The 72,089-nt window shown below is 33.7% G+C and overlaps 3 protein-coding genes and 1 long non-coding RNA gene across 4 annotated transcripts; 1 reads left to right on the forward strand and 3 right to left on the reverse strand.

Annotated features, from left to right (window-relative positions):
* Positions 1 to 23,221: 23,221 nt before the first annotated feature.
* On the reverse strand, positions 23,222 to 24,883 carry LOC104241954 (probable LRR receptor-like serine/threonine-protein kinase At5g65240). The gene is made up of 6 exons (XM_070152637.1): positions 24,529 to 24,883; positions 24,376 to 24,432; positions 24,168 to 24,278; positions 23,971 to 24,084; positions 23,779 to 23,861; positions 23,222 to 23,431 (listed from the first exon to the last, which is right to left on the reverse strand). Exons 1-6 carry the CDS (start codon positions 24,881 to 24,883, stop codon positions 23,222 to 23,224), a joined length of 930 nt encoding a protein of 309 aa, XP_070008738.1.
* Positions 24,884 to 34,120: 9,237 nt separating this feature from the next.
* LOC104241951 (uncharacterized) lies at positions 34,121 to 37,110 on the forward strand. The gene is made up of 4 exons (XM_009796925.2): positions 34,121 to 34,501; positions 35,395 to 35,505; positions 36,575 to 36,655; positions 36,780 to 37,110. The coding sequence occupies exons 1-4, from the start codon at positions 34,265 to 34,267 to the stop codon at positions 36,852 to 36,854; spliced, it is 504 nt and encodes a 167-aa protein (XP_009795227.1). The 5' UTR covers positions 34,121 to 34,264; the 3' UTR covers positions 36,855 to 37,110.
* Positions 37,111 to 44,367: 7,257 nt separating this feature from the next.
* LOC104241953 (uncharacterized) lies at positions 44,368 to 46,689 on the reverse strand. The gene is made up of 3 exons (XR_011401151.1): positions 45,711 to 46,689; positions 45,513 to 45,599; positions 44,368 to 44,906 (listed from the first exon to the last, which is right to left on the reverse strand). It is a non-coding gene; the product is annotated as an uncharacterized lncRNA (long non-coding RNA).
* A 3,323-nt stretch (positions 46,690 to 50,012) lies between these two features.
* LOC104241955 (uncharacterized) lies at positions 50,013 to 50,446 on the reverse strand. Its single transcript, XM_009796929.1, has 2 exons — positions 50,316 to 50,446; positions 50,013 to 50,262 (listed from the first exon to the last, which is right to left on the reverse strand). The coding sequence occupies exons 1-2, from the start codon at positions 50,444 to 50,446 to the stop codon at positions 50,013 to 50,015; spliced, it is 381 nt and encodes a 126-aa protein (XP_009795231.1).
* Between the last annotated feature and the right edge of the window lie 21,643 nt (positions 50,447 to 72,089).

Here is a 72,089-nt window from a genome sequence, read left to right on the forward strand (position 1 = left end):
CATTTAGAAATCATAACAATCTAAATTTTAAGCTAAGAAAAATAGAAGGAGAAGATAAAATATAAGAGTTGTCAATGTTAGCTCAAAAAAATTATTCTATGCATGGGAAGTTAAAGAGCTTAACTTTGAAAAGTGAAGAATTTAGATATATGTACTTTAATAAATTCTTTGATAATCCCAAGTCAAATTTAATGTTGAAAAACTAACTTTTGTTATTGATATTGAAGGTATTAATATAACTTTTAAGGGTATATATTATACTGGAACTTTTCGCGTGTTGGAGTTCCTGCATAATATGCTGGAAGTTCATACACATGTGCATCGATCTCCAGTAAGTTATGCTGGAACTTTTCGTGTTGCAACAAAATATTGACTATTTTTCAATGACTTTACAAACGCTAGCTATTTTTAAATGACCCATCCGAATACTGGCTAGCCCGTACTATTTTAACTCAGTTTTATTATCATTATTACTATCCTTCAACTAATTAATTATAAGTTTTATCATTTTATTTATTTATGCAATGAAGATTTTAAACTGCCAAGAGAAAAAGAATGATAGAGAGAGAGAAATGTAAGAATAAGATAGTCAATTACCTTTTAATGGGCATTTTGGTAATTCAATTTTTTTTATAGTGGACGTCATTAAACTCTCATCGGCACAAACGCCTCCTCTAACTTGTTGCAACACCAATGATTGTCCAAAGGCACCACTATATCCAAGAACTTATTAGATATGTCATCCATATCAGCAAGTGATTTGTTAGGCTCATAAGGTAATTCAAAATTGTAAAGTTAGTTTGCTATCAGACAATAGTTTCCATTGCATAGGTTCTGCATCTTCGGCATTTCTAGTTAATATATATAACTAGCATGAACCACCATCATCAATCAAAACTACCATCAACCACCGCCTCTAGTCGGTATTTACCCGTTAGCCATCACCACCAACAACTAACATATTTTAAAAAACTATATATTTTATTGATGAAATATAAGATTAGTTAGTATTTCATTTGAATTTTATGATTATTAATTTTTAAATAAAGATAAATTTTATATATTCAGATATTAAAAATCAAACAATCTTAATTATTTAGTATTCAGATCTTAATATATTCATATGTATATTCAGATTTATATATCTTAATCTTAATACACATCTTAATATTCAGATGTGAATCTGAAAAGAAAAAAAAAACAAATGAGACCTAAAACAACGAATGAATCCAACTTTCAAGCATCACTAAACTAAAAAAACCTCTACCTAAGCATCTACAAAACAAGAAACAAAACAACCATAATTAACCCAGGTCAATTGATATAATTATATAAGTGTAAAATTTAATTAGCTTTTAGAGCGTGATACATGCATAAAAATCTGATGAGGTTAGCTTTGCAAAACGTAAAGCCTTCAATTAAATGCATGTACGTACATAGTAAATTAATTGAAATTCTTACATATTATACATACTTTAAATCTCAAGACAAACTATGTAGTTTATTTGCACACATTAACGTTGAAGCAGTAATTTGATTATTAAAGGGTATAATAGTCTTTCAGTTTTTAGTGAGTATTTTCGTAATTCATTCTTGACTTAGAAGTTTCACGATTATAATATTAACTGTTGACACTCATACTCCATGAAGATTGAATATGCACTTGGTTGAATGTTGAGTTAATTGTGAAGAGGAATAGAGGGATCAATTCCCACTTAATACATTTTTTCTTACTCTTTTTAGTAGTGTACCCATGCACTACAAATACTAGATCTGCCTCTGATTTCTTCAAGATTAATAAAATGTACGTAAATGACAATTATTTTAAGTTTTTCTTAAATTTGACATGACAATGTAAAAGAAACTAAGACTACCTATATATGTAGATTGACATTCACTTTTCAAATAAAATTACCATACCAGCATCAAAGTTCCAAGTCATATGATATTTTTAGTAATATTGAACTTTGTTCCTACAATCAATCTGTGTACTTGTCCCACAAAAATAATACTATTTTGCATGTACAATGCTACTCTCATAAACACTTGCAACGAATTTTAATGCCTACTAATACATTTGGTTAAAAATTATTAAAATCTGAAATTCTGAATTATATACCACTTCCATTGGTAAGAAATAAATTAAAAGATAAATATTATGAACACACAAATTTCTCGATAGAGAACTCTTTAGATATCAAGCAGAGAGACACAATAATGCTCATAAACAGGGAGCTTACTGGCTATTCAGCATATCGGCACACTCCTATGAATCCATGTGATGGAAGAGGAGGGGGAGAATAGAGGCGGAGCCAGGATTTAAAGTTTATGAGTTCTGAATTTATCTCGGAACCGATAGATCGTCTTAGTTACTGGGTTCACAATTAAATATTTGTACATATTTAATGAATTTCTTAGTATAAATATAATGTTTAAGCGAAAGTGACTGGGTTCGGCCGAACCCGCACGTATAAAGCTAGCTCCGCCTCTGGGGGAGAAGGGTTGCGGTGAAGGATAAGATACTGAAATAGGGTAGTAAACAAGGTTTCTGGTGACGATTAATATTATTTTACTTACTAGTCTTACTCGCGTGTACACTATTTCTATGGATAAAAAAATATTAAATATTATATTAAAATATTCTGTTTGATTTCTAAAATAAAAGTATATTTTCGTGAAAATAATAAATATTGATCCTGTGTACCTAACTCAATAAACCAAAAAACTACCCCATAAAATTTTTCAATCATCCATTAATATATTCAATTATAAATTTGCTCTAGTTTTATAATTTCATCACTCCAAATTTAAAAATTATTATTCTACCTTCCAGTTTCAATATTCACACATAAGATTTAAGAGATTTATGATTTTAGTTTTAAAATTCTACTCCCTCCGGTTCATAATAAGTGATCAATTTTTATTCCGGTCCAAAATAAGTGTTCATTTATATAACCAAGAAACGATTCAATTTGTTGTTCCAAAATTACTCTCATGTACGTATCCCTAAAAATTTTTTTACTCTTCACATTAACTATACTGCAATATTTAATTAAGGGTAGTTAAGTCATACTAACTATTTTTGTGTAGAATTTAGTTTTTCCTTAACGGGTATGTCCAAAGCAAATTGGTCACTTATATTGGACCGGAGAGAGTACTATAATTATGGTGCAATATTTAATGAAGGGTAGTTTAGTCACACTAATTATATTCGTCTAGAATTTAGTATTTCCTTAATGGGTGTGCCCAAAACAAATTGGTCACTTATTGTGGACCGGAAGGAGTAATTTAAGAACACCAAAAAAAGAATTAAGTTGATGAATGATATTAAATTATAGTTTCCTCTTATTATCTCTTCTTCTTTTTCTTTTGTACCTACGGTAATACTAAATATTAAATTTTCTATTCTTTTTTCTTTTTTAAACCAACGACAATCGTGTTTGTTAGAGATATATTAATTGAAAAGGGAGTTTCCCTCTTGTTCTCTTTTTCTTTTTCTCTTTTTTTTTTGCCATACTTTAGGTTTTGTAAAAATAAATTTTATTTGCATTTACAATTTTGTCCTAACTTAAAATGTTACGAAGAATAAAAAAGATAAAGGACATTTCGATAAGAGGTTTGTGGCATTGTTCTTCAAGATAACTTTTCTTGCTTCTTTTAGTCTATTACTCTTCTGCCTGTATTAGTGGAATGAAGTATTAACCTAATTAGGCTTGAAAAGGCGCCATTTGGTCTAGATTCATAATACAGGCAATGAAATTAATAATTAAGACTCTGATCTAAAGAATGCAGTTCTTGTGAAAACTTCCTTTATAATCCATGAAAATCTCCGTCAGAACAAGCACTCAACACAAATAAGAGAAAAAAAATGCAGCTGGTTGTAGAGATTATGATAGGGACAATCTTTCACGTCCAAGTACGCGACAGTGCAACAATGATAGATTTGTGTATTGAATAAAATTTAGAGTTCACATGTGCAAACCTCACGAGCAGACACGTGGCAGTGGTGACGGGATGGAGGTGTGTCACCAGCCAAATAATACCGGATAAAGTCATGTGACCAGTATTTTATAAAATAGATTTCGGGGAAGCAAGGCCTAGACACTACTAGAAATTCGGTAAAAAGCGACCACAAAAAGCGATCAAAGTTGGTCGTTTATAAGCCTAAAAGCGACCAAAAAACGACTAAACATGTCTGGTCGCTAATTAGCGACCAACTTTGGTCTCTAAGGTAAAAGGACCAAATATTCTGATTTTGACTTTAGTGACCAACTTTGGTCGCTATATTAATTTAATAATATAAATTTGGCGACCAAAGTTGGTCTCTACATATGAAATACGTTGTTTTTAATTTATCATTAATCATTAGAAAGCGACCAACTTTGGTCTCTAATCCAAATATTATATTTTAAAATCTGGACAATAGAGACCAAAGTTGGTCGCTAAATTCAAGAATTTAATTTTTTTTAAAGATAAGCGACCAACATTGGTCGCTATATTTCCAGAAATTGTATTTTTTTAATAGAAATCTGGGCAGGTAGCGACCAAGGTTGGTCGCTATTGCCCAGAAAATTATTTTTTTTATAGTGAAATGCGACCAAATAGAGACCAAAGTTGGTCGCTTTTCTTGGTATATTTTTGGCAGAAACTGCCTGTTTTGGCAGCTACACCACCTGCCAGCTTACCAAACATCCTAAACAGGCATTTTATGCCAGCAACAACAACAACAACAATTAAAAGCAACAATCAATAGAACTAACACATTAAGCTAACAAAACTAAGTTAACGCTTATTACAAGCCCATTCGAACTAAAAAGAACTAACACAATAGAACTAAATTTTTTTGTCTAGTTCAAAGTATATAAAGTACTCAAGGAGTGTTCTTTCAGCATCCTCGTCCGAAAGTTGGATTGCCTCGCCCGATTCATTAGGTGGTTGACTGCGTATGAATTCCCCCACGTCAGCTGCATGTGAAGCGAACCTATATGAAAAATTATATATATTGAATTAGTATTTCAAAATTTATATAAAAGTAAATCAAAATACTTAATGAAAAGTAAAAAACTTACATGTATATAGTCGAGGCTCGACCCTCCTTTCTGAATCAGTCTCTTTCTTCTTCTTTACAATACGAGTTTCATTGAATAGCTCATCTTGCTTCATTGGCATCATAAAGCTGTCTGGTGGCTTTGGTGATTATCCTCGTGGTACTATTACTCTGGATGAACTTGGATACAGAGAATAACTTGGATACAGTACCTGACAGGGTGTGTCTTTGATCAATTGTTGATCTCTATAGCTACAATGATAATGAGAAGGCAACGACATGTGTTTCAAAATAGTGATGGTATAGGTAGGATTTAACATTTCCTAAGTAGATAAAAGAGGTTATAGAGGAATTCTCTACTTCACTTTCCAAGAGGAAAAGAAGTTTGATTGATAGTGACAACGTTGATGAAGACGGAATGTTTTCCGTTGGTCATTGCAGTTCCCATAAAGCGGGGATCATAAGACTCTATGATGACAAAGATTATAGGAAGTTTTGTTCTAAACTTTCTTCCAAGTCTGATCCGTACAAGCTTAATATGATATTGGTGATATTTCTTCGGATTCAGACAATGATTTGACCGACAAAAGTATGGAAATGCTCTTAAAAAGAATTAAAGGTAAAATGTTTTTCTTGGTAGAGAAGGATGCTGAAAAGATTTTACCTTTAATTCTTTTTAAGAGCATTTCCATACTTTTGTCGGTCAAATCATTGTCTGAATCCGAAGAAATATCACCAATATCACATTAAGCTTGTACGGATCAGACTTGAAAGAAAATTTAGAACAAAACTTCCTATAATCTCTGTCATCATAGAGTCTTATGATCCTCATTCTATGGGAACTGCCATGACCAACAGAACACATTCCGTCTTCATCAACCTTGTCACTCTCAATTAAACTTCTTTTCCTCATGGAAAATGAAGTACATAATTACTCTATAAGCTCTTCTTTTATCTACTTAGAAAATACTAAATTCCTACCTACACCATCACTATTTGAAACACATGCCATTGCCTTCTCATCATCATTATCGCTAATGAGAAGAACAATTAAAGGCACACTTTGCCAGGTACTGTGTCTTAGTTATTCTTGGTGAAAGTTCTATTGCATGTCTAATAACGTCATCAACCTCTTCTAATAATCCTCCGGCAATCTAAAATTCCAAAACATAAACTAAAAGTTCAATTCATATCCTAAACCTTCAATTCATATCCACAAAAGTTCAAGTCATATCCTAAAGGTTCAACTCATATCGTAAAAAGTTCAAGTCATATCGTAAAATTTCAATTTATATCGTACAAGTTCAATTCACAAGAACAAAACCTAAAAACTAAAAGTTCATCAATTCTTATCCTACGAGTTTAAACATAAACTAAAAGTTCAATTTATATCCTAAAGGTTCAATTCATATCCACAAAAGTTCAAGTCATATCCTAAAATTTCTATTTATATCCTAAAAATTCAACTCATATCCTAAAAGTTTCAATTCATATCCTAAAAATTTCAAGTCATACATAAAAGCTTCAATTTATATCCTACAAGTTCAATTCACAAGAACAAAACCTAAAAACTAAAAGTTATATTCATATCTTACGAGTTTAAACATAAACTAAAACTTCAAGTCATATCCTAAAGGTTCAATACATATCCTAAAGGTTCAATTTATTTCCTAAAAGTTCAACTCATATCCTAAAAGTTTCAACTCATATCGTAAAAAGTTCAAGTCATACATAAAAGCTTCAATTTATATCGTACAAGTTCAATTCACAAGAACAAAACCTAAAAACTAAAAGTTCATCAATTCTTATCCTACGAGTTTAAACATAAACTAAAAGTTCAATTTATATCCTAAAGGTTCAATTCATATCCACAAAAGTTCAAGTCATATCCTAAAATTTCTATTTATATCCTAAAAATTCAACTCATATCCTAAAAGTTTCAATTCATATCCTAAAAATTCAATTCACAAGAACAAAACCTAAAAACTAAAAGTTATATTCATATCCTACGAGTTTAAACATAAACTAAAAGTTCAAGTCATATCCTAAAGGTTCAATACATATGCTAAAGGTTCAATTTATTTCCTAAAAGTTCAACTCATATCCTAAAAGTTTCAACTCATATCGTAAAAAGTTCAAGTCATACATAAAAGCTTCAATTTATATCGTACAAGTTCAATTCACAAGAACAAAACCTAAAAACTAAAAGTTCATCAATTCTTATCCTACGAGTTTAAACATAAACTAAAAGTTCAATTTATATCCTAAAGGTTCAATTCATATCCACAAAAGTTCAAGTCATATCCTAAAATTTCTATTTATATCCTAAAAATTCAACTCATATCCTAAAAGTTTCAATTCATATCCTAAAAATTCAATTCACAAGAACAAAACCTAAAAACTAAAAGTTATATTCATATCCTACGAGTTTAAACATAAACTAAAAGTTCAAGTCATATCCTAAAGGTTCAATACATATGCTAAAGGTTCAATTTATTTCCTAAAAGTTCAACTCATATCCTAAAAGTTTCAATTCATATCCTAAAAAGTTCAAGTCATACATAAAAGCTTCAATTTATATCCTACAAGTTCAATTCACAAGAACAAAACCTAAAAACTAAAAGTTATATTCATATCTTACGAGTTTAAACATAAACTAAAACTTCAAGTCATATCCTAAAGGTTCAATATATATCCTAAAGGTTCAATTTATTTCCCAAAAGTTCAACTCATATCCTAAAAGTTTCAATTCATATCCTAAAAAGTTCAAGTCATACATAAAAGCTTCAATTTATATCGTACAAGTTCAATTCACAAGAACAAAACCTAAAAACTAAAAGTTCATCAATTCTTATCCTACGAGTTTAAACATAAACTAAAAGTTCAATTTATATCCTAAAGGTTCAATTCATATCCACAAAAGTTCAAGTCATATCCTAAAATTTCTATTTATATCCTAAAAAATTCAACTCATATCCTAAAAGTTTCAATTCATATCCTAAAAATTCAACTCATATCCTAAAAGTTTCAATTTATATCCTAGATTTCTATAAACCCTAGATTTTTATAAAATGTTAAATAATGATAAATACAACCTAAACCCTAGGTTTCTATAAAATACAATGTTAAATAATCAATTGAAACACTAGTCATTTGAAACTAATTCATAGCTAATAAACAAAACATTATAAGCTTACACAAAAGATATAAATTGTAATTATAACCTAGAATTTTTAGGAGGTGGAGAAGGAGAGAGACACAGCAGCGGCAGAGGCGACGGTGACGGGGCGGTGGCAGCTGGGCGGTGGTCGTTGGTGGCGTGGGTGGGGCCTCTAGTGCTGGGAGTTGGAAGGGGAGGTTTGAGTGTGAGAGAGAAAAAAAAGAGAGATTTTGGGAAATTTTTAGAAAGAATGGGAGAGGATCCCGATTTTGACACTCTGGAATTAAAAATAGCAACCACAGTTGGTCGCTATTTTGGTAGGTAAATCAGTTTTGAATTTTTAGAAATAGCGACCAAAGTTGGTCGCTATTTCTAAAAAAATTATATTACTCTTAATTCAATTTAAAATTATATATATATGTAGTATAAATTTAGGATTTCCAGAGACCTTTTTAGCAGCTCTTAGAGATGCTAGAAATCTGAATTTTAGACAGTCTCTAATGGGTTCGATAGAATCTACAGTGGCCTATGGTCCAGTATATTTTAATACTCAACCCAATCTGCAACTATCTCTTTCTGATATTAATATTCTTGATGCCTTGACTTTAAATATGAAAACACATGGTTATAATTATGCGCATGGTTCTGAACTAATATGTCTGTCTTATAGGATTTATTTCAAAATGGTATCAGAGCCTAGGAATTTTCATGGTAAATGTGTATTAGATATGAAAGATTCAACATAGATATGAAGCTTTTGGAATGGATCTGGGAGAAACAAGTACGAAAAGTACTAGACTTGAAGAGGTAGATATACCTCAAAACCTTGATTTATTAAATAAATGGACAATTCCTAAAGTTTCTATAAAAACCATCTATGATTATGGTTGGTTTGATAAACTTTCTTCTAAACAATTGATAAAAACGACTGAGCAGTCATTAGCATTAAATTCGTCTGAACAGACTATTCGTTTGTTAAACAAACATGATATAGATTTATATAAACATCATTACCATTATCTGCATATTGGTATGGTTCAAATTGCATTTAAACCTTTAACCCTTAAAGGATTACCAGAGACCTTTTTAGCAGCTCTTAGAGATGCTAGAAAACTGAATTTCAGACAGTCTCTAATGGGTTCGATAGAATCTACAGTGGCCTATGGTCCAGTATATTTTAATACTCAACCCAATCTGCAACTATCTCTTTCTGATATTAATATTCTTGATGCCTTGACTTTAAATGTGAAAACGCATGGTTATAATTATGCGCCTGGTTCTGAACTAATATGTCTGTCTTATAGGATTTATTTCAAATTGTTATCCACTTTAAATCCTAGATGTAAATTATACGATACATCGGATCAGACCATATTGGTAGAAACCAATTTTGCAAGGTCCAAGGTCACCACTAGGAGACCTATTAGGTGGGAGGAAATTAATTTTCCAACTACTTGGACTTTAAATTCGGTTATATCCCCAAGTCAGATTACAAACGACTTGTCTAATACTGAATTTTCGCATATTACTCAAAATTCGGATGGAAGGATTTGTATTCAATTTGATGATAAGTCTACTATTTATAATAGACATTCATTTTCTAATCATAGACTTCTACCTGCTATTCAACATATTTCCCCTGTTGAACTAGTCTACGATCCAGCTCGCAATCGTGCAGCTTCTCTACACACTATTGCTAGTGATAAGCCAGAACAAAAGGTTAAGATGGTTGGAAGGGTTAAGATTAACCCTCAAATAAATATTTTTCAAGATAATGACAATATTTCTGATAAGGATATTCCTTCTGTATCCGAGATGGATTTCGACTCCAATAATATTTAATGATTCCACACCAAATTGATTTTAGCCTCGGTTCTCGGGCACGTAATTATATTCAAAAAGAATTTTTTAGTGAAAAATGGAACCAGTTTAAAACATGGTTTTTTGACACTTATAGCAAAAATGATTTCAACAATATATCTCAAGAATTTTATGAAACTTGTGCCTTGCATAATCAAATTATGTATTTTGTTCCTTGGTTTATAACAACTTATTTACCTCTTTATATAAAGGTTTTGGAAAGATCTTACAAAGACGGGAGTGATAATATTACTAAAGCAATTTATCCTCCTCAGGCTCCCTTTATTCTACCTAATAATACTGGTATTACTTTCACTGCCTTTCAAAAATTTATTGATGATAACGTGGCAGCTATTAGTATTGAAGAAATTAATAAATTGATTTCTCAAAACAATTATTTGGGTTTGTATGTAAAAAATTTAGGAGAACATATTGGTTCTCTTGATAAAAAGCTTGATGATTTGACTATTTTAATAAAAGAAATGAGTACTAAAAAAGGACCAACTGATATTGCCTCCACTTCAGGAAGTAAAACAGTTGATCAAGCAATTCCTACTCATATTCAAAGACCTCCTGAGATTCAGGATTTTAAATTTAAATCTCTTGATGATTTAGCCCAGCTTTTAGATAAAAATCTTTTTGGTTTGAATATTAGACCAATTGATTTATCAAAAAATTTTGCTGATAAAATTGAGACTGTTTCTGATTATAAAACTAAGACATGGTCAGAGTTTAATAAACTCAAAGGTATAGTTAAACGAAATCATAAGTATGCTGACAAACCTAGGATGCAGACTTATTATTATCCCCGTCCTACTCCTCAAGATGTGTTAATTGAGGAACGTGATTGGAATCAGACTAATACGTCTTATAACGGTTCCGAAGTTTATGAATGGAATCTTGATGGTCTTACTGATAGACAATTAACCATTCTCGTACACAGAATGCTTATGTATTCGACTATCTGTAAAAGTGTTAAAAATACAGATAGAACTATTTGCAAAATGATTATTGCAGGTTTTACTGGCCAACTTCGTGGCTGGTGGGATAATCATTTATCTGTAGAAGAAAAGGCTTTCGTTATTAATGCTACAACAACCGACGAAGGTGTTGATAACATAGGTATGACTCTAGTGGTGGGTAGAGAAGATGCATTTTATACCCTTATCCTTACAATTTTAGAGCATTTCAATGGTAGATTTACCTCAAATCATCAGACCGTCCGAACTTTACTTAATGGGCTTAGATGTAAGACCCTTAGTGAATTTAGATGGTATAAAGATACTTTTATGAGTAGAGTTATGGAACTACCCAAAAATAGATATGAGCACTGGAAAGCCAAGTTTATAGACGACCTCCCTTCCTTATTTGCCGAAAGAGTAAGGGATGTGTTAAAAGGTAGTTGCGGTGAGATTCTGTATAATAATTATACATATGGTAAGCTTATAGGAGTTTGTACACAAGAATGATTGAAATTGTGTAATGAGCTAAGACTTTCTAGACAACTTAAGATTGATAAGCTTAAAGAGAAATCCCAATTAGGTGACTTCTGTACCCAGTTCGGTTTACCCGGAACTTCCACTCAAAGTAGGAAGAAGAAGAACAGATATCATAGGTATCCTTACCCGGATATCCCGTATAAGAAAAAGAGGTCTCGATATAGGCCTAAGGAAGAACGTGATACTAGAAAAGCGCATCAGAAATCTACTCGATTTGCGAAGAATAGATCTAAACGAGATCTCGTTGATATTAAGTGTTATAAGTGTGGAAAATTTGGTCATATTTCTCCAAATTGCAAGCTTCAAAAGCTAAAAACCTTAGAACTCGATGATGAGTTACACGAAAAGGTTTATGGCTTGTTATACACTTCAGGATCAGAATCTGACTACTACTCGGAGACTGAATCTGAAGATGAAGTTGAGTTAATTGATTTTTCTGATAATAATAAAAATGCTGATACTTCATGCACTACTTGCAAAGGTGATATTTGTACTTGTGATAGTGACGAATTTTATAAATTGCAATCACAATTTGATAATCTAAATATAAAAACTATTACATCTGATAATGTAATAGAACTTTTAAAAGAAGTTACTGATGAAAAACTTCGTGAAAAAATTATTAATTTAGCCGCAAGTTCTAGTTCTAATAGTTCAAAATCTGTTGAAAAATACAAGAACGAATTTGAACATTTTGCACCTTATTCTTTATCTGAAATTAATAGACGACTTCAAAAGTCCAGTACGCCTAGTAGAGATACTTCTTTTGATGATTTAATGTTACGCCCCGCAATATTACGTCAATATTATGTTCCACAGTATTATATTACAAGGATGTTATGCTCTGCAGTAATATGTTACAATGGTGTTACCCTCTGCAGTAATATATTACGATTGATATTACGCTTCGCAGTAATAAGTTACAATGATGTTGCACCCTATAGTATTATACATTGGATTTGTCATAAGGTAATTGACATCAATCCAAGTAAAAGATTATTTGGAGATTATAAGGATTATACTATTTATAACAAACGATACATAAGTGTTATGAAGGATAAAGGGGTACACGGATTAAAGAAAACGAGTTTAGTTGAAAGTGACCAATTTGGAATAAAATACGAGTCGAGCGATAAAACCCGATAATTATGAATTAATACCATGTAAGGTACCATATGACTACGGTAGTATAATATATGAAGTATTTTAAAAATAAATAGAATTTTAAGTAATTTGAGATAATTTTTAAATTATACGGGTAATTGATTAATTACCGGGTAACGGGACATTACCTGGTTAACTAATAAGTAGATAAAACTTAAATTAGTTATGAGACACGTGGCAGCCCTCCCTAACCAAGATAATGACTCTTAAAATTATTTGGGAGGTGGCAACCTTATGCCTTATCTTGAAGACACCTCTTATAATATAACAATTTGTAATGACTAAGGCAATTGCCACTCAAGATACATTCTGAAACTAGACAAAAACCTTCCAACCTTTCACGTTAAAAGTTCTACCAAGAAATGGAAATGGTAAAAGTTAGTTATATCACTTTTCTTGTTTAAAACTCACGAACAGAAGCAATTTCAAAGCCAAACTTCGATTCTTAAATTCAATTTTTTGGATCTAAGTTCAATCCACGAAGGTTTCCGAGGGATAATTATACGGAGTTGTTCCTACTCCAGGTATGTTAAGGCTATCCCTTCTTTCTTTTGGCATGATCCATACGATATGAACGGAACGTGCAAATGCACAAATTCCATGAGTGACTCTGTTCATAGAAGTATTAGAGACATCTGTGTTCTTGAATTTTCGTGTGTTATAATAACTTATCATCTGTTCATGGGTCTCAGAAAAATACGAAAGTTGAAAAAAATTTACTTTATGATATTACTCAGAGGCAAGATGGTCTTATGACATTCCGAATAATTTTATTGACGTACTTTTTATGCATTGCATTCATGTACATTGACCCATGACCAGATGGCGTTATATACGCGTATATATGTAAATATATGTATACGGGATATGGGAAAAGGTTACGGCGTTATATACGCACCACCACCTGATCAGCTGGTATATGATGATGATGTTGCCCACAGTGGTTGAAATATGATTCAAACGGCGTTATATACGCATATATGGGTATGTATTCAAATGGCGTTATATACGCATATATATATGTATGTATGTATGTATTCAAACGGCGTTATATACGCGTATATATGTATGTATATATATGTATATGGGATATGAGAATGGTTATGGCGTTATATACGCACCACCACCTGATCAGCTGGTATACGATTATGACTTTGCCCACAGTGGCCGATATGATATGATGTGATGCCCTCAGAGGCTGATGATGTTATGAAACATATACCTATGCACGACATGACATTCATACGCATATACATGATGCTAAAAGTAATTTATGATTTACAAAGTTATTCAGACTTACGGGGTGAGTCATGTACTCCATATGTCTTCCATGTTTCCTATGTATTTATTTATGTGCCTTACATACTCAGTACATTATTCGTACTGACATCCCTTTTGCCTGGGGACGCTGCGTTTCATGCCCGCAGGTCCTGATAGACAGGTCAAGAGCCCTCCAAGTAGGCTATCAGCTCAGCAGAAGATGTTGGTGCGCTCCATTTTCTTCGGAGTTGCGTATTTGGTTAGTATGATTTAGACGTCTATTGTTTGGTATGGCGGGACTCTGTCCCGACCTTTGTGACACTTATGTACTCTTAGAGGCTTATAGACATATGTTGTGTACGTGAAAGATTGTACGGCCCCATCGGCCTATGTTTGAGTTTATAAATGATTATGTTAGCCTATTAGGCCCATATGTCACATGTATATAATGATGTAATAAGAAAGGTACATTACGTTGGTACTCTGTCAAGTAAGGTACTGGGTCCCCATCGCGGCCCATCGGTTTGGGTCGTGATATTTAAAAGGAGAAATTGAGAATTTGAAAAGGGATATTAAGTCTCTTAAGCAAAATCAAATGGTTTGCGATCACCGAATTACTCAAATTGAGAAAAATAATTCTCTACCTGAATTTTCGACTAAAAAAATTTCTGAATTTTCTAATGATAAAGGAAAAGAAATTTCTGATCTAACTGAAGAAAAATCTGATTTGTTTTTAGGTATGATGCAAATTATTACTGCACATAAATGGTATATTAAATGTACTATTTTGATCGATAATAATTTTTCTATAACCGATATAGCTATGATTGATAGTGGTGCAGATGTAAGCTGCATTCAGGAAGGGTTAATTCCAACTAAATATTTTCAAAAGACCACTCATTTGGTTAAATCCGCTTCTGGTCATGCTTTAGATATAGAGTACAAACTGCCTAATACTCATATTTGCCAAAATAAAGTCTGTATTCCTCATTTCTTCTTTTTGGTAAAAAATCAGTTATACCTTCCAATTATACTTGGAACCCCTTTTATTAATGCTATTTATCCGTTCAATAATATAGATGAACATGAGTTTTCTGCTACTTATCAAGATAAAAAGATAAGTTATTCTTTTGTTACAGATCCCGTAACTAGAGATATTAATGCCTTGATTAATATGAAACAAAGGCACATTGATTCATTGCAATTAGAAATTCTTAGCATGAATATATTCGATACTTTACAGTCTGCTAAAGTTCAGCAAAAGATTAAATTGATTGCTGAAAAGATGGTTGTTGATGTTTGCGCCGATCACCCTAGTGCCTTTTGGAACCGGAAAAGGCATATTGTAACTCTTCCTTACGAAGAAAACTTCTCTGAGGATGATATTCCTACCAAATCTCGACCTTGCCAGATGAATGCTGAACTAGTTGAATTCTGCAAAAACGAGATTGATAGTTTGTTACAAAAGGGTTTGATAAAACCCTCAAAATCTCCTTGGTCATGTTCTGCCTTTTATGTTAATAATGCGGCAGAAAAGGAACGAGGTATTCCTCGCTTAGTTATAAATTATAAACCATTAAATAAACATCTAAAATGGATTAGGTATCCTATCCCTAATAAAAGGGACTTGCTATCTAGGTTATATGACGCCAATATATTTTCAAAATTTGATTTAAAATCTGGTTATTGGCAAATTCAAATATTTAAAGAGCATACTTATAGAACTGCTTTCAATGTTCCATTTGGGCAATATGAATGGAATGTTATGCCATTTGGTTTAAAAAATGCCCCTTCTGAATTTAAAAAAATTATGAATGATATTTTTAACCCTTATTTAGATTTTGTCATCGTTTATATTGACGAAATATTAGTATTTTCTAAAACTTTGGAGATGCATATTAAGCATCTTGATATTTTCAAAAAAATTGTTATACAAAACGATTTAGTAATTTCTAAACCAAAGATGAGTCTATTCCAAACGAATGTTCGTTTTTTAGGTCATAATATTTGCCAGGGAAAAATTAACCCAATACAAAGATCAATTGATTTTGCCTCAAAATTTCCTGATGTTATTACTGACAGGACACAATTACAAAGATTTTTGGGAAGTTTGAATTATATATCCCCTTTTTATAAAAGTTTGTAACGTGATCTAGCTCCTCTATACGATAGGCTGAAAAAGAATCATAGACAACCTTGGACTAACTAACATACTGAGTTAGTACAAAGTATTAAATAACGTGTTAAATCTTTACCTTGTTTAACCATTGCTAATCCTACTTGGCAAAAGATTATAGAGACAGATGCGTCTAATATTGGCTATGGAGGAATTTTAAAAAAAATAAATCCCAACAATAAGAGTGAATACCTAATAAGATTTCACTCTGGTAAATGGACCGAAGCCCAGAAGAAATATGCTACTGTAGCGCATGAAATGTTAACAATTGTTAAATGTGTTTTAAAGTTTCAAGACAACTTGTATAACCAAAAGTTTTTGATAAAAACTGATGCTCAATCTGTTAAATATATGTTTGACAAAGATTTTAAGCACGATGCTTCTAAATTAATATTTGCTAGATGGCAGGCTCAGCTGGCACCTTTCGATTTTGAAATACAATATAAAAAAGGAATTGATAATTCCCTTCCGAATTTTCTATCCCGGGAATATTTAGAATAAAATATGAATTATTATACCATGATATTAGATGATAAAGTGTTAATCACTATTCTTAAAGTGATTAATTTAAACAGAGACTTAAAGTGTCTCATACTTGATAAAATTATGGCTGACATTATTAATAATATTGAAGAAGATTGCTCTAGTATTAATGAAGTTACTAATATTCTTCAGTTAATTGAAAATGAATTCCCAGCCAAGATTATATCGGCGATAGAATTATGATATCTTTTTTAATTACTAATGACTTGCTATTTATGCAGAATGGACCCTTCATGGGCCACCAGGGGCAGAGGTAGGGGAAGATCTTCCCCTAATAGGACTTACTCTCAAGGATCGTCATACGGATCCTCATCAAATTCTCCAGTAATACAAAGAGGAAAAAAGAGTTTGATAAACTCAAAGGTACCTCTTACAGGCGAATCATCAGGACATTCTATACATATGGAAGATATTCCAGAAGATAGTCCTCTATATGGACATCTGCAGGCTTATTTGGCATCCAAAAAGTAAAGTGATACTTTTGCTTCAATTGCTAAAGAAGAAGACAATGATGATATCAAATCATACGAAAAATTACCAAAGAGAGAAATGATATTTCTCCTTGGAAACTCTGAGATTCAGAGAAAAGAAGAACCATGGAAAATATTCCAGAGATATTTGATTAATGGATTATACTACCCGGGTGAATCATATAAAACCCGCACTTATTATGAGACTATCCTAATCAGTACAGGAAGTGCAGAATTCCAGCACTTTTCGGGTTATAACACAAATGAAAATGTTTATAACTTTTCAAAAGTCATTATCAAATAGGTTATATCTGTTGAAGAATGAGGGATTTCAACAATGAAAGAAAGGCAGATAAGCCTTAATAAATCTCCTATGAATTTTACTTATTGGGATTATATCCAAGCATTTGATAGGGTGCTTTATTATAATAATGAGAGACATAAACATACTTGGTTTATCAAAGTATGTGCAAAGGTATTTACAGGACCTATCCCTAACTGGTTTTTAAACTGGTGGTCATACCACGGTCCTACTACAAAGATTCTGCCTGGACCATTCCTTAAGTTATACAAAGAATGGGCAAAAGTTTCGCCGTTCCTAACTGAGTTATATCACGCAGATTATATCTGTTATCTAGAAAAAATTGATCAAATCTACTTCTTTATTGAATTCTCTATCCCCTGGATTCATAAATGGACTCCTGAACTAGGTTATACGGAAGAACAAATCCCTTGTTTATATAGGATATTCTACAATAATTTTTGGGACAAATTGATGAAGACTGATCCCAAAACAAAAACACTATAAGGTCAAGAATTATTGGATTCTATTAAAACACAAATCCAATTATATATAACGACCCCTCAAAAGAAGATGATAGAAGAAAGCATAGTTAAACATATTGCTCGAAGAATCTCAGTTCAAGAAGGAGATAAAATTGATTTGATAAATCAATACTTAGAAGAAGTGAAAAGAAACTTGCTTCAGTCACTGGATCAATGCGACAAATCAGAAACTTCAATGCGAAGTGAAACAAGTGGTGATGACCTCGTGGAAGATACACAACCAATACAGCCAGAGGTAATATTATCTGACAGAGATATAGAAAACGTGGAAAATTTCCTCCAACAAATGCACAATTTGGACAAGAAAAAGACTTGACAGCTTACCAGCCTCCAGGACCCACTCAACAGTAGATACACTGTTCATCCACAGTAGAAACACTGTTCAACTACAGTAGAAACACTGTGTAGGGACCCAGATGTGGGACCCAATTTACTATTTTAGAAAGGAGAGCCGGAACCCCCCTCTCTCTACACTCTCTCTCTCTACAACTCTCTCTCTCAACTCCATTTGTAAAGCTTTAGTTTATTAGTTTGTAAATCAATTGAAAATTAATAAAAGTTTTGAAGTTCAGTTCATCTCAAGGGCCTTGCTTCTCGACCTTCAAGGTACATATTCTATTTTCTTTTACTATTTTAAATACTTAGTTTCTCTCCCCAGCCGTGATTATGTCCGGCTAAACGGATTCATATCTATGTTGAAGAACTAATTTCTCTTGCACATTAACCATGAAGAATCCAGACTCTTTCTAAATATAAAGAAATTTTAATATAGTTTCTTGGCTTGGTTCCAAGATGGTGGTACAGTCAGTTCTGGTACTACTCTTATTGGCTTTTCCTTAGTGGCTACGTCTAGCCAGCTGTGACATTAAAGCCCGCCGAGTTGTCAAAAGGGATATCCTTTTCACAGTTAGAACTGCTAGACGCAAGGGCTCAATAAGAGTATGTATCGGACCTAGACAGGCCTCTTGCTTGGGTAAAAAGATATAGATCCTTCCATACAATCATTAAAACTATAATAGAATTCCCGTATATTTCGAATCATTAATGGTCGCGCGGACTACCGCCAACCTTTAACGGGTACTTAAGCAGCTAGATCTGGATGGCCGTGCGGACTACCGCCCGCCTACCCTGATCCTGGTGTAAATGGTTTCAATTTAAGCTATATATATATATATATATATATATATATATATATATATATATATAATACAATTTAAAATTATGTACATATGTAGTATAAATTTAGGATTTTAATTCAATTTAAGCTATATATATATATATATATATATATATATATTCGATATAATACTACCTAATACACTTATACTTAGTGCATAGTATATATTATATATATATATATATATATATAAGCTATATTCGATATAATACTACCTAATACACTTATACTTAGTGCATAGTATAACGTAAGATATATATATATATATATATATATATATATATATATAAGCTATATTCGATACAGTATTACCTAATACACTTATACTTAGTGCATAGTATAGCGTAAGTATATATATATATATATATATAAGCTATATTCTATACAGTATGACCTAATACACTTATACTCAGTGCATAGTATAGCGTAAGTATATATATATATTATATATATATATATATATATATATATATAAGCTATATTCGATATAATACTACCTAATACACTTATACTTAGTGCATAGTATAGCGTAAGTATATATAGTATATATATAAGCTATATCGATACAGTATTACCTAATACACTTATACTTAGTGCATAGTATAGCGTAAGTATATATATTATATATATAAGCTATATTCGATACAGTATGACCTAATACACTTACACGCAGTGCATAGTATAACGTAAGTATATATATATTATATATATAAGCTATATTCGATACAGTATGACCTAATACACTTATACTAAGTGCATAGTATAGCGTAAGTATATATATATTATATATATAAGCTATATTCGATATAATACTACCTAATACACTTATACTTAGTGCATAGTATAGCGTAAGTATATATATATATATATATATATATATATATATATATATATATATAAGCTATATTCGATACAGTACTACCTAATACACTTATACTCAGTGCATAGTATAGCGTAAGTATATATATATATATATATATATATATATATATATATATATATATATATATATATATATATATATATATAAGCTACATTCGATACAGTATTACCTAATACACTTATACGCAGTGCATAGTATAGCGTAAGTATATATATATATTATATATATATAAGCTATATTCGATACAGTATTACCTAATACACTTATACTTAGTGCATAGTATAGCGTAAGTATATATATTATATATATAGAAGCTATATTCGATACAGTATTACCTAATACACTTATACTTAGTGCATAGTATAGCGTAAGTATATATTATATATATATATATATAAAAGCTATATTCGATACAGTATTACCTAATACACTTATACTTAGTGCATAGTATAGCGTAAGTATATATATATTATATATGTAAGCTATATTCGATATAATATTACCTAATAGACTTATACTCGGTGCATAATATAGCGTAAGTATATATTTTATATATATATATATAGAGAGAGAGAGAGAGAGACACGCACGATTCGTAGTACTATTCATCCCTTGTATTACAAAAGTATTAACGACTTATATTTATATTATTTAGATAGTAAATACAAAAGTGATTTTTAATTTTGACCCTTGTTGACCTGAATAGAGACCAACTTTGGTCGCTATTTATTCAAGAATTTAGTTTAGCGACCAAAGTTGGTCGCTATATTTAAATCAGATTTAATTATATAATATTTAAATTAATAATATAATTATTAAAATTGTATAACTGAGCCCCATTTAAGCGACCAAAGTTGGTCGGTATCTGCCTACCCTTTAAGTAGCGACCAACGTTGGTCGCCATTTTTATATTATATATATTTATATTTTATAATATTTTTAAAATAATAATATAATTCTTAAAATTTTGTAAGTGGGTCCCACTTTAGCGACCAACATTGATCACTAATCTTAGTAAATGTTTGACCAAGAAAGTCTGACCAGTCCAGTCAACATTTTGACTAATATAGCAACCAAGTAGCGACCAACCTTGGTCGCTATTTTATTTCTTTTATTTATTTTATTATTTTCGCTAGTTTAGCGACCAACTTTGGTCGCTTTTTCCCACAGACCAGTTTTGGTCGCTAAATTTTGGTCGCTTTTTTCCGGATTTCTAGTAGTGAGAAAAATTAATTTAAAAACAAGACACCAGTTGAAGGAAATTACCATTACAGAAGATCTCGACATTTATTCCCAAGGTTATGCAACCATTAAGAGGAAATTTTATTCATCTTTAAGAGGGTGAAATTTAACGATCTTGTCTATCTAAATATAGCTGTAAATAGAGGCATTTGTACTCATTGTAAGGACACGATCCAGAAGAATCATCAAGAATAACCTTTCTTTTTTGCATTTTCATAGTTCTATACAAAAATATTTGTCCGAGCTTCGTTATTAACTTCACTTCGGTGAACTTCATCTGAAATTCAGGCTTGTTCATTCTTTAAGTATCTTGTATTTTGCTACTTTTCATTTATAGTTTTGCTAATTAGATCATCTTAATCCACGTACCTATTAATCACATATACAAATTCAATTGTACCTTTTTACAGTTAAATGGTTTGACGCCTGTCATGGGGCATAGACAATTGTGGTATTATTTTAATGTGTTAATCTTGAAAGTTTTATCGTTTTAGTAAGCGTATTATAGTTATGGAACACAATGATGACAACAAGCCTCTCAACGCTGGTCTAAACAACAACAACGAGTCTATGGGCAATTTGCATCGTGTACGCAGTGGATATCAACAAGACGATTCGACTGGTGTAACTCACCATGATGGGAACAAATCAACTCCAAGTCAGGTGGAAAGAAATTCTCAACGTGCGAGGAGTCCTACTCCTGATGATTTGGATGATAAGCCCGTAGCCGATATCGTGAACGTTTTGAGAGCACAACAAATGAAAACTATGAATCATCTCTCAAGACAAAACCGGATAATGACCGAACTTCAACAAGCAATATCGGCGGCCTCAAATAATTCAAATAGTGGAGTTCGAGCCTCTCTTAGTGTTCCAACGATGCAAATGATTCCGGGAACGAGTAAGTTAGCTTCAAATGAGGGATTTAGATCGGATAATGACCGGGCAGGCGGTACAGGTAATGGATCCGAAAATGAAAACATCATATATGATCCTTTCATGGCTAAACTCGGAAAGTGTATGAAGAAAGATAAATACACGTATGGATCAAAATGCTAAAGAATTTCACGCTTGGAAGGATCAAATTCCGAGAGCACCACCAGTCCTTAAGGGTCCGGACTCAAAGAAATATATACAATTGCCATTTAAACCTAGTGCAGCTCCGGAATTGATCCCAAAGAGATTTAAGATGCCGGATATTCCCACATATGATGGATCATCGGATCCGCAAGAGCACATTACAATGTGCATCACTTCTATAAAGGGAAGCGATTTGGCTCCAAACGAGATCGAATCGATTTTACTAAAGAAATTCGGAGAAACCTTAACAAAAAGGGCTTTACCATGGTATTCACTTTTACCCGAACACTCAATTAATTCTTTTAAAAATGCTTGCAGATTCCTTTATTAAAGCTCATGCCGGAGCAAAGAAACTTCAAGCACGGAAAGCAGATATCTTCATAATCGCTCAAGGAGATTCAGAATTACTCCGGGAATTCGTGATATCTTGGACTAAATAATGAGCCTTATTTTATCTGATTCAGTTGGTACAATCAGTAAACTTGTTTTAACTTGATTGTTCTGTTACACTCTCCATGTAGGTACTTACTTAAGATCAAACTGTGTATTAGAGGAAAGTTATATCATTATACATTCTTTGGCAGAGACAGATCTTCAGTGAGTTCAATGGAAACCATAACTTTCCGCTTGATCCATAAGTACATATATATGCAGAAAAGATGTATACTTGTGTATTAAACTCATTTTGAATCCACTTACTATAAAATCTTGATTCGCCTTTGATCTTGGGTAAGCTTTTAAAAAAATAAATTGTACTTAAGCTATTATATTCATCAGATTCAATCTGGACTTAACCAGATAAAGTGTATGTGCACTAAAAATGGACTGAATCAACTCTTGTCGATAAATCAAGAGCCTCTTCGAGTTTAACAACCACTTGTTCCATGGATGGCCGTTGCTGCTTCAGCCCTATGCTAACCAAAGCTAACTTAAGTATAAGTTCAAAAGCCTCCATTGAGAATTTCCCCTCCATTTTGGGATCAACAAATTCTTTGATGTTCCCACCTTTCGTCAAGTTTTTCGCCTAAGATTCAAAACGACATGTTAAATTAAGAAAGTTTGAAAAAAACCACAAGAGAAGAGTGAGTATTTATTTTTACCATTTTACTTAGAGGCATTGGATTCTGCAAATCCAAGTTGATAACCCTTTGTCCAGATAATAGTTGTAGCAGCACTATCCCAAACCTATAGACATCACCATAAGAATTAACGTGTCGATTCTTTTGGTACTCAGGATCAACATAACCAAAAGTTCCTCTCACTTCTGAGCTAGCATAAGAGTGAACAATGCTAATAATTTTGGATAAACCAAAGTTTGAGAGTTTGGCTTCAAAGCTGGCAGATATGCGAGAGGCTTGTAACTTCTCTAACCAATGTTTCCATCTGTTCATCCTTAATTATATGCTTAATTGCCACATATTGTCCATCTGCCCGAATTCCTTTGTATACTTTTCCTGTAGAACATGATCATTTCAAAATCCAACTTTCAAAAGGAATTGATCTATAAATAGGCGCATCATAGGAGACTAGGCCAACTTGTACATAATTCGATTTTGTTCTTACCAGCTATGCCTTGACCTATGAAGTTAGACATGCTGAGATTGTCAGTCGCGAAGTAAATTTCTTTAAGTGATAATTTACGATAGCTTGATTCTTCAGAGTAAGATCCATCTGATACTGCTAACACGAAACAGAATTAGTATAAGCTAAAACATTCAGAACAATGATCTTTTCTATGATTATTGGTGTAGAGGACTTACTATATCTTCCACTTGACGGTTTAACTTCATTCTTCCTTTTCAATAAGATCCAGACGCCAATGATTATTATTACTACAAGCCCCACTATACCACCAATTAGAATCCCAAGATCTGCATATTTAACCAATGCTTAACCTTATGAACATTTTTTTGTCCTGAAACTCAGCAATAGCAATAATAGTTGTGAATAAAAATTTCAAGATATTACCTCTTTTAAACTTTGTTCTATGTCTAGTTTCACTTCCAGTCTCATCTCTAGAAGATACTGCACATTACAATGATAAGTCAATATCAAAATTTAATATCCAAAAAGTTGGAAGAGAAAAACATAAATCTGTAACAGAAAGTAGACAAGTATTACCTAAAGGGAGAGAGTTGTCTCCTAGGCAATGAAAGATTTCATTAATCCAACTCTCATCAGAAATTCTTTGGCTTGTTAACAAAATCAACATACTAAATCTACAAATGTCAGCCTCAACTTTCATCAAATTATTTTTCGATTGTGAAGCTAATGATCCCCATGTCCTCAAACACTGATTGCTGCCTTTAGTGAGTCCTCCATCTGAATCCATTAGGCTGCAATCATCTCTTAGATTTTTCAATCTGTTTCCTAACTCGTTCACAACGACTATATTTGAATAATTAGAGTAGCCTCCTACACCACTAGTCAACTTTTCAATGCCACAGCTAAAAGTATCAGAACTAGTGTTCTTCATCGAAGTTAAACAGTGAATCTGTTGTGTGGAATTAAGAAAGATATGTCCTGTTTGGTTTGTCCAACGTGCCAATGCTTGTAAATATCTATTGAAAGGTAATCCACAGCAAGGTTGGGTTAAAAAACCATCCCAATTTCTGTCTAAAGTAGTACAATCCTCCCCAGATGAAGAAATGTTAATATTCAGGATACAGTTATGGGAGATATTAGTCTGAGAAAAAACTAAGTCCAAAGATATGGAAAAACCCATGATAAACTTGATTAACACTGGTATTTTGAAGCAATTCATTTCTTTGAAATGCTAAAGGTTACTCTAAATTAAGGGTGGCACCATAAAATCTTTGCTCATATATTGACACAATCAATGTAGGCTATATAACTTCTCTTCATATAGAAAATAAATTCAAGTAGATTGAAGTAATAACAAAGAGAAGCCAAATGTCGGGCTAATAAGGGTCTTTTTCTTGTTTCCAATTGTAGAGCATAACATTATTTAATCCATCATTAGATGATATAAGACAAAAAGAAATGTTCATTTAAAATCTAAGATAATTTGCTAATTTAATATCTATAGATTCGTAACTTTAAGTAAGATTGTCATAAAAGACAAATGTCGGACATGGCAAAATCAAGAAAATATTGAAGTTTGATGTCACTTTGTGTTGTAGCGTTTGGTTGATGAAGGACTCAATCTTACACCAGTAAAAAGAAATTAATTGTTCTAGCAACAACTAAACTAGTTAAGCATTTATTAGATAGTTAGAATCAAAGCAATAATCATTTTGCATTTAAAAGATTGAAAGCAATAAAAATAAAATAAAAAAGGGAAATGCTCTGGCCTCCATGTGTGTTTGATAGGAAGTCATTTCTGGTGATTGGTTACTATAATATATTTTTCAAGAAAAGCAATTTTTATAAAAGGGGAAAATGCACTAATGACGGAAGTCATTTTCCTCAACTATCTAAATTTTATATTTTATATTATTCGCTCCAGTTAACACTTAGATATTATTATTAATTAATTCAAGATTTTCATCCAAACATTCTTGATTTACTAATATATTTTTAGTTTTTAGTATACTTTTTCCAGCAAAAAATTTTCACAAACCAATCTAATATTTTTCATGGAAAATCACATGCGTCAGACCAAACACACTCTCCGTTTTATTGTTTTTTGTTCCGTTCCCTTTTCTTCTTCCATGGTTTATGGTTATACAATGTTTTGTTGCTACATTTAGAAAAGGCTGGAAATAAAAACCATAAACCCAAAGAAAATTAAAAAATGCAAGCAACCCTCTAGTTATATACTTGTTTGACTCAAAAGATATCGAAACCTTTTTGAATAAATCAATAATCAAAAAATATGAAGGGGTAAATCTTAGTTAAGTATAATAATCTCTAGAACGAAAGATGGATAAGGAGAATACGGATAATAAGACTTCTTTATCTATCCAGATCAACCAATCTTTTACCATAAATCTTCTCACTCGTTTATGTAAGCAAATTTACAATAAGTATTATGGATCAGCCAAGAAGTGCCCCTTTACAAGATTGTTGTTCGCTATATATATAAAGAGTGAAACCCTTCTAAGCTATAAAAAACAAGTTCGAAGGAATATTCCTAGTACCTCCTAATGGGCCTGTATTATTACAAGGGTCGTATAATCTCTTGTTTGCCTTAAGGTCGTCATCCGCAAGACGTCGAGTTACGAGGACCTCGTCATTCGTCTAGCGCTGGACCTACATTATAAAAGGAGGGATCACGGGCACCCATAAAGTTTGGCAAAATTCTACATATATATGTCTTTAAAATATAGTAATATATATAAATAGTGTCATCCTATATACAAAACAAATTTTGATTGAATGCAAATATCATCTGCAACCTTTAAATCTTGGGTCCGCCTCTGGTCATATCAACGTTGTACTTTATTAGCAAAAGTCACATACTTTATTGATTCACTTCAAAGTCATTAAATTGCTAAAATTACTCTTCTATATGAAAGATCCGTTGAGATAAGAAGTGTTTTCCTCGATATTACAACACCAAACCTAGTATATTCTCATAAGTGGGGTATGTGGAGGGTAGTGTGTACGCAGATCTTACTCCCACCTTTAAAAAGGCTGGGAGGCTGTTTCCGGTAGACCATCAGCTCAAGAAAGATAAAAGGAAGGGCCAATGACAAGAAACGAATCAAAAAATCAAGCGAAAACACACAACTAACAGTAGTTAGCGCAATTATAATTTGTTTACCATTATAATATTGTTTTCCTCAATATTGTTTACCATTATAATATTAACTCTCCTGCAATTATGCAATATCAGATTCGGAAAATAAATTTTGGATAAATTAGTTCAGATGAGTTCAACTTTTAAGGTTTTATTAATCAACTCTTTGTAATTTGAAATTATAGATTCAAAATTTAATATTTCCGAAATTTTAAGCAAGTTTTCACTATACATATATGCTTCTCCTTAAAATTAAAAAATTCACCTTTTGTGCTTTATGAACGATTGATGCTTTGCTTTAAAAAAAAAAAGGGGCAGCCCGGTGTACTAAGCTCCCATTATCTGTGGGTCCGGAGAAAGACTGAATCCTCTATCATACTTAGCTTTACCCGACATTTTTGCAAAAGACTATTTTTACGGCTCGAACCCGTGACTTCCCGTGACCTCCTCTTCTTTAGAACAACTTTAATAAATTAGAAATATTTCAGACGTCATATAACGTCTAAGGACCTATCTACCTTAGCTAACTACTAGTGAATGGTCCAATTAAGATTTTTTTTCTTTCTATACGAACAAAAAGAGAAAAAAAACAATGGAGTTTCTGTTTGAAAAAAACAAATGACCACCAATAGGTGAACTAAAGTATCAAAATTGTCGGATTATCTAGTTGAATCTGGTAGTTTGATTATTCTGTTAATAAATGAACAAAAAGATATTAATTGATTTCAAGAAAGAAACAATAAAGTCTCAATCTGGATAAGTTTGCCCCCACCCCCACCCCCACCCCCCACCCCCCCAAAAAAAAAGACAGATTAATACAATAAAGTATCATTTTCAGAGTTGCTCTCTGCTGAGTTGAGACTATGACTTCTTATTAAATATATTAAAGTCATGAATAATCATAATGGAATTTCATTTTACACCTAATGAAATATTTTCTTTTGAAAAGGATTGTGTGAAATTGTATGGTCAATGTATCATATAAGGTTTTATCTCCTATCACTTAGAACTTGAATAGAAAAAAATGACCAGCAAAAATCTCTGATATTCTCTTATGATTTTCTTAGGTTATTTAAATCACTTTTATTAAAAAGTCATATGACTAAAGTAATATCTATAATAAACCACAAAACAAAATCAAGTATCAAGCAACATCGGCTAAACAAGAACTTGACATCATTTTTTTTGGTTAAGCAAATACTTAATTAATTAACAAAAATAATTACATGGGTGGCGCCACATTGGAGCTGTCCAGTTGGATAGTATTGTTTGAGATAGTATTAATTATATTACAAATCAGAGTTTTTCTAACAAAAGTAATTCCTAGGATATCAGTCCAGAGTGCTTCATTGACAAACACCGGAGGAACTCAACATCATTAGCTGAGGTATAGCAATATTTGTGTGGCTATAAGTTTTATTAGGAGTAAAAACATATATTTTTAAATTTATGGTCATAAATATGCAACAACATTTATGTGGTTATAAGACTTCTCAAATTGTAATATTAAATATGTTATAATATTTGTATGGAAATAAGAGCTTATTACTAAGGATAAAACAAAGATTTTAAGGCCCCGTTTGGCCATACATTTTGGCAACGTTTTTTCAAATCTTTTTTGAAAACGTTGTTTGTTCATAGATTAATGATTTATTTTTGAAAAATTTCTGAAATTATTTTTCAAGTTCCCAAAATCTAGTTTAGGGTAGATTTTGGGTGAAACTTGTTCTCCCACACACAAAACTTCAATTTTTTTCAAATAAAATGCATGTCCAAACATAATTTCAACTTCCAAAAATTATTTTTCAAAACTACTTCAAAAATTATTTTTTCAAGTTTCAACTAAATCTATGTCCAAACGCTAGCTAAGTTTAACTGTTTTCAAATTTCGAAAGCTAACTTTTTTTTTTGAAAAGAGCTAAAAAATTATTGCCATATAAACTAGAACATAAGGGGAGTATTTTTTTTTAATCGAAAAGAAAAATTAGGCAAATAATCTAAATGCATAATTTCTCTTCAAAATTGTTTCTCAAAAACCTCTTGAAATTAAAACGCCGCATCTTTAGATTATGTGAAATCATGTCAAACTAGCAATTCAAATCCCAAAGGGGCTATTTTCTACTTAAATTGAGGTCTTTTATTGATTGGAAAAGACACCAATAAATGTAGGAGAAAAAAAAATAGTGCTAATACCAAAATAAAAAAAAAAAAACAAAAATGTGCTATCTGCTAATCCCTTTAAAGAAATTATTGAATCCCAATAATTAATGTTCCTTTTTATTTTCTTTTCTTTTTAAGCTAATAATTGGAGTTTGGTCGCGAATCCAAGAAAAACAGTTGGTTAACTACCTTCAAACGTGGATTACTTTTTTATTTGAGAAACACATATTTAGTACTTAAAATACTATCATTTACTATAAATTTGGTCCTGGCATGACAGATCAAATGATTGAATATATAAGTCTTGAAATGAAATCCAAATCCTAGAAGAATAAAACAAGTCAAAATACTTTGAGCCATGAAATACTCATATATCCTCATTTCTATCGTTTAGATTCTAAAATTTTAGCTCCCGTTTGACCATAGTTTTAGTTATTTTTTTCAATTTTTTTTTTGAAAATATATTGTTCGTTCATGGAATATGATCCGTTTTTGAAAAATAAATAATTTTTTTTTCAAGTTCTCAAAAATTAATTTAGGGCAGTTTTGGGTGAAATTTTTTCTTCCACTCACAAAACGTCAATTTTTTTGTTCAAATAAAATGCATGTCCAAACACAATTTCAACTTCCAAAATTATCTTTCAACACAACTTTGAAAACTTTTTTTTTAAATTTCAACCAAATTTATGTCCAAACGCTAACTTAAATTCAGACGGGCTAAGAAAATTCTTGTATTATTTAGTTTTTCGTTACACTAACAAGAAGTCATCCTTAACGATATCCTATTCTTACTCTGCTTGATTACCACATGGAAATGAGCATTCTATCTTTCTTCATTTCCTTCTAATTTCATTAATTAAATTTCTTTATTTTATAATTAATAATTTTAGAATTTTCATAACCATAACACTTTTATGAATTCTTGTTCATATGAAGTAATTTATTATTTAAAAAAATGATTAGGTTTTGCACAAACAATAGCATTATGATTTCAAACGATAAATATTACACGAGTAGGCAATTGATTAGCACGCGAAATCGATTGTTATTACGTGCACTGATCACCCACCGTAAATGGCCCCACACAAGAGGTTCTTAGGGCCACGATCATCGTGATCGTTCAATCCCAACCGTCCGATCAGAAAGGAGTTTTACTTAAGTTTTGAATATTGAAAAAGTCAAGTGGAGGAAATGGTCCCAATTATAAAGAAAAAAGATTAAGCACTATCAACTTTATGATTATATTATTTTAAAATATGTAAAGTACAGCTTGACTCAATCATACCCAACTAACAAGTAAAATAAAGTGTTAGTAATTTTTATATTTGAAAATGATAAAGAAAAAAAGTGGGAGTATTAAAAAAAATTGGAAATTAATATGTGTATATAATTTGGGTCTCCTGGAAACAGCCTCTCTACCCTTCGGGGTAGGGGTAAGGTCTGCGTACATATTACCCTCCCCAGACCCCACTTGTGGGATTATACTGGGTCGTTGTTGTTGTTGTTGTTGTTGTATATTTTATGACAAAGAGATATTCTTCTTTTAAAAAATCAAAAATGGAAAGTTGGTCATATTTGTTAATAAAGTTAGCTAAATCTTTAAATATTTCCGTTGTTAGACTCTTCTTTCTTAAGGCTTCTTTTTTAATTCATTTATTTATCTTTTATTTTATTTTATTTTTGTTTTTTCTTACTTGTGTTGGTGAGTCATGCCACCCTTCTGCAACTCTACCCCAAACTTTTTTCTTAATTAAGATGTTATTGATTCTATACGAAATAACCTTTAGTAATTAAATAGAATTTAGCTTTCTTAAGCTTTTATGCTTCATTAGTTATTCTAAATCTTGAAGAAAAAAAAACTTGTGGTACGACAAAGTTCATATATGTGAAACAAAATGGGAAATAATGATTTTTGAATTGTGAAATTGTTCACACAAGATCTGGGAACGGTCGCACTCTAAAAGAGTGTGATATAGCTAGGCAGCCTATTCTGACACAAATATTAATGACTGATTTTACGGTTTGAACCCGTGACCTATGTGTACTACGACAAATAATAATGACTTCTTCTTGTTCTCGAGTTTTTCTGCACTTGACTTCAACTCATGGATTTTGACTATCTATGGTAAAGAAGAATGATTTCTTGACTCTTTAATTCATTGAATAATTCATAATTTGTGGTCTAAATGAAGCCGTAAGAGTAAATCCATCTATACATGCAGCAACTATGAAGAGACCAACGATTTACATTTGAATAACATTTTATAATGACACACGAAATAGTCGAAAAATTAAACATCAAGATATGCACTTGTTGCCTTTTTATTTTCAAGATTTAATTTATAGAACTCTAAATTTAAAAATCTAGATCATTTATAGTAGAAAGTATTTCAACATTTAATTATTTCTCCTTTTGTTTCCGAACTCTAATTCATCGATCAGAATAAGAGTGTGTTGTTGGTTTTTTTTTTTTTTTTTTTTTTTAAATATTTAGAAATACTTGAACACCAAAAAGTGGAAGAATAAATTTTGAAAAATTAGCCTTAAAAAATAATATGGTAAGAAGTTGTGTTTTCACACTTATTTTGCTCAGAAAGCCAATTGCATATATATATATTTATATATCATCAATAGGATAATTGTGATGCTTTGGTCCACCATCAAATAATTTTGGTTCAAACTCTGTAATAAAGAACTTCTTAGAAGGTAAGTGCTTTGCTTTTAGAGAGATTATACGATGTGAATCAAAATTAGTTCAATCAACCAGTTATAATATTAAATACTTTATTGAAAAGAAAGAAAATGAAGAAAGTTTTTTTTGTTGGTTTCTCATTCGCTGTCCTTTACTCACATTAGAACCCGATTATATCTGAATTTTCGTGAACTGCATTATATATACAAGAATTTTTTCATACCCAAGGCTCGAGCACGTGACCTCTGATTAACGAAAGAGCAGCCCGTCCCATGCACATCCGTTGGTGGTCAAAATGAATGAAGTTGGAATTAGATGCATGGAGTAACTTTAGAAAAAATTCGGCAATGGCAACTTATTTGAAAAGTTTTGCAAAGACAGAGTAATCAAGTGCATATGTTAGGCTGTTCATCTTTTTGGCATGCAACAATATTAGTTACGTTACATTTTGCCTAAGCAAAAGAAGGAAGAAAGAACTAATAAAAATCTTATTGTAGTTTCCATATATAATGTTAATTAAACTATATATGACATTGTGTTGGAATGATATATTATGTAAGTAATGGTGACCACAGCCATGTGGAGGAAAGTGTACGAGTTAGTTGGAGTTGAGTAATAACAGCTCAAGATAATATAACCAAAAAAAAAAAAAAAAAAAAAAACAAGAAGAAGAAAGAGTCTTGTGTAGTCTGGACCATTGTTCCATGTGATCTCTTCAAAGCTTTTGGATTTTGGGTCGCTATGGGAATAAACTCGCCTTTGATAGGGAGCGTTTTATGTTAAATCTCTGAATTAAAATTAATACCAAATGAGTATTTCGATTTTCGATCGTAAGCTGAGAGGAGAGCAAATTGAGAGCAATCAAAAAGAGGATTTCATACTGTTTTTTTTTTTTTGGCAATTCGCTAGGCAAGCGCCTAAGGCTAGTTTTTATTAATAAAAGAAAAGAAAAATACAACAATTAGAAAATGTACAAATAAGGGGGACAATAGCATCAGTTTTGTTACCCATATGCCTTGGCTATATAATCATTCCTCTGCGCCTCACATTGCCTTATGATGGCAGCCTCATGTAGAGGATTCATGGGGTAGCTGCCGGCAAAGTCTCACGAGGGCATATAATCTCATAGCCGTGTGGATAATTTCCAAAGGCATAGGACCAAGGTAACACAAACTGGGCTAAACATTACCTTACTATTCCTATTGAGGCTTTAATACTGGTTGGAACATTGCCTCGTGTATTTTTTTTTTTTTTGCTTTTCCAATAGAATCAGATATATTTTCTTTTGAAAGAAATAACCCCAATAGGCGTTCACCCAATCATTTAAACTAAAAAATATGCAAATATATAATTATAATTCATATTGTGAATAACTAGTATTTAATCTATATATACCGTTTACGAAAAAATAACAATAATAAATCCAACTAACTATTTACGTAAAAATTCCTTTTTTTTTTTAATTTTTATTTTCACTTGGAATTCGATATTTGCTTTGGCTCCAATTGTTTTAAATTCGCATCGCGTATGACAAAGGGAAAAAAAGAAGCATACCTATGATTTAGGGGTCGTTTGGTAGGAGATATTAGAAAAAATAATGCAAGCATTAGCCCTGTGCATTACTAATACTTTGTTTGGTATATTTTTTCAACCCATGTATAAATAATAACTACTTGTATTAGTTATACATCATACCTGGTATTATCCTATGTACAAGTAATGCATACAAAATCATAACATTAATAATACCAAAACTATTAATGCATGCATTAGTATGGTTAAAGACAAAATTATCCTTAAAGTTCCTTAAAGCTAGAGAATATAAAAGATATTTTTGTAAACAACTATTTTTCTTAAAAATTATGCAATGCATTATAATTTTTAATACACCACACTAAAAAGTAGATAAGAAATATTATCTGCATAATTAATGCTTGCATTACTAATACACCTTATTCCGCACTATTCTTAAACACCCTCCCAAACGACCCCTAGTGTAAAATCTCAAATCTTTACTTAGAAAATCACCCACAGTATTTTAACTATTTATACTTTTCACCCTCTTTTGTGGGTCATACTAGAAAAAATGAAAAAAATATAGAAATGTGCTGTCATAATAACTTTAAACAATAAGGGCAGTCCCTTTGTAATTTGTACATAAGCACAACCCTGCAACAGTAAGAGAGAAAAAACGGTCCATTCCAATCATAACCAAAGCAAAAAGAAAAAGATAGTGGAGACCAAAAACAGAGAAAAGAGAAAGAATTGAAGAAATAAAGAAAATTTTGGTAAAAAAAAAAATGCAGAATCAACAACAGCTACAAACACTGATGCAATCAACAAGTCAAATTTCAGGAAGTTTGAGTTTTAATGGAACATTAACAAAAGAAGATGAAGAAATGTCTAAATCTGCACTTTCAACTTTCAAAGCTAAAGAAGAAGAGATTGAGAAAAAGAAACTTGAAGTTAGAGAGAAAGTTCAAGCTCAGTTGGGTCGTATTGAAGAAGAAACTCGCCGTTTGGCCATTATTCGCGAGGTTTGTTTCTTCATTTTTTTTTTTGGTTTTGGCTAAAGCATTTAATTTTCTGAATATTATTTTTTTCTTTTTGTAGTATATGGTTTTGATTTTTTAGCTCAATAACTTGAAATATCTTTAGATTTGTTTTGGGTTTTAGGAATTTTTCACATATTAAGGTGAAAATTAGGCCATTATTCGCGAGGTTTTTTCCTTTTTAAAAAAAAAAAAATTATTCTTGAATTTATAACTGGAAAATTGACCCTTATTATTATTATTATTTTGTTTTTTTGTAGTATGCGGTTTTGCTATTTAGCTCAACAAATTGAAATAACTTCAGATTTGTTTTGGGTTTTGGGAATTTTGACATATTAAGGTGAAAATTAGAAAAATAAGGCAAAGGTATTGCTAGTTTAATTGAAAATTTTGTTGTGTTAGTCGAAAAACTGTGAGGGAAAGTGAGAAATTTAATTTACCATAAATATAGGAAAAAAATAGAAGGATTAATTATTTGGAACACAGATTTGTTTCTTTATTTCAACAAAATCTAGAATTTTGGGTTAAATTAGTTTCTTTATTTTAACAAAATCTAGATTTGCATTTCTGTCCTTTTTCCCCTTTCACTTTTTTGGGATTTTCCTACTTTTTTAAGCCAAAGAACTCTGATCTATATTATTTCCCTCTTTAAATTAGTTTTTTTCAGCATATTATTGTGTTTGAAACACGTACCACACTACACAATTTGATAAATTTGGTAGGTTAAAATTGGTATAAAATTTTGGTAATTTCGACTGTTGGAAATGGTAGCTCTGATGAGTAATTAATAGGAAAAAAAGGAAAAAAAAATTAAGTTTTGTTCAAAGTTTATAGAATACATGTATATATATAACATTAAATTACAAATAAATTATCAGGAATTAGAAGCATTAGCAGATCCAATGAAGAAAGAAGTTTCAACGGTCAGAAAGAGGATTGATGCAGTCAACAAAGAGTTAAAACCTCTTGGACAAACTTGCCAAAAGAAGGTATAAAATATATTTCTCACTATTTTCTTGAATTTACACCAATTTTGTGTATATCTATGCCATGTATTTTTTGTCACAATTTTTTGTTAAACTGTTTATTTTTTCATTTTTTTTGGGCATGGGGTCAGGTTGGTTGGGTGATTATTTTTGTAAATAATATATATTGTTATAAGGAACCAATATTGTTATTTAGGGGTATTCACGGAAAATCGAAAAATTGAAGCAAACTGAAAACCGGATCAAACCGCCAAAGAACCGGACAATTTCTTGGTTTGTTTTTGTTTTGAATTTAAAAACCGGCCAAATTTGGTTTGGTTTTGGTTTGAAGCAAAAAATAACTAAAAAAAAAGAAGAGTCTAGTTGCTTCCCGTTATTATAATCTAGTTCTTTGCCTTTATATTCTAGTTTGATTGGTAGTCTTGAGTCCAAGAATCCATATTTCATGTTAAAAATAACTTGTCTTTTGAGTCATTAAATTTTATATCACTATTTAATTTCAGTTATCATCAAAATAGTGTATATCTCATACTCCCTCCGGTCCAAAATAAGTGATTTTTTGGATGTTTTCACACAGATTAAGAAACTCACTTTTTAGCATTAATTAGCAAAGAAATTGACCCTGTTAATCTTTACTATCTCACATAAACACTCCTAACACATATTCCAACACTATTTACTCCAAGGACAATGTAGGAAAAAAATAATTAATTCATTTTTGAAATCTGAAAAAATCACTTATTTTGGACCGCAAAAAAAAAGAAAACCAAAAAATCACTTATTTTGGACCGGAGGGAGTATTTAAGAAAAAGTGAACAAAGTTAAAAACCAGACAAAAATCGAATCGATAAAAAAATGACTTAATTGGTCGGCTTTGGTTTCGATATTTGAAAAATCGACTTAATTGGTTTGATTTCTTTTTAGGGAAAAAACCAATCGGAACCGAACCATGAGCCCCCTTACTGATAATATTTCAGCTGAATTTAGTTAACTGCTGAGATGGGATTTAATACTACTGATATAATATCTTAATTAATTATTTGACAATAATCATTTCAATATGTGACTACAGGAAAGAGAATACAAAGAAGCTCTTGAGGCCTTCAATGAAAAACATAAGGAGAAAGTACAGCTTATATCAAGATTGATGGAGGTAAATAATTATATATTTACTGAATTTATTGATTTTCCTGTTCCTACTATTTTTCTATATGTGCATTTAAAACTCTTTTCTATGTGTCTAAATCTGTATGTATGTTTTATTTTTTTACGTATAGTTGGTGGGCGAAAGCGAGAAAATGAGGATGAAGAAGTTGGAAGAGCTGAGCAAGAGTATAGAAACAATTCAATGAAAAATTACCTTAAAAAAAGCTCAGTGACTAATTAGGTTTGTGTGATATAATTAAGATAATCGAAATTTCTATTTATATATTGGCTGTTTTTGTGTTGGTTGGATGTATTCAATTTTTTCTGTTTTTTGTTGTTTTTCTGTTCATTTTTAGCCTTTGAAGGATGATTAATCATCAGTTTCTAATTTTAGGTTTTGTAAACAAGTTTGTAACTAAAACAGGTCTCAAACTGTGGATTCTTTTCTATTCTCTTTTTTCATATCTCTGCCTTTTGATATGTCTCTTGTAGTTGGTGAAATTGTATCAAATTGTCTTACATTTTATTCATGGAGCTCTGTCGTAGTAGTTTGACTGGACACAGAATTTTAAAAAAAAAATGATTCGCTTTTGAATTTAGAGGTGTTAAATTGGCTACTACTACTATATGTTGTTTCTTTTGCTTTAGTTTTCTTACTGTCTTGTTGTTAATGTTTGTTGCTACTGTTTTTTTCCCCATCTTTTCTTGAGCCATATTTATCGAAGACTGTCTCTCTACTTTATTAAGGTAGGAAGTAAGGTCTACGCCGAGGCGGATCTAAGATTTTAGTTCTATGGGTTCAGCATTTAAAGTTATGAGTTCATATTTACTATTTATTGTAATTTTAGTGATTTTTTACACATAATTTGTGCTCTGCGTCGAAAGTTCTAGGTTCAGTTGAACCTGATAGTTCTACTGTGCATCTGCCCCTGGGTCTACGCACACACTATCCTTTCCCAACCTCAATTATGAGATTACACTGAGTTTGTTGTTGTATTTGTGGACATGAAAAGCAAAATCTGTTTGACTATTAAGATTATGTTATTTAGTTTTGACTGGAGTATTGTTACGCAATTGTGGATTTCCAAATGATCTATTTATATTTATATTTATATAGAAACGTTCAACAAAGATTGGACTTTTAAATTGGGTGGTTGACATTATAAAAGAAGATATCTAAGACAGAAGTAGCCAACGGAAACTATCAACTTTTAACCAGAAATAAATTTGGTACCTTGATTTGAATGTTTGTGATATCACTTGGATTAGGTAACGGTCGACTTTCCTAGTTTACAACTTCTGCAAGTTATTTATGTCAACTAGGATCATGTACTTCTAATTAAAATCTTTACTCATTTTAGTAGGGTGTGCATTCGAATCGGTTTATCGATAAATTGAATCGATTATTTGTTATCATTTTATCGAAATCGGGTTATCGATTTATCGATTTCGATTTTGTCCTCTTCGATTATCGGTTTATCGATAAACCGATAAGATATACTAAAAAAAAAATTATTTTTTATTTTTATTATTCCATAATATCCTTTCCATAACCCTAAGTCCCTAACCCTATTATTTCATCTACCACATTTAAGGAATGATCATATTTAAAGCTCAAGGAAATGAAGTTCAAATTAATGGAAAATAGAATTAGCCATGATGACATATTTTTTTTTTTTTTTATATCGTTGGAGTGTTGGTGACATACATTTGATCCCTTACTTTAGTTTCGTTGCATGTGCTTGTTGACACAATTTTTATGTTATAAACGGTGTTCGTCTTATTTTAGCTTCTTTTTGTCCATATTAGTTAGGCGTGTTTATAGCAATATACTTTCCGTGGAATACCGCAAATTTTCTTATTGGTGTAATTAATAACCGAATCGATAAGCCTCAAAAATCGATAAATCGAAATCGAAAAAATCGAAACCTTATTGAAACGATAACGATTAGCATACGTACAAGTCGATAATCGATAAGTAATTATCGATAAGATTAAAATCGAATCGATAAATCGAATGTGCACCCCTACATTTTAGTTTCACATTGAGGTGGGGATTATTTAGTTCATGAGTTCCAAAAAAATTATTTCTTAAATTTCATATTTGATCAAATATATTAACATAAAGCCGGGCTAAAAAAAATTTGTAAACCCTATCTGGGAAGGATAGGGTTACGCAGACGTTACTCTTACCTTTGAGCAGGTGCGAATTTAGGGGGATGGAAAAAGAATCCTATCTGGGAAGGATAGGGTTACGCAAACGTTACTCTTGACCAGGTGCAGATTTAGGGGGCGGAAGGGGGTTCACGTGAACTCTCTTTACCGAAAAATTATACTGTATATATAAGGCAAAATTTATGTTTTACTTTAATATATTATGTTTTGAATCCCCTTAACACAGCCCAAAAGCATAACTTAATAGTTAACGGGCTTCAAAACTTTTGTGAGGTCACTGGTTCAAGTCCTACAACCACAATTTGTTTTTTTAACATGCGTTATTACGCAAATATACCAACAAAGACGGATTCAAGATTTTTATATGTATAAGTTCCAAAAAAATTTATTTCTTAAATTCTTTGTCTAATCAAATATATTAATATGCAGTAAATACATAATTTCAGACACTTAGGATTCTTAGAAGGCTATCATGAAAGGTACAAATAAATTTTTGGTCCTTCACTATGTCCTCCTAGTGCCTGCAAGCTATTTCCTTCTCTCCATAATACGTGATTTTTCGGCCTTTTTATTTTAGTTCAAAATAAATATTTTTTTTATATATATAATTAAGAATGAATTAACTTTAATTTTTCAAATATGCCCTTATTTACACGTCTTAATATACCAAGTTAACAATATATAAATTTTAATTGAAGGTAATTTAGTTAAAATACTTATTTTTTTTGTAGCAGTTAATATTTTCTTACGGGTTATGTCAAGGCTAAAAAATTACTTATTATGGATCGGGAGGAGTATTGATTATTGATTAGGCCATTGTACTATTTTCTAATGTAGACTTGGTTTTCAAGTATGTGCAAAATGATTGGCGTCAAAATTATGAAAAGCTAGAGAGTTAGTAGAAGTATAGGAGAAGTCTCTAGGAAAGAGCAAAGGTTATTAGATTCCATTGGGAATTAAAGCTATGACAAAAAAGCCTAACTTTAAGCTACAAAAGCTAACCACTTTTCCTATAAAAGGTAAAGCTAAATTGATTACTCGCTAGAAATTAATCAAGCCATTCAATTCTTTAATCGTCATTAGGGCTTAACCATATCTTCCAAAAATTTTACTTACTTTATTCTTTGTGACGTGTCTAAATAAAGCTTAGGTAATTTTATATAGAAAAAATCATGTATTCTATGAGTAAAAAATTAATTTAATACTTGTAAGGGAAACCTGAGCCTTACATCATTGACATTTGAGGAGTTAAATTTGTAACAAAAAAAACAAAAAAGAATACTGTACAACTATTCCTCATACCAAACATTGATTTAATTATCGGTTCAAAATGTGAAAACATTCAGCGGCGGATTTATACTAAATATTGATTTAATTATCGGTTGAAAATGTGGAAACAACCAGAGGCTGATTTAGAATTTCTATCTATACCAAATATTGATTTAATTACCGGTTCAAAATGTGGAAACAGACAGAGGCGGCTCTAGAATTTCTAGTACATAGGTACACTACTAAAAAAATGTATCTAGTGATAATTAATCCTTATCCATTCAATCTTCTTGGAGTATAGTTGCCAACCGTTAATATTATACCAATTTAGAAAATATGTTCATAAAATATCTTATTTTACGAAGAGACCATTGGTTCACGTGTCCCGTACTTACACCTATAAATCTGCCCCTGAAAACAGTCTTTAATAGAAATGCACGTAAAATTGAATAAAATGAATCTAATATCATCCGTCCATTCGACGAACTCCGAGCGTATACGTGGCAGAAGCATAATGAACTAGATTGCCTTATTTATTTATGAGAATAAGAGAAAGAAAAAAAGAAGAGAGAAAATAATTAAAATAGGCAGAGAACATAACCGTTGGAGTATACAAATTGATACCAAATACAACGTGTTTGGCAATTTGAATTTCCTCACAAAAACATGAAAGTACTGACCCGTGAAAGACGAAGCCAAAATCTTTCTTTTCTCGTATGTTCCAACGGTAATATAAGTGTCCAATCACCAAAACAAGAAACGAGAATAATATATTAGTCCCTACTTGATGGTTGTGTTGTGACAAACATTAAGTTTATAGATTTCTACGGCGATCTCAAGTAAAAGTTAATACATTTTATAATAATTGGACCGACAGACTGAATTTTGAGCTAAATATTTTTGTACGTTTAGTGAATACTTTATTACATTACAAGGTCTAAGCAAAAATTACTGAATTTACGTAAATCCGTAATCATCGCACTAGATCCGCCCTGGTTATATTGAAATTGAACTTTCGATATATTATAGTGTACAACAAAACACCAATATCCGCAAATGTTCGTTCAAAGGTAATTCAAATATCTAAAATCCTGTTAGAAAATAATATATTAAATAGAAGTACAATTAACTCAAGCTGCCCATCTAATCGGTTAAATTAAAAATAGCCGGTGGAGGTATAATATATGCATAATATATGTATTTTATATATATATGTATATAATTAATGTATAATCTATGTATATGGTTAGAAAAAGTAAACAATGAATATGACCGGCTATTGTGTAAAGATCCCTCATTCTAAGCTAGAGACGTGTGAATACATTATCCTTAAGGATATTTTATTAATTAGGCATTTTCCGCAGGATTCAAAAAAACTCTTTCAGTAATTAATTGGCGAAAGGGAATGAGAAAATCTGTTTGTCTTTATGTAACCTATAGGTCACGAGGTCGAGTCGTAGAATCAACCACTAATGCTTGCATGGAGTAGACTATCTACATCACACCTATTTAGAGTACGAGTCTTCTCAGACCTGCGTAAACACGAAATACTTAGTACATCGAACTACCTTTCATTAGGATGTTTTCACAATAGGCCTTTATGCTAGATCTTGGGATGCTTATCTTATGGAATCAATGTATCATACTTTCTTGTTGTCCTACTCAAGTATATCTGTCAAATTTTTGGTTGGTTGCGGACACAAAGCAAAATCTGTTTCTGATACAACAACAACAACAACCCAGTATAATCCCACTTAGTGGGGTCTGGGGAGGGTAGTGTGTACGCAGACCTTACCCCTACCCTGGGGTAGAGAGGCTGTTTTCAAATAGACCCCCGGCATCTTTCCCTCCAAGAACTTCCCACCTTGCTCTTGGAGAGACTCAAACTCACAACCTCTTTGTTGGAAGTGGAGGTTGCTTACCATCAGAGCAACCCCTCTTGTATATATATATGAATTCTTTTGACTGGAATACTGTTTTTATTCTGAACGAAATTAAGGAATTCTAATGATTGTTTTTACTGGAATGTTGCTTCAACTCAAAGTGAGCTCAAGTCAGATTGGTTTTTCTCTTTCCAGAATTTGGTTGGTGCAAAGAAACTATGATAAAAAGACAATCTTAGATGGATCACAGACTGTATTTTTCCATGACCTTTCGCTTCTGAAAGCGTCCTTCCTTTTCAATGTCCCACATCTATCTAATGCATTCTTTTCGATCTTGTGACCTATATAGGCTTGCAAAACATAGGCTAATGAGCGGTACATTGGATACCGATTTAATCTCGACAGAAAAAAAGGAAATACATCCTTAACCGTCTCTATTCGCTTTCTTGAAACTAATTCATAGGCACTTTCATTTGTTAGACTTCACACATTATATAAATAAATAGTTGAAGTGTGTGATAGAAAACGAAAAAACGAATTGATTGACTATTGAGTGCAAACTCTTAAATAGACGATTATGGGTAGTTCAAGTGTGCTTAGCATTAGGATTGTAGCCAACAAGCAAACAACTCAAATTGATTTTCTTTTTTATTTTTGTGTCGAAATTATGGGTAGCAGCTACTATTAGTATGCCAGTCTAAGACTGTTAGTAGAGGTAAGTCGTAGAGATCTATGAAGGGCTATATTTAGCATAAATAGCATGGTTAATTATAAAATAGCGTGATGGCCGTAAGAAGATCATAAATAAGGTATATAGTCTAGAGTGGATGTCTAGGTCAGGGTGTCGGCATCATATATATATATATATATATAACATGTGTGTCGTGAGTGAGAGGGTGGTCGTAGATCATCCCTCAACTCTTCTTTCGAAATTATCGAACATGATGACTTATCGGCTTGAGACTTCTTTTCTTTTCAAGCTGAGTAGAAATTTCATAAGAGAAGAAAAGTTCACAGAAGGTTCTTCAATAGTATGCCCGGTTCCCGAGGTTCTACCACTGCAGGGCCCAGTTGCCATTCTCCCACAAGCAAACAACTCAACTTGATTTTCTTTTTTATTTTTGTGTCGAAATTAGATCTTGACTAGGATTATTAACTTTTATTTCTTGAACTTCTTATTGAATTTAATAGAAAGGCGATATCAGGATTTAGAATTTAAACTAGAAATCAAAATTATATAGACACTATGAGTGTAAATTTATTTATTATAATTGGTCATTTATCATGTTTTTGGGGGTAATCAACTCACGTTAGTTATGGAAGGTTAGCTTTGATTAATTTTTACGTAATTTGATAGTGAACATTATTTATAATACTAATGCATAAAAGTTGAACTCTTAAAATTAATAAATGTCAAACGGGGGTTAAGTTCTAGTTCAATTTAGGTCCTTCACTCAACTTAAATTAATAAATGTCAAATGGGAGGTTAAGTTTTAGTTCAATTTTTGTCCTTCACTCAACTTCCTTGGGCATTGTACTATTAAATTCTATCCGTCCTAATTTATATGACAGTTTTTGCTTTTCGAGATTTATACTATGTAAAACTTAACCAATATTTAAAATATATATTTTTATCATATTGACATAAAAGAATTACAACTTATATTACTTTTCGTATAGTTTTTTAATAATTTAAATTTAAATTTTAAAATAACGAGTTAATCTAATCCAATTTAGTTAAAATACATATCATATTAACTTTCAAAAATAAAATGTATCACATAAATTGGGACGAAAGAGTACCATTCTTAGCCTTTTAAGTAGACTTGGCATTCTAAGCTCAAAAATCTCGAGTAAAAAGCAAAGATTAATAAGTATCACAACTAAATGGTCACTTAGTTAACCTCTAGCAAGAAATTGAAATCATTTAATACTTCTAATAAATCTTTATGAAGGGCTTAATCTTACCAACAAGGTTGCGATAGAGTGGTACGTATCCTTTCATATCTTTAATTAGAGGTCTTAGGTTCAAGTCCTAGTTATCAAGTCACCTTATCGGACTCCAATTGCAAGTATCAGACACCGACTAAAAAAAGGCTTAATCTTAGTGGCATAATCTTCTAACATTTTGTCTTATTCTGTTGCTTGTGATGTGCCTATATACACTTGGTCAATTTTACATTGCGAACCATTTAAGTATTCTATGAATCTAACCAATTAATACATGTTAGAGATAACATATCTACTCACGACCAGTGACGGAGGCAAAATTTCTTGCTACAGGGTTCAAAAAAGAAATAAGTTAAAAAATTAGAAAAGATTATAGCCAATGGGAATTTAACTTGTGACCTCACAAAGATTTTGAACTTCTTAACCACTGAATTATGCTTTTGGGTTGTATTAAGAGAATTCAAAACATAATATATAGAGGTAAATAACAAATTTTACCTTATATACACAGGTGTAGTGTCTCCCTTCACAAAAAAATATCAAGTTTCCTTCTCAGAAGTTCAGTCTCGTCAGTTGTTAGTGGTTTCACTTCAGATTTATCATTATCCCTAACATAATAGCACTCATCAGTTGCAGGTAACTTCACAGGATTTTGCATGCCGCGACAACAGTATATCTTTGCATTCCAAGCTGCAAATACGAGGGACAGCCCGGTGCACTAAGCTCCCGCCATGCGCGGAGTCCGGAGAACGGCCGGACCACAAGAGTCTATTGTACGCAACCTTACCCCACATTTCTACAAGAGTCTATTTCCACGGCTCGAACCCATGACCTTCTGGTCACATGGCAATAGCTTTACCAGTTACACCAAGGCTCCCCTTCAGATATCATCATCAGTCTCATCTCAACCACATATAACACGTCGAGGCTCGCCCGGTAGAGCTTCCCTTTGGTCCCAACACCTCTCCTTCACATCATCCTCTGTAACAGACATCAAAGCAGCAATCCCATAAGCAATTAAACCATTCTTTTGCTAACATCATCATATGATACGAATAAAAGGGTAAAACAAGTACCAACAAATAACCAAAAGAAAAAAAAGGAAAAAAAAGCTGTATACAGTATAGTGTTCTTTTCAGCTTATTTTGCAGCTTTCTCTTGAAATCTCAAACCTATACAGCATCTCCTTACATTCTTTCTGTTTTTAGACTAATGGTAGCCATACTACTTTCACACAAAGCTTCAACTCAAGATCTTTAACAGTAAAATGCTTCAATAAGTATCCCTATAAACACATAACAAAGGAGCAGAATCAGAGGCGGAGCTAGAGTGCCAAGAGTGGGTTCGACCGAACAAAGTAACTCTAGTTCGAGCCCTTTATTTGGCTTACAAAAAATCACGGAATATGCATAAATTATTAATTTAGAACCCAAAAACTTAAGGCGATTACAATTCCGAACCCATAAGCTTGAAATCCTGGCTCCGCCTCTGAGCAGAATCCTCTAATTGCTACACTAATTCAGCTACCAAAGCTGATGATCAAATTTTTTTAAGAAAAAAATGATTTTGGGTTTGTTAGGAAATTACCTGCGGCATTACTATCATTTTCTGCAGCTACCGAACTTTCCATGGCTCAAATACTCCAAAAACAAAGATCCTCAATAAATCTGAGTCCTGTAAAATTAGAAAAAATTAGTATGAACCAACTCGAAGAAAAAAAAAGGATTCAAAATTATGCAGATTGAAAAATTGGGAAAATTGGAAGAAACTCTAAAATCTACAAACCAATCAATCAATGCTCTCCCATTGGCTAAAAACGACCTTCCCAAAATGATTGGTATCTCTTCATCCACTTGACAATCAAGAATGACAAAGTCTGCAGGGAATAGAAACTTTCTCACTTGAACAAGCACATCATCAAGAATTCCTATCGGTCTTTTGACTGTGCGATCAGCCAGTTGCAGCAACATTGAGGTCGGTCTAGCTCTGCCAATGCCTAGTTTTGTATAGATTGCCAAAGACATCAAGTTTATACTGGCTCCAAGTCACACAATGCTTTAGTAAAAGCATAACTCCCGATAGTGCATGGGATAGTGAAACTACCTGGATCAGACACCTTTTGAGCCATAAGCCTTGTCACTACCGCGCTGCAAGTTTGCGTCAGAGTTACAGCGGACAGGTCCTGGAAGTCAAATTTTTGCGACATCTGGTCTTTCATCATTTTTGCATACCCTGACATTTCCCTCAAAGCATCCATCAACGGAATATTCAATTGAATTTGTCTGAGCATTTCCATGAATTTTCTATATTGATCATCTTTCTTTTGCTTTGCGAACCTCTGAGGGAATGGTGCAGGAGTCAACCTCTGCCCACTGCTTTGTGTCTTTTCTTTGCTGGAAGCTTTTTCTACTGCCTGTTCTAGGAGTTGTTCACCTTCCTTCTCCTTACCCTTGTCAACTTGTGCCTATTCAATTACAACCTCGGTGAGCTCTGCTGACTCATCTGTCTCTAATGTAACTGGAGTAGTTGGCGTTGTCTCTCTCCTAGATTGAGCAACTTTTTTCTCCCTGTCTAAATCTCTTCCATTCTTGAGACTCACTCCCTGACATTCGTGTGCAGCTAACTTCTCTTGCATCTTTCCATTTGTCCCAATGAGTTATTGCAGCATGCCCCTGATATGTTAATGCTATTGACAACAAAGAGTAGTAAGTGACTTGGAAAATCTGTATTTTTATTGATCATAAAAGCTTGCTTAAATACATAAAGTCAGTAACTGACTATCAATAAATACTATTAAAAATATGCTAAACAACTCTATTGCTAACTAAAAAGGAGGAACATAACTTGAAAATAGCTAACAAACTTTCAAAAAGAAAAACAGAATCCTAAATATTTGCAAAAGAGTCAACACAATCTGGTGTGTATTCCTCAACTTCTGCAGCCTAACTAAGCTCCTGATTTTATTGACTGCAACAACATTGCAACTTTTGAGGCAACTGAAACACTCCTCCTGCCTCAAGAATTGCAGACTCCAAGTTTGCTTCTAAAAAACTCAAATCTATTAACATGAAATGGCTTTGTAAACAGATCATCAATTTGATCTTCTGACCTGAAATACATCAATTTCACCTCTCCTCCTTCTTGCACTTCCCTAAGAAAGTACAATTTGATATTAAAATGCTTGGTTTTACCATGAAAAACTGGATTATGAGAAATTGCTATGGCTGTCTGATTATCCACAAACACTTATGTGCTTGCTTGTTGCTTCAAATCAAGATCTAACAGGATTTTCCTTATCCAAAGAGCTTGATTAACTGCTGCAGCTGTAGCAATGAATTCAGTTTCTGTAGTTGACTGTGCTATGATTTCCTGCTTCTTTGAGCACCATGAAAAACATCCTGAGTCAAGGCTAAAACAATAACCTGAAGTTCTTTTCATATCATCAACTGAACCTGCCCAATCACTATCAGAATATATTGCAATTTGAAAGTCTGACACTTAGAGAACTTAATACTATAGTCTAAAGTTCTCTTGACGTACCTTATAACTTTTTTGGCTGCTTTCATGTGCGTTTCACTCGCACAATTTAGAAATCTGGACAATACACTTACTGCCTGAAGAATATCAGGTCTAGTGGCAGTGAGGTACATAAGACACCCAATCATACTTCTGTAACTAGCCTCGTCAACCTTGTTACTACCATCATCCTTGACCAGCTTCTCATTTTGATTTATTGGAGTGTTCATAGGCTTGCAGTCTTCCATTTTGAACTTCTTCATAACCTCTCTTGCATACTTCTTTTGGCAAATGAACACTTCATTTTGAGTTTGATGAATCTGCATCCAAGAAAGTAAGACATTTCTCCCAAGTCTGTCATTTCAAATACTTTCTTCATTTCTTCCTTGAAGTCCTCGATCATTTCAAGGTTGTTGCCTGTTACAAGAAGATCATCAACATAAAGTGATATAATCACAATATCAGAATCTCTTTTTCTAATAAAGAGAGTTGATTCACTTAAGCTTTTCTTAAAACCTAAGCCTTGCAAATGCTCATCAATTCGACTGTACCAAGCCCTCAGAGCTTGTTTTAAACCATAAATGACTTTCTCTTCAATAGATAAACTTTATCTTTATGTCGCCTTACAGAAAAACCTTGAGGCTACTCCACATAAATTTGCTCCTGCAGAAAACCATTTAAAAAAGCTGACTTGACATCTAACTAAACGATTCTCCAACTTTTTTGAGCAGCAATAACTAGTAACAATCATATAGTATCAAGTCTAGCAACTGGAGAAAATATTTCCAAATAATCAACTCCAAAAATCTGTGGGTAACCTTTCACAACAAGCCTAGCCTTGAGCTTGTTAACAGAACTATCAACATTTAATTTAGTGCGATAAACCCACTTCACACCAATGATCTTCTTATCTTGAGGCTTTTCCAAAAGCTGCCAGGTCTCATTTTTCTCAATCATTGCAAGCTCCTCCTGCATTGCAGCTTTTCACTTAGGATATGAAATGGCTTCCTCGAATCCAGATGGCTCTAAAATGGCCACATTGCATCTCTGGTATATGTGTGAGAGCAACCTCGTTCCTCTCACAGGTTGATGATCAATGCTTTCATAAGAATCGGGTAGATTGTTTGTAATCTGCTTCTACTTACCTTCTTCCCAGTTCCATTGCTCATTTTCCATAAAAAATACATCTTTGCTTATCACAATTTTTCTTGTATGAGGCTGCAAAATTCTGTAAGCTTTAGAGACCGTGCTATAACCAATAAACACTCTAGGTTCAGCTTTCTTGCCTAACTTGTCTCTCTTAACATGTGGAATATAAGATAAACACAAACAACCGAAGATCTTTAAGTTTTTTAAGGAAGGTTTGTACCCATGCCATGCCTCAAAAGGTGTCTTTCCCTCCACTGCTTTTGTAGGCAGCCTGTTCAGCAAAAAAATAGTAGTGTTAGCTGCTTCTGCCCATAAATTCTTTAGTAGGCCATTCTCATGTAACAAGCACCTCGACATCTCCATTATCGTCCTATTCTTCCTTTCACTAACCCCATTCTGTTGCGGAGTATATGGGGCAGTGAGTTGATGCTCAATTCCTGCATTTTTACAGAAATTTTCAAATTGATCTGATGAGTACTCAGTACCATTATCTGATCCTGCAATCACTTTGATTTTCTACCAAAGCTTTGAATTTCCAGAACACTTCAAGTACTTCAGATTTGAACCTGAGAAAATAAATCCAACACATTCTTGCCATATCATCAATGATTGCTATGAAATATTTACTTCCTTTGAGAGAAGCAGTCTTGTGTGGTCCACACAAATTAGTATGGACTAATTGAAGTTTCACTGATGCTCTCCAGGTTGCCTCGGGAAAAGGTATCCTGCTTTGCTTTCCCAATTGACATGTGCTGCAGTTTGAGAGTTCCTCCTTCATAGGTAGTAGTCCCTGAACCATATCTTTCTTCGACATGTAAAAGAGTGCCCCTGATGGAAATTCCCGAGTGTCTTGTGCCATACATCTGCAGTTATCACATGGCTTGGATAGGCAGCCAACTTTTCCTCCATTGGATCAAAGGAAAAACTTCTTCCTCTCATTTTAACTCGACATACTTCTTGACCCTTTGGATCAAAGATCACACACATCCTGTCCTCAAAAATAAGCTTGAAATCATTCTCCAAAAATTGCCTTACGCTCAACAAATTTTGATCAATTTCAGGAGCAAAGAGCACATCCGTAATTAACTTTGTACTTGAGTAACTTTCAATAGCTATTGTGCCTTTCCCTTTGGCAGGAAGATAATCACTATTACCAATTTTGACTTTAGAGGGTACAGATTTGTCTAACACTTTAAAAATTTCCTCATCATGAGTCATATGATTTGTACAACCACTGTCAATTAACCAATTTTCACTTCAACTTTTGCTTGCAAAACATGTCGCCACAAACAATTGCTCTTCTTCTTATTGTTCTGCAATTTGTGCTTCATTTGATTGTTGTGGTCCTTTCTCTTTGAAAATAATCTCAGCATGCACAAGTTTATGAAACTTTCTGCATCTCATATCAGGTTTTCTCCAACATTAGAAGTGTGGATGGTTTCTCTTCCCGCAATGCTGGTAAGGTGGATATTTTCCACCTTTGTTGTTGTTGCTATTATCAGTTGCAACAGCTTCTGTTGACGTAGAATAGCTCTTCTTGCCCTTCTGCTTCTTGCCTTTGCTGCCAGGGTTGAATAGTTGCCTTGCTTGCAAAGCTCCTTCAACAGCTCCCTTTTTACTCATCAATCTTCTTTGTTCTTGTGCTTGTAAAGAGTTTAAAAGTTCCGCCAAACTAATGCATGACAGATTTTTTGTATTTCCAGTGAAGCAATTGTTGCTTCAAACTTCTCGGGTAAAGTAACAAGAATTTTTTGCACAATTCTTTTGTCAAAAAGTTTGGCGCCAGGTAACTTTACCTTATTTGCCAGATTGATAAGCCAATCAAAGTACTCCTTAATAGTCTCAGATTTCTTCATTTTTTGCATTTCAAATTCCCTCACTAGGTTTAAGACCTTCATGCCTCGAATTCTTTCATCTCCATAATATTATATTTTCAGTAAGTCCTAGATTGCCTTAGTCGAACTAAGAGTCATGATTCTGGAAAAAATAGTAGGAGATACTGCAGCATAGAGACACGCCTTCGCCTTTGACTTCCTGGTCTTCTTCTCTTTGTGAGTTTTGATCTGAGTCATGGTAGGATTGCCTGGTAAAGGGGAAACTTCATAATCCTCCTCTACTACCTCCCAGAGATCACATGCATTCATGTAGGCTTCCATCTTGACAGTCCAAACCTGATAGTTTTCTCCATCAAAAACTGGTGGAGCAATTGATGAAAAAACACTCTCACCTTCCATAATTCTTTAAGGCGATTTTATGGATGGTCTGATTAAGTGTTTGGGTTTTCACTTAGTTGATAACTCACACTCTTAGAAGTCCCTTAAGAACAAAAAAGCTCTGATGCCATTGTTAATGCTATTGACAGCAAAGAGCAGTAAAGTGACTTGGAAAATCTGTATTTTTATTGATCATGAAAGCTTGCTTAAATATATAAAGTCAGTAACTGACTATCAATAAATACTGCTAAAAATATGCTAAACAACTCTATTACTAACTAAAAAGGAGGAACAGAACTTTAAGATAACTAACAAATTTTCAAAAAGAAAAAAAGAATTCTAAATATCTGCAAGAGAGTCAACACAATATGGTGTGTATTCCTCAACTTCTGCAGCCTAATTAAGCTCCTGATTTTATTGACTACAACAACATTGCAACTTTTGAGGCAACTACAACAGATTTTGATCATGTTACTGTCCTGCTGTTAATGAGGTGGTTGGTAGGCCAACTGTTGCTGGTGCTGCTGATTATAACCCTGTTGCCTTTGATAAGGCACGACTTGGCCTTGTGTTCGTGCTCCTCCTAGATTGGGGTTGTGTTGTGGCTGGTTTGATCTGTACTGCTGGTTTGATGTTGGTCCCCATTGCTGCCCACCTTGTCTCTGACCTCCGAAATTATTGACATGTTTCATGTCTTCTCTGAAGCCCTGGTTGTCATTCTCTCCACTCCACGAACGCACATATCACTGGTTTTGCAAGGAGTGCATAAACCTCCATTTGTCGTATCAATAATGTGCACCTGTTTCGTACCCATCTCATCAAGTTTCTTTGTCAGCAAGCTCATCTGGGTCATGAGAGTGGCTATGTTTTATGCATTTGTATTGTTTGGATCAAGAGCGACAAAATGCACTATTGGAGTGGGTGTTGTATCTCTCGTCATCCAACCTGAATTTTGAGACATCTTGTCAAGAATAATCTTACACTCTGTGAATGTTTTGCTCAAGAATGCACCCCCAGCAGAAGCATCTACATTGGCCTTCAGACCGTCAACCAAACCCATATAGAATCTCTGTCCTAGCATCTGATCCGGGATGCCATGGTGCGGAAACTTTACCAACATACCCTTAAACCTCTCCCAGATTTCTTGCAAAGTCTTAGTCGGTTTCTGCCTGAATTGCAATATCTCGTCAATTTGCCTTGCAGTTTTGTTGGGTGAATAAAACTTGTTTAAGAACTGCTAGACTAGTTCCTCCCAAGTAGCAATGGAGTTTATTGGGAGCGAATTCAGCCAAGTTTGAGCCTCCCTAGTCACTGAGAATGGGAACATTAATAATTTGATTACTTCAAGAGTCACACTAAGCTGTCTCTGAGTGACACAAATTGATAGAAAGTTCTTCAGATGTTGTTGTGGGTCTTTAATGTATGACCGAGAGAACTACCCCTTATTCTGTAGCAAGTGCAACATGTTATTGATTATCTGAAATATCTTCTCTTGTATCTGAGGGACTGCAATTGTTGTGGCCAGGTTATCAGCAGTTTGTTGCGCCTAATCATAAAGAGTAGCTTCTGGCACAAGAGGTGCTACCACTCTGATGTTTGGGTCAACTCGATCATTTCTATTATTCCCGTTGATGTTCTCGGCGTCGTCCATTTCATTTTTGAGTTGGTCGTTTTGTTTTAGATGTTTGGCCTTCTTGTTAGCCCGATTCAATGCCTTGAATGCTTTTTTGGGATCTAAGAGTCCTTCAAAAAGTTCTCCAGTTCTCAAGGAGCTTCTAGGCATGCACCTAAGTCACAGAAGAGTTCAAACATGAGAATTTCAATGGAAATATTTTTAACGAAACAGAAAATTGATCTAAACTAATAATCCTAGAAATTCTTCCAAGTTGAAATAAATAACACCGTTAGTTCCCCGGCAATGGCGCCAAAATTTGGTCACGCCGAACTATGCCTTGTAAAAAGGACTAAGCGGTCGCTGCAAATAAAGTTCGGTTCAAGTCTGGAATGGAATCCCACTGGGAACTAACCTATTTACTGCAACTTTTAACACTGCTAATGATAATCTCAGACAATTCCTGGATGCAATATTTTTAATGGATAATGAGTAGAATTTAGTTAACTAAGGAAAAATGATAATAAAATTAGCAATAATAAAGAATAAAGTTGGATTCAATGGTAAAAGGGTCTAGGACTATTGATTTCCCCAATTGTCGGATTAATTCATGACACGTTAGCTATAATCTCACCGTAACACTCTATAAAGAGTATGAGCTCTGGGCTACCACAATTATCTCTTGATCAATTACGATAATTTACTAGAAGCATTCTCTCGAACTACTATAGTTAACAATTTATGCAACTCAGAATTATCCCACCAAAACTTCGTTATCTCTAACCCCGCTTTTAAATTCAAGTAATTAATCACTTAACTTACCCGAAGGTGGTGTTGTTCAACAACAATCTGACTAAGTATTCTTTCTCAAGCAATACAAGATAATTAGGCACGATTAATCGAGGGCCCGTTCAATTAATCACAAGACAACACGTAGTTGAACAATCATAGAGTAAAAATGACTCAATTATATCTAAATAGAGTCAAGACTTCATCCAACAATTGGTTCTATCAACCCTAGATGTCGGGTTAAGCTACTCATACTAATAGATAAAAATTCACTATAGAAAGTCATAATCAACAACGGAATTAAGAAAAAGAAGATGAAAACTCTTAGGGAAATTCTCTGTCTTCCTCTGCTGTTCTTGCCTCCAAAATCTCTCTAAAAACAACTACCCTCTCTTCTGGACGAATTAGGTTTCATACAGGTTTAGGTTAGCGCCTTAGGAATTACATAATTGACCCTAGGTTATTGGTCTCCATCAGCTCGTCCGCGACCGCAGATTTGACCGCGGATTTCACCTAGTGTTCTACCTTGAGTGCGCGGCCAATGCGCGGTCAATCTGCGGCCGCGCACCTGGAGGGGACTTCGCTACTTGCTTTTCTTTCTCCTTTTCGACTGTGCTAACTTCCGATTGTCCTTCCACGCTCCCTATTGACTCCAAAACACTCTTTAGCTTCCTCATAGCTCGGAGTGACTCCTGTAAAGCATAAAACTCTTAATTAGAGCATTTTGTTATCTTTTAACATTCAAACATTGATAAAGTGCGGCTAAATTAGAGTGTAAATAGTATCTAAATTGCATAATTATAGCCTATTATCACTTGTTGATAGAGAAGAAGCTTCCCGACTATCTTTCAAAATAAATGTGCAATCACTCCGTGATAAACACAGACTAAAAGTTTTCAAACATTGCATTTTGGACTGTATTTGTGATGATTAAGAGCACAACAAGACCATTTGCCAATGACGAAGTTCGTGATGGGCTAAAATGGCCAAAATATTACTCTTAACATGGTATGATATTGTCCGTTTTGGACCAAACTAGCACAGTTTTTGCCTCACACCATTAAGATCCCTACCTTATATGTAGGATCCCAAATAATGTGAGACTTTGTTCGCATATTCGACAATTCTAATGGTATACCAAGTTTGATATAGGGATGTCACCCTATAAACATCTGCTGCTAGAGATCCTTTGGCATATGGGAGTTTTGATTGTATGAACTTCTGAAAGGCAATTTGAATATAAGTTATAGTTTGACAAGATTTTACTATGATTTGAAGTATTAACATAGCAAATTGGACTTAATCTGCCTATGCAACTCTTAATCACTTCTTTTTGGATCCATCTACGCGTACATGGACGAAGAGAATCTTGTTGTAGCCCCTTGAAATTCTGATCTTGTCATCGGTATATCTGCATTATATAAATTGGAAATAACAGGATTTATTAAGCATAACGATCGATAACAAACAGTAACAACAACAAACTCAGTGTGTTATCACAAGTGGGGTTCGGGAAGGGTAGTGCGTACGCAAACCTTACCTCAATCTTGGAAGAACAGAGGAGCTGTTTTCGATAGACCCTCGGCTAAAGTAACGTTCGATGACAAAGTTTACCTAAAATAGTTAGAAAGCCAATGTTATGTCTGCAATAGATATCTTACAGTATTTCTATGGTGAACTTGCATTCCATTTCAACTGGAATTCCATAAACTCCAGCCATGAATGCTCCATCATCCATTATAACATCGTACCGCAATACTTATATTCTTCTAAGAGGTGAAGATTTTGTCGTAAAACAGTGCTAACATAATATCTTTCATCTTTGTCAGGTAATTGTCACAATTTCTTTTTCACCCGCGCCGCCGCAAAGGGGCGCGGAAGGGAGTTTTTCCAACTAAAGGACAATCGATACGGGATTTTATTTAAAGATTCAGAGTCGCCACTTGGGAGGTTCGTGGTGTCCCATCCCGAATCGAGGAAAAGAATGACTCTATTTAACAGTCTACGCACCAGAAATCCGGATAAGGAATTCTGTTAACCTGGGAGAAGGTGTTAGGCATTTCCAAGTTCCGTGGTTCTAGCACGGTCGCTCAACTGTCATATTCGGCTTGATTATCTGATTTTATACAATTATGAACCTATGTGCAAATTTTAACTGTTTACCGCTTTTGTTATTATTTATTCAAAGAATTGCAACGTCGTGAAAATGCATCTCGAATTGCGCCACATAAATGTACCCGCAATTTTCGATACGTTCCAACTTCGTTGAGATTTGGATTTGGGTCACATAAATGTGCACCCGAGTTTAGGAAGATAACATTATTAAATACGCGCCTAAAGATACTAACGCGTTGTTATTTTGAGAAAAACCGTAAAATTCGCTATGCGGCCTGTCTCGAAATCTAAGCATTTGAAATAACTGTCTGTTGAGGGCCCCGCAGTTTGGGTATTCTTGTTTGTCGAGGCTCGTCTCATTCATTATTTTTTAAAGGAATTTTCAACGTCATGGAAATGCATCTCGAACCACGTCACAATCAATGTACCCGTGATTAACGACACATTTCGACTTTGTTGAGATTTGGATTTGGGTCACATAAATGTGCATCCGAGTTTAAGAGAGTAAATTATTTAAAGCGCGCCGGAAGTGACTTGCGCGTTGTTATCTTTTGGGGAAGGCCGTGAAATTTTGCTAACGGCACGTCCCTAAGTCTAAGCATTTTAAAAGAAATATTTATTGAGGGCCCCGCAATTTGTATTTTTTATTCGGCGAGGCTCATCTCATTTTTTATTCAAGGATATCCTAAAGCGACTATGATTTTCTATTTATTGGTCTCTAAGAATAAAGAAAAATCCTAATCAATTAGCATTAAAAGTTCGGGCTTCGAATTCAAGTCCGGGTCCAAACAAAAGGAAACACCTTCTAGTTTGAACCCGCCACCTAACTTAAGGTCCGCCGCCTGCCGTTGTAAATATTAACAAACTAGCTACCATTTCGATCCAGTTCAACTTTAGCTTTATTATATGAATTGGATTATTGGAGTTAATCTATGTGGAATACAAAGCCATTTTTTGAGCTCTTTTTACGGTTTGTTGAAAATGCATCAATGCTTAAAACTGACATCAAGCTAACATTAATCACTAACATTCGAGAACTAACATTAGTTACTAACATTATTTACATTGCTATTTAAAATGATGTTATTTACTCAAGTGAACTCGCGATTTCAGAATTAGACCTATTAAACCAACATGTTGATTTCTATGAACTATTTGAACCTGTTTCGTGGCATAACCTATTTGAAACTATTACGCGACTACTAAAAAAAAAGAATTAACTACACTATATTTCATAACTAGTAATCACCAACTAAGATTAGTTACAATTGATATTCCATGTTTGTAGAAATAGATTCAATCAGTCCAGTTATGCATTTCAAAATCATTCCAAGACATACTATGAAATATCAAGTGAACTACTGCTTATACATCAAATTAAACACAAAGAAATAGTTATTTTCGGAAATCCATTCCAACAACTCTTTACTTCCTTTTCATTAAATTTGAGAGCTTTAGAACATGTACCTGGATAATGAAAATACAAGAAAATGAAGGAGCAGTCAGCAACAGTAGTAACACAGCAAAACAACAGCAACCAAACAGCAGTAGTTCAAACCAAATTCGAGGCGCAGAAAAATTTGAAGAAAACCAAACAAGCTCGAAAGAATAGCCCCAAAAGTTTGTAAACGACTAAACAACAACCACCAATGAAACAGTAGCCAATAACCAATAACAAACTCAGGAAGAACCAATTGAAACCGCAACAGTACTAGTTCCTCAAATTACTGAACTTTTAAATGTTAAAAATCCAGCCTAGACTCTCTGGAAAAAAAAACTGAAAGAGAACTCGTTTTTCTTTCTCCAAAAAACCAACCCCAAACTCTCTTCAAAAAAATCCGCCCCTTTTGGTCTTGAAATGACCCTATTTATAACCCAAAACAGGTATGGGCAACATATTTTAATCAATCCTTTTTTAATCTTTTCATACCATTATGTTTTGTTCCCCACACTTGCATGCCTTGTTCCCCACTATATTAAACAATGCATTATTGCCCACTACCACATGTTTTGTCCCCCACCATGTATTAAACAATGTATTAATTTCCACCATCATATGTTTTGTCCCTCACTAGGTATTATTTTAATATTATTAATGCCTAGTGGACGGAGCACTCAAATTAATTATTTTTAAGACTCAAAATCCCGAAAATGCCCCTGAAAATACTGAAATTTACCATTCTACCCCATCAACTATATTCAATCCTCCTAAGTCAATTAAACAAACTTTAGCAGCTATAACCAATTCATCTAATCAATTTCCAATTAATAATCAAACTCCGCATAACAAACTCGCCAAACAAACTCCTAATCGACAACGTTCATGAATTAACAACAGAGTCAGATTCATATCCGAACAAACTTAACGGAACAAACGAGTAGATTTCAATCACTAACTTGAGCATCAATCGAACTCAAAACAGTAGGAAAGTCGTCCAAAACGCACACATACACAATTTCAACGAATATGCAGTAGGAATATCATGCGAAAAATGTTCAAAAATGAAACCACATATTAAAGCGAAACCAAAGAAAAAGCAGCAAAAAATCTGTGAACGAACTATGGCTGACCTTTATGCTAACGATCCGACGTCGAACAATGTTGAACTTCCGATGAAACACAACTTTGTTCGCAACACTGTTTCGACGCTTGACTAACAGACACGGACTTGAACGGAACCTCAACGTACTGCCTCGACGTATGATTGAGCATGACCTCGACACATGACCTCGACGTACTGCCTGGGAGACGACCATTTCCGGTTGTGGGGGAGCTGGGGTGGTAACGATGGTGAGGCTGGCTGGTTTCGAGCGTGAGAGAGGCTGTTGGTGGTTTGGAGAACTGATGGAATCGACGGAGAAGGAGGAGGGGGCAGCTGCTCGACTGAAGAGTGGTCGAGGTGAGATCGCTTGGTCGTTCAGCTAGTCCGGTGGCTTGGAGAAGAGACATCGGCGACGTTGTATGTTAGGGGTCCTAGTTTAGAGGTTTGTCGCTGCTTTCTTTTGTCCTAGGGTTCCGCCATTTTAGGTTGAAGGTGGAGGTTCAGCTGGGGATGATGGGTGAGGCAGCAGAGGTGAAACAGCAGCAGCCATGACGTTCGTCGCTTGGTTGTCCCGACGAAGATGAAGGAAGCAACAACAGCCATGAGGGTGGTGGCTTGAAGCTGGAGGGGTCGCTTGGGGCAGATGGTGGTGAGGGGGGAAGGAGGGCAGTCATGGGAGCTTGAGGGGCTGCTTGGAGAAGGAGAAGGAGAGGGGGGGCGGGTGTTTTAGGGTTTAGGGGTAAAAAATGGAAATGGAAAATGGAAGAAGGGGGGTGTTTGTTTGGGTTGTGGGGCAAACCGGGTCGGGTCGACCCGGTGAGGGTTTGGTTCTTTGGGCCTGATTGATTTAATTTAAAAGGTGGCCCAGTCCGATTTTCTTTCTTATTTCCATTGCTTCTTTTTCTTCTTTTATTTTTCTTTAAATAAAACTAAAATTATAAAATCCTAAATTAGCCTATAAAACTAAATTAATTTATAAAAATTCTAATTAACTCTTAATAACAATTAACACATAATTAAATAGCAATTACGATAAAATCACACAATTTGGACATTAAATGCTAAAAATGTAACGTACATTATTTTTATGATTTTTTTTCTTGTAAAAGAAACTTAATTGCTCCTAATTGTAGAATTAAATCCTAAATGCAAATGCAATATATTTTGTATTTTTTATTAATTTAATAATTAAACATGCACAGACAAATACCAATAATTATCCAAAATGCCACGAAAATTCTATTGCGCACAAAGAAAAAATGTTTTATTTTGAATTTTTTGAGAGTAATTCTCACATAGGGCAAAAATCACGTGCTCACAGTAATAATTCATACTGACTGTATTCGGAAGTCCATTTTACATAGTTACATAGATAGTGGCGGATCCAGAATTTTTATTAAGGGGGTCAAAATATAAAGAAGTAAATTTAGGAATAGAGCCAAGGGGTATCAGTATGTAATACATATACATAATTTTCTTTTTTACCTAGCTGAACAGTGTAGTTTTTCGATAACTGAATACATGTGGCTCCGCCACTATACACTGGCACCTAAATCCTTTCCTTCTCTTTCTCGAAATGTTGGGTTTTGTTTAGCATGTTAAGAGTAGCTTCTTGAAAGTATTGAGGAGAGGTGATCAGACAGGACATGGCGAGACTTCATATTTTCGAGGACATGGCCGTTAATAGGAAGGTGTGGAGGTTGAGTATTAAGGTTGTAGGTTAGTAGGTAGTTGAGTTTTTCCTTACTTCGTATCTTTGTGAGGCTAGTCTAGGAGGGTTTTTGTCGATGTTAATTAGTGGCAATGTTGTGTCTTACTACTCTTTCGTTTTCCATAGTGCCGGGCCTATGTGTTAGGGATATAGTGGATATGCCCTAGATCCAATCTCATATTTGATGATTTGAACATATTTTTGTGAACGTTATTTGATATAAAAATATATGGCATTTGATATTCTTTTATCATAGTTATTTTTAATTGTTTGATTAACTTGATAAGGTCCTTGATTAAATTTTGAGACTTGTCATCGTGATAGAGATTATGATAATGAGAGCAAAGTCTCTTACAATTTAATCTAAATTTGTTCTTGATCGTAGGATTATTAATTTGGACATTAGTAATCTGGTTAGATCAATATTTATGTGATTGTCTTTATAGGATAAAGATTATTTGATCTTATTAACTGAATCACATAGATAGATGATGCATATAGAGATATGATCATTGAACCGACTCATTGGATAATTCCTAATGGTTAGAATTACCATAAACTGTCAATAAGATATTCTCTTGAAGAATGTGATGTAAGAGTTTTCTTTGACCTGAGATCGTCATAGTAATTGACAAGTTATTTGTTGTGCTTTAATACTAGACACTTATGGCCCTATGGCGATAGTTGAAAGGATATTGGGTACGATTGAATACTTGTAGAATTAGTGATTGATCAAGATGTAATCTGTCAACTCTTGGTAATGAGTTTAAGCTTCATGTTGTCATGAATTATAAACGACCAAATTAAGACCTTGGCCAGAGCAATTGAATGAAAGAAGAAAAGAGTTTCTTAGGTCATTCAATGGTCGATTATATTTGACATGAACACATAGTTGGTCGCCTATTAGGATTTGATAGTTGAACCATATCCTAGGGTGATCCAAACTTATAAGACAGAAGGAATTACTACATTATTCTTCTACTGGTTCTTGAGAGTAAATTGTATACTTCATGCTATCCGGTCGTTAAGGAGTGTTGCTAGACGCCACCCTTGATTAGTATATTGATGTGATCAATTTACTACCGGCTTAGTATTGAACCTATGGGGTCGCACACTAACGAGTGTTCTAATCTTTGCTAAAGGGTTAATTACTTTATTATTTGATAATTAAATTAAATCTCTTGAAAATATATATATATATGATATATATTTAGTGCATGCAATTAATATTTTTTTATATAAGATATTTATATAAATATTAATGGTGACTAATTTGTTAAATCCAATTTAGAGTTGGACTAACGTTTATCCAGGACGTGTCGGCAATTCTCTTTTGGAATGAATTCGATTTTCAAAAAGGAAAATTATATATAAACTTTTACTCCAAAAGAAAATCAATACCTCAACCATTACTTAACCAAATAGGAAAACGTTCCTATTGATGATATAAGAAGGGTGTTAGGTTGCCGCAGAAGTGTGAGAGACAAGAATTATTTTCTGGGAAAGAAAACCTATTCCTAGTCACACGAATTCTTTCGAAGAAAACTCACTTTGTGAAAGTGAGAGTGCAATACAAAGCTTAGAGAGAAAATACAATTACAAGAAAAGTATTTCTTGTTCTTCTAATTTGAGTTGAGATTTTTAGAAAAGATTCGGCACAAGTTTTTCAATCAATTTGTTCGCGTGTTTCATAGATCAAAGAGTTGATAGCAAGGGTCAGTCTCGGTGTGGATACGCATAGAGCTTTGCACTATCGAAGAAAATTTTGAAACGAGACTCTCTTCACCAGGTACGTCTTAGATCCGATCTTTGACATGTAAATAAATTTTAAACACGAAAAGTTCTGCCTAGGATGGTTATTGTCTTCCGCTGCATGTTACGAACACTTGTACGCAATCCTACACTATGTACAGTCTATCGCTTTTGCTTTGCATTTACCTTTTCATTTTTATGATGTTATTTTTCTTATGGTTTTTATTGGTGGTACAACTATCTCTATTCCTTCGGGATAGGGGTATAATCCTCGTACACACTACTCTTCCCCGACTTCACTAGTGAGATTATACTGAATCGTTATTGTTGTTGTTGACGTAGAGTAGCTTCTTGAGGAGGAAAATCTGACTATCTTCTTTCAACTGTTTGTGTCGGCACTCATTTGTTGCGCTCTATTAGACTGTACTATTCCCCATTTGCTATAAATCATGCATTTTTTAAGACTATCTTTCACCTATTGAATATCGGTCTTATTCATAAGCAAGTATAGAATGGTATGCTTTTCCATTATGTCAAACTTTTGGCATTCGAAAGGAAAAGATAATTTTGAGTGGACAGATACCTGTGAACCCCATATCATTTGCCTCAGAAAACTTTACGATGTTGGATACACGTGGATCATTCGTTCTAAGGAACACCTCTTGAAATTAGGGCTGTGCACGGATCAGATTGGATCGGATTTAACATATTTCGGATTCGGATTTCGGATTTCGGATTCTGAAAAAGGCAATCCGAATCCGATCCGAATTAACATTGGATTGGATCGGATTTTAAACTTTGGATCGGATAATTTTTCGGATTGTCGGATCGGATTGTCACAAAAATTTTCAACAATTTAAAGTTCATTCGGTGTCTCTATCTCATCTTCCATCTACCAAAACAAACAAAAAAATCAAAATAAAATCAAAAGTTGAAGAATAGAACATGAAATAGACATAAAAGACAGAAGAGAAGAGAAGAGAGGCGGAAGAAAGAGACATAAAATCAAAGTAAAATCGGAAGTTTGAGTCATTGAGACTCTTTTAGTCTTCACTGAAGAGAAGAGAGGTGCAAGAGAGGCGGAAAAATCTAAGTGAGTGAGGGGGTGTGTGAAAAATGAATAAGCATAACCCTAAAATTTTAGTGTGTATTTATATAGGTACATATAATTTCGGATATCGGATCGGATCGGATTAAAATCATACCAATCCGAATCCAATCCGAAAATCCGAAATTTCATAAAACACAATCCGTATCCAATCCGAAAATCCGAAATTTGAAATCCGAAAATCCGAAATCCGATCCAAATGCACAGCCCTACTTGAAATACACTGAATGAATCTACCCCAACAAAAGTTCTTTGCAAAGTGGTGTTCAAGATAAGGCTCGGATAGGAAAAACGACGACGACAACAACAACGACATACCCAGTAATATCCACATTGTGGGATCTGTAAAGGATAGTGTGTACGCAGGCCATACTACCTTGTGAGGATAGAGAGGTTGATTCCAATAGAATCTCCGCTTAGGAAAGCATAAGCACCATATGAATAAAAATATATGAAATTGCAAGAGGGGGGGGGATGAATTGTATATATTTAAACTTAATCTCTATTAGTTGACTGATTTGTCAATTAGTCGACTAGATGCAATAACCTAACAGTTATAATAGCAGAATGTAAAACACAGAATGTAAGTGCAGGAATTAAACACACCGGAATTTTATACTGGTTCGGATTCAATGCGAATTCTAGTCTAGTCCCCTTGGGTTGCAAGAGAGTTCTCTTTAGTATATGCGTTTCTCCGAGTACAATGAAAATGACGTGATAGCTCAGTTCCTATAATACTCGTCTCTTTTGATACAATGTCTCACCAGTGTTGTACTCTCCTTTTTTTCTGACTTGTTACACAACAGATCTTAGAGAACTACAATGTTTGTTTGCAGTAGAAAAAAGAGGATTTTTGGTTCGATCAAAGTATGTTTGTTTGAGGCTTGATGCTGAGTATAAATACTTTGGTGAAGACCGTTTGCTGACGAGACTTGATAATCCAAGAGATTTGATCCTTGGAAAGAGATTGATTCTTTCCAAGAATAAGATTGTTTGCCGTTGCTCTTTCTTGATGAGAGGAAATTGACAGTTTTCCTTATACAGTTGTTAATGATGAGAGTTTACTCCTTGATTGTTGGTCCTTCCGAAATTAACCGCTCAGCTACTCTTCTGAGAGAATCTTCGATGCCTTTTTTGACTGCTTCAATCTTCCGGATTTGAATGTGCTGACCTTGATTAATGCCTTAAGTTTAGGCTTCCTTGATTCTTTCCATTGCAGCTGTCCATAATCTTTGCTGATTGATTTCTTTCCTTAAGCATCCAGATTTGCTGACTGATTAGTAATCTTTGTTGATTGATTTCTTTCCTTAAGCATCCAGATTGACTTCAGCAATCTTGTGGTAGCTCCTTGATTCCTTGTTCTTCTGTAATTGATTTCCTGCACAGATATATTATTTGCATCATTAAATTAGATCTAACAATATAGACAAGAAGGGATAGTACCAAAAAACTATATAAAAACAGAATAAAAACAATAAGACGGTCATGTGATCAACTCGGATAGGAAAAATGACTATTTAGAAAAACCTCATTAACGCTATAAAATCTGTTCTTTTTTATCCTTTTGCCTGAAGAAAACATAGAAGATGTTTTCTGGCTTTATAATGCAAGCTCAAGGTTAACGAGTTAAAATTCTTTCATACAAAAACGGCAAATTAGCTCAAATGCTTATATTCTTTTCCTTATTCACACATTGCACAACCAGAAATTGCAGAAGAATAAATATTTTTTTTTTTATATCTTTTCCTTCACATGGAGCTAAGATTATTGTATAAACACTAAAAAAGGGGTACAAGGTTACAAAAATTAACAAGTTTAATGAGTTCTCAAACTCATGAAAGCAAAAGCACCGAAAATAATATATACTCACTGGTTCAGAAACACCATCCGATCCTTCAACAACTTTAACAGCACGTTCAACCTCCTGCATTTTCAAAAGAATTACTTTATATTACTCCCTCCCTCTGTTCACTTTTACTTGGCACGTTTTGACTTTTCGTGCCCCTTAAAAATAATAAATAAAATACATAATTTATCATGATACCTATATTTTATTGGATTTGAGAAAATGATTTGAAACGAGTAATAAATACTGTGGGTATAACAGGAAAAAAAAGTTTGTCTTCTTTTGATATGTGTAAAGTGACAATTAAAAAATAAAAATCTATTTTTAGTATACATGCCAAGTAAAAATGAATGGAGGAAGAATTTGTTGTTCCTCCTGTATTTGTAAAATAATGATTATGGAAAACGTTAGCTTATTAACGTAAATATAAATGATATAAATGAAACACAAATTAATTCGAGCTCACTGAATTCACAGTGTTTCCTTAAGGAATTTAATCTCATCCTAGTACCCAAGGTTATGGATTATTTCCTCCCAGGATAGAACGAATTACACACTGGTGTAGCGGTACTTCAAACCCCAATGTTTCAGCGAACACAAAGTTCGGCAGCAAATCACACTTACTGTTGCTTTCTTAGTAGTTTAAAACAATGCAGAACAAGGGAGGAGAAGTCAGAAATTCGTATGGAAAATCTGAGAGGAAGGAGTGCAAAGTATAGCTAACGTTGAGTTTTCGGTGAAGAGAAGATCAATTGCTCTCAAGTTTCCAGTGTGTCTTCAACAGGCTGCTTGCACCCTCTATTTATGGTGGCTGGAGCACTACTCATGGCGGAATGAGCATTTGCTCATTAATATTCACGGATTGGAAAATATCCGTTACAAACACGGATAATATTACGTTAATATTCACTATTAACAAATAAATTTGGTCCAAAAATTAACCAATCAATCATTTGACCGAAGTCGTAGCCGAGCGAGCGACGACGACGGCGCGAGGTTTGCCTTCTTCCTAACTCTTTAAGAGCTACATGAAGTGCATTTGTATATAAACCCACCAAACTCCTTTTCCTCTACCAATGAGGGACAATGTCTCATTAAAAAGAGAGGGAAACTTAAAAGTTTACTCAAAATTTTCATTTCTCTCCATTTCCCATTCATCTTCTTTTTAATACCTTTCCATATTAAAAAGAAACTCAACAGAATTAATCTCAGCTAATAATCCTGTGTATTGTTTGATACTTGCATTAATTATATCACTAATTTATCCCATGGCTGCACCGATAACCCCTAAAAGATTAAAATTAAAAAGAAATCATAACTCATTTATATGGGCAAGTTTACTTCTGTATATTTAACTCCGTTTCATAATCCATGTATCCCTCTATTCCATTTTATATGGCATTATTTAATTTTTGGTCTATTCCAAAAAGAATAACACATTTCTCTGTTTAAAAATTCTTTAACTTTAAATTTCTCATTTAATCCTTACTGACATGCTCTTGTAGCCATAGAGATGTCATAAAAGACCATAAGTTTTAAAAATTATTTTGTATGCGCCAAACGTCTTCTTTTTTTAAAAAAAAAAAATATTGTGCCTAATCAAAAACATCCATTTAAATGAAATAGATGGAGTATTATATAATATCCATATTATAATCTACCACTGTCGAAAGGGAGCCTTGGAGCAACGGTGAAGTCGTCTTAATGTGACCTATAGGTCACGAGTTTGAGCCGTGAAAGCAGCCACTAATGCCTGCATTAGGGTAGGTTGTCTACATCACATCCTTGCGGTGCAACCCTTTCCCGGACCCTGCATGAACGTGGGATGCCGTGTGCACCAGGCTGCCCTATTATAATCTATCATTGTATTATCTTATCATACCTCTTGATGTTCGTCCTTCCACGGACCTTGCGTGAATGCAAGGTACTTTATCCATTGGGCTGCCCTTTATTGTATTATCTTGTCACCTTATTAATAAACTATAATAATAACTACACCTCCGCCCAAACAAGTTGAGGTCGGTTACATGAATCCTCACTCTCTATTTAAGCTCAATCCTCACTCTCTATTTAAGCTCAGCTCATGTCATTATCATACCAAACAAAATAAAACAGGATCAAAAAAATTCAAACGAACTCATAATTCACGTATATCAATAAACGCTTCAAAATCTATCATTAAATAGAGCAAGCACGACCTTGAATACCAATAAGAGCTTCAATTAGGGCATTTTCTTCATTACTAAATGAAGAAACTTTAGCTTCTTTTTGGTCCACAATAGAGCATTGTAAAAATCTCTTCTTGTTTTTCATTTTTTGACCAAGAAATTGCTTGCAATAATTATTTCCAGTTGGATTTATGGCAATTTGAGGCCTAAATGTAGACCCAAATTACCAATTTCCATTGTTGCCATTGTTTGAGAATTTTGGAGGGAGGTGTTTGTGTGAGTGACAATAAACCGTTAAGGACAGCCTCAACCAACTTTTCAAGATTTTCCATATTTGATTTGCTATTATTGGGATTTTCTTGTCGACGTGGAGAATTCTTGGATATACACGTGACATATGTAGGCCATGGGAATATCTAGAGAAATAGTTCCTTTATTTGTATTTTTCAAAAACTATGTTTTAGCAATAAAAAATGAATTATAAACCTTTAGAATACAAAAAAAAGAGTTCGTAGGATCTCTTCTTGCTCTTTTAAAAAGAACTAGAAAGGGCAGCTCGGTGCACGAAATATTTCGCGTTTAAGTAGGGTTCGAGGAAAGACAACACCTTAAGGGGGTGCAATGTAAGTAGCCTACTTTGATGCAAGCATCAATGGCTGATTCCACGGCTCGAACATGTGATATATAGATCACACAAGATAACTTTACCGATGTTCTAAGACTCCTCTTCAGAGAACTATTAAAAGGAATCGAATATGTATTAACGAAGCTAAAAGATTAAATGTTAGTAAACTGTATTTGTAAAATAGTTCTGGAAATATAAATGAACATAAACAAAAATGAACAACAAAATAACAGAAAACCAATTCGGGCCTACTGAATTCACAGTGTTTCCTTAAGGAATTTAATCCCCTCCTAGTACCAAAGGTTATGGATTATTTCCTCCCAAGATAGAACGAATTACACATTGGTGTAGTGGTACTTCAAACCCTAATGTCTCAGCGAACACAAAGTTCGGTAGCAAATCACACTTACTGTTGCGTTGTTTGATGCTAAAAGTATGCGGAAGGAGGAGGAGAAACTCAGAAAATCGTATGGAAATGCTGAGCAGAATAGTGTTGTGTTTATAGCCAAAGTTGGGCTGAAATCTGAATAGGTGCAACTTTTCAGAATGGTTGTTTATGCAAAACGGCCATAGCATAAATGACATTACATAAATGGCTATTTACTCAACTATAAAGAGGGAAAATTGAAAAGGGTAGTTAATTTTCTATTACCAAAACAGAAAAATGGATTGGAGGATTTAATATTAATATTTATTTTAATATTAATATTCTGTTCTTAAAACAAATATTTAATAACATTTCTGTTAATATTTTACTATTAACAAATAAATTTGGTCCAAAAAATTAATCAATCAATCGATCATTTGACCAAATCCAAATCCAAATCCAAATCCAAATCCAAATCCAAATCCAAATCAGAATCCGACTCCGAATCCGACTCCGAATCCGAAGCCGAGTCGAGCGAGCGACGACGGCGCGAGACTTGCCTTCTTCTCAACTCTTTAAGAGCTAGAAGAAGAGCAATTGCTTATACACCCATAAAAACCTCTTCCTCTTCCAATATGTGACAATGTCCCTTTGCTAAGGAGGGAAACTTAAAATTTCACTCAAAAATTTTATTTCCTTCCATTTCCCATTCACCCTCTTTTAGGTATTTAATATTATTAAATACATAAAACCCAACAATCCCCCACATGAATGGGGAATGGCTATATCACGAAAACATGCATGAAAACTGTGTGATTCGCAAGCAAGGATTAATTGCATCTGGATAAGTAGGTTTCCCTTTAAACTTTCCGAAGTGAACTTATGTCGGATATACTCGATCAATCGGTAGATTTGATATGTTTGAACCGTCAAACTTTGGTGTATACCTAGACAATCATAAGTCACACAACCAACCCTTAACCGTCTTTGATTCTTATTGTTGTGTTCGTTTCAGCCATGAACACCGCCTGGTTTCATAAGTACGTAGAGAACTGGCCTTACAAAATTCTCCTTGAAGCGGCTAACACTTCACACTTACATAGGTGATTCCTAAACGTGTCATCCCATAGATACACTATTTGATATAACCCGTTAGAAATCATTAAAAAGCTTTAATGTTTTATCCTTGGTACTGAACATTGTCTCATCATGAGAATGGACCAAAAGTTTAGTTGACAATGTTGAACCATCATTAATGAGTTTGTTTGACCTCCTTGAACCTAGATCTTGGGATCTGCAGTCTTCTAGGTAGAGTTACCGCCACTATGACTTGTTCTCGGCCACAGTCCCATTCCCCTTGATGATTTCTCAACTACCTCTCTAGTTAGGCCTTTTGTAAGTGGATCCGACACATTATCACTTGACTTTACATAGTCAATCATGATAATTCCTCTGGAGAGTAATTTTTCACGACCCGAATCAGAGGGCCGCGACGGGCACCCGGTGCTTTACTCAACCGAGTACCAACGTAACATATCTTTCTTATCATACTATCATGAGTAAATGAGCCATAAAACCTGTCAGGAGATAACAAGAATAAAACATAAGGGAATACTCAACATATGAGGACCCAAAATGATATACAAACTTATATATGTGACATACGGGCCTATAAGGCCGACATGAACATTTGTAAACTCAAAATATAGGCCGACAAGGCCATACAAGTGTCCCTACACCTGACATCTGTCTACAAGCCTCTAAGAGTATATAAAATCATAAATATCGGGATAGGGCCCCGCCGTACCAATCAATATATATCCAAAACATACTGACCAACTAGGCAACCCGGAGCAAGTGGAGTGCACCAACACCTTCGCTGAGCTAATAGCCTACTAGGAGGACTGTCAACCTATCAATCGGGACCTGCGGGCATGACACGCAACATCCCCAGGCAAAAGGGATGTCAGTACGAATAAAGTACCGAGTATGTAAGGCAGGAAAGCATAAACAAGAACAATAATGTAAAGAGAGATAAATGAGATATAACCAGTAACATCTGAGTGCCTCTGAAGGCTACTGACATGAAATGCATAATACATATATATACCTGAACTTTTTAAAAACATTCGCCTCTATGGGAATCATCATCATCATAGCGTACCCGGCCTTAAAGAGGACTCGGTAAAAACGTACCCGGCCATCATAAGGCACGGTAGAATCGTACCCGACCACGTGGAGCTCGGTAAACCCAACTGATCAGTGGTTGTACAATAGGTGTCATACTCGGCCGACTATAGCGCGGCTCGATAGAGTAAAATAGATACATATATATAATGCATGCTCGACTCATGGAATCACGTTCTAACCCTTTCGGAGTGATGTAAGGTCATTGCACCTTCGATTAACATTATGGACATCCCTACCATCAATATGAACCTTAGTGGTATTTAAGGATCATACACACTTGTTTAGAATAACTTTATAAGGAAAGAACAACATGGACAACCTTAGTTTCTAGGAGTAGATCCGTTATGAATTAGCGTACCGTTTATGTTCATATCACTTTAGATCATGCCAAAAGAAAGAAGTAAGTGCCTTAACATGCCTTGTATATTCATCCCAACCTCAAGCTATGCAATTTCACGACTCCTTAGTCTACAATAAGAGAAATGACACTCTCGTTATCGTTTAAGCGTCGTAACTATTATGTATCGACCACAACCTATTTTACAATGAAACGGACATAACCTATCCTATATATATGACTTCACACTAGTCAAAACAATCACAAACAGCACAACATACCCCTATCACTTCATACACAACACGACAACCATAATAGTGTCAACCAACCCGAAAATGTTACGACGAACGACCAACAAACAACCTTTCCATTATGTGGTGTTTCTCCACAACCTTACTCCTCTCAACTCCATAAAAATAGTAGTAAAAGAGACAACCCAATACCAACACGAAACAGCCCAAAAATATTCCCACAAGTTCATCAACTCAAAAATAATTTTTTAGTTTATTTAAACACGTTTCGACTTGTCTTTTCTTTCAAATTGGGAAATACAACCAAAAGTACATCATTATACCTCTTATCCAATAAACCAACCATGAATTCAACTTAAAAATAAGTTTACAACCATCCATCCATTACACAAGAACAAACAACATATCATTCTTTCGAAACTAGCTAGGTCTATTCTTTACGATCGAGTTACAACTCACAAACGCATAGATAATGGAAGGAGAAGCATAAACTTACCTTGTACTGAGTATAACCCACGAAACCTGGTCCTTTTTCATCAAAAATAAGTTCCTCAACACGTATACAAGAAGGATAAAGAGAAACTTGCAAGCTGTCCGGACTTTGCAGCACTAGAATCGCGTCGTAACACCCGGAATTCCCTAGGGTTTGTGTGGGATTTTTGGGGAGGAGTTGCAGGGGTTCAATTATGTTTTCTTGGTCTAAAAGATAGGTGAAATAATTGAGTTTATAATCCCTTAAAATTTCCCTCTTGACCGACTTAGTTGAGGCCTCTCTTTTTGGCAAGTAGGTGATGCACCTACTTGTCACCTACTAGCTGCGTGGTCTCGCGAAAATGCGAATATCTCTATACTCCGAGATCGTATTGATAAACGGTTTAATGAGTTGGAAACTAAACTCATAGATATTAAATTTAATATGTATATAATCCCTTTATTCAAAGTATGTTGGGAGAAAAGCTCATCTACATTTAACCTAAGTTTCAACTCATTTTTGAATGTAACTTGTGATGACCTTTTCCAACTTTTGTTCCACAACTTGCTTGACTTAAAAACATAACACACGACTATCATACGACTAAACTAACTCATAACATAACCTCATCATCATGTTATCACCCTTGTCTCACCCCAAAAGTATAGGTTATAACATTCCAAACTTGTCGACATTTGACGAAACTTATTTTCTTTAATTCTTTTAGCGCCTAAGCTTTCCAACCCTTTTGGTACTCGTTATTCATGATCATAAAGATTGTAACCTCCATTATAAAAGTATTAACTTACTTTACGTACTTTCAAAGTTGATCTCATTTCTGAGCTTACATCAATTGACTTACACATACTCTAACATACGAAAACATAGGATGTAACATCATTCCCCCCCTTTGGAACATTCGTCCTCGAATATTGACTGATCCACTTATCATTTTCATAACCCATAGCTCTTGTGAACACTTTAATACTCTTCTAGCCATGTATGCAACTATTCTTTGAATAAATCCAGAGTCTAGGGTATTCCCCCTTTAGTCCTCCTTCTCATACCACGACTTGTGGTCGGACCCCTTCCAATCTCGTAACTGTTGCTCCTTTTTGTCATGCAGCCTGTACGACTTTTTCCTTGTATGTGCGCCTATGCAAATCTCTTTTTTTTCTCCAGCTTTTATCAATCTCTAGGCAGCACGTTGTAAACATATACAAAGCTTGATATGTTGTCCGTCTGGGCATCTATGGGTATACTGAAGTTCTTCACTCGGTCCTTTGTTAAACTTACGACTTTTGCTATATCTTGTTTCATAGTCTCAGTTATCTATGTGTATGGCTTTAATACAACTAGGTAGGTCATATTATACAATAACTCTTACTTCAATTTACTAT

This window comes from Nicotiana sylvestris, chromosome 7 (assembly GCF_000393655.2).
Source record: "Nicotiana sylvestris chromosome 7, ASM39365v2, whole genome shotgun sequence".
NCBI classification, from domain to species: Eukaryota; Viridiplantae; Streptophyta; class Magnoliopsida; order Solanales; family Solanaceae; genus Nicotiana; species Nicotiana sylvestris.

Coding starts and splice junctions, on each gene's coding strand:
- LOC104241954 (XM_070152637.1), bottom strand. CDS start 24,883: ATGAAGAACACTAGTTCTGATACTTTTAGCTGTGGCATTGAAAAGTTG. Junction 24,433..24,528: donor AGACAACTCTCTCCCTTTAG/GTAATACTTGTC, acceptor TGTAATGTGCAG/TATCTTCTAGAGATGAGACT. Junction 23,862..23,970: donor CATAGGTCAAGGCATAGCTG/GTAAGAACAAAA, acceptor CATGTTCTACAG/GAAAAGTATACAAAGGAATT.
- LOC104241951 (XM_009796925.2), top strand. CDS start 34,265: ATGCAGAATCAACAACAGCTACAAACACTGATGCAATCAACAAGTCAA. Junction 34,502..35,394: donor GTTTGGCCATTATTCGCGAG/GTTTGTTTCTTC, acceptor ATAAATTATCAG/GAATTAGAAGCATTAGCAGA. Junction 35,506..36,574: donor GACAAACTTGCCAAAAGAAG/GTATAAAATATA, acceptor ATGTGACTACAG/GAAAGAGAATACAAAGAAGC.
- LOC104241955 (XM_009796929.1), bottom strand. CDS start 50,446: ATGAAGAAATCTGAGACTATTAAGGAGTACTTTGATTGGCTTATCAAT. Junction 50,263..50,315: donor CTTGTTACTTTACCCGAGAA/GTTTGAAGCAAC, acceptor GTCATGCATTAG/TTTGGCGGAACTTTTAAACT.